At 43.0% G+C, this 72089-nt stretch overlaps 1 protein-coding gene and 2 long non-coding RNA genes across 21 annotated transcripts; 2 read left to right on the forward strand and 1 right to left on the reverse strand.

The window, feature by feature from the left end:
- Positions 1–1317: 1317 nt before the first annotated feature.
- Positions 1318–19159, reverse strand: TRIM39 (tripartite motif containing 39). Of its 16 annotated transcripts, none has more exons than XM_045390038.2 (8): positions 18799–19159; positions 15965–16098; positions 15234–15693; positions 14097–14192; positions 9379–9609; positions 5107–5129; positions 4414–4529; positions 1318–3337 (listed from the first exon to the last, which is right to left on the reverse strand). In XM_045390038.2, exons 3-8 carry the CDS (start codon positions 15684–15686, stop codon positions 2790–2792), a joined length of 1467 nt encoding a protein of 488 aa, XP_045245973.1. In that variant the 5' UTR covers positions 15687–15693; positions 15965–16098; positions 18799–19159; the 3' UTR covers positions 1318–2789. The 16 variants fall into 16 exon arrangements, with proteins under 16 accessions (XP_045245973.1, XP_015304352.1, XP_073894704.1 ...); XM_015448866.3 differs by lacking the exon at positions 18799–19159 and adding an exon at positions 18130–18593; XM_074038603.1 differs by lacking the exon at positions 18799–19159 and adding an exon at positions 18130–18593 and having other exon boundaries at positions 1318–3363.
- On the forward strand, positions 17629–55348 carry LOC141410136 (uncharacterized). Of its 4 annotated transcripts, none has more exons than XR_012434051.1 (3): positions 17629–17796; positions 49894–50009; positions 51185–55348. It is a non-coding gene; the product is annotated as an uncharacterized lncRNA (long non-coding RNA). The 4 variants fall into 4 exon arrangements; XR_012434048.1 differs by lacking the exon at positions 17629–17796 and adding an exon at positions 18149–18869; XR_012434049.1 differs by lacking the exon at positions 17629–17796 and adding an exon at positions 31480–31683.
- Positions 55349–55554: 206 nt separating this feature from the next.
- LOC141410138 (uncharacterized) lies at positions 55555–59958 on the forward strand. Its single transcript, XR_012434053.1, has 2 exons — positions 55555–55711; positions 56639–59958. It is a non-coding gene; the product is annotated as an uncharacterized lncRNA (long non-coding RNA).
- The last annotated feature ends 12131 nt before the right edge of the window (positions 59959–72089 follow it).

Genomic DNA, 72089 nt, shown 5'->3' on the forward strand with positions numbered 1-72089 from the left:
TCCCCGCGCCCTCGGGCGCCTCCCCCAGGCCTCACAGACTTATCTGTTCGGAAATCCATCCCCAGCAATCCATGCCCAGGGTCCCTTTATGAGTTTTCAGTGCTTTTGTCTTCCTCAAGCTCATGACCAATTATATCACGTAGAGACCTAGTGCAGCAGGTGAGGATCTTATATCGGCTAGACATTTTCAGGACAGAAGGCTGGTCTCTTTATGTAGCTAGGTAAGGGAGATGGTTATGTGCAATTTATACCCAGCTAGAGCTTCTGCTCTACTCTCCTGAAGTCAGAGGCAGATGCCTGTAAGATCTACAGAGGGACAGCACAGAGGTAATACATTTAAAAAAAAGCACTGGTGCCAGTGGGGGTGAAAGTGGGAAGGATCATAAGGGTGCTGGAGGGAGGGAAAAGGACTCCTGATCCTCAGAAAGCAGTTTACTCCTACTATTCCACCTACCAAAGAAACACTTCCTGTTATGCAGTGCTGGACACACAGTAGGTGATCTTCACTTTCTGAGTGAATGGTTTCTAACTCCTAGGCTTAGGTACAGCACAGAAATCTGTCAACAGCATCCCCTGTCGCTGAAACTTCACCTCACACCCCTCCCTCTGACCTCTTCTATCTTCCATTTCTTCTGTCTGGTGTCCTGTGACTCACAGTGACTATCAGTTACTGAAGTGAGAAGCAGAGGGACGTGAATTGGAGAAGATGAATGAACCCTGAGATGGGGAGGGCAGCATAAGTCAGGAGAGGATAAGACTTCTCTCCACTCTCAGACCTGGTGCCAGGCGGGGGCAGACAAGCAGGGCTCCAGCTGGGAGGAAGGACAGGCTGAAACCTCCTCTGGAACTAGTTTCACAAGGGTCCTCAGACTCAAATGAGAGAGGTGTGTTTAAAATGTAGATGTAGGCTGGGTGCGGTGGCTCACACCTGTAATCCCAGCACTTTGGGTGGTGGAGGCAGGCAGATTACTTGAGTTCAGGGGTTCGAGACCAGTCTGGCCAACATAGCAAAACCCTGTCTCTACTAAAATTAGCCGGGTGTGGTACTGCATGCCTATAGTCCCAGCTACTCTGGAGGCTGAGACAGGAGAATCGCTTGAACCTGGGAGGCGGAGGTTGCAGTAAGCTATCACACCACTGCACCCCAGCCTGGGTGACAGAGTGAGACTCTGTCTCATAAATAAAATGTAGATGCCCAGGCCCACCCCAGACCTTGACTAACCACTAAGGGTGAGACCCAGGAACATGCATGTGAACACCCAGTGATTCTTACACATCAGTACAAGGCTGTCACCAAATGACCACACAACACAGAGATCACTTCAGTGGATCCTTTGTTCCATATTATTTTAACCAACCAAAGTATCTTGCCACAAAGAACCACAGTCAAGGCACAAAGGTAAGAGGAGGAGAGTCTGGACAAAGTCCTGTTGAGGTGGTAGGAGGAACTGAAATGCCCTCAATAAACTGCAGATTCTTCTCTCAGTCATTTCTGTGAAGATTACCCGAACAGCAGATAATCCAAATTGGTTTAGTTTGGTTTGGCATGCATCACTTTTACCTTTTATGACAACATATGTACCCTATAAGTTGTTTATTTTGGCCTAACATGAAAATCATTTACATTCTCTGAAAAGGGAAATGGCAAAGGGTGAGGGATGGCAACAAACAAGCAAAAACCTGGCTTTTGTTAACACCAGTTCCAGGCCAGATGCACACAGGCCAAAGGAAGTTGCCTATCTGGCCCTTCCCTATATACCACCCTCTCCCACTGTCTTAGAGTGAGAAGGACTCCACTACCTTTCTTCCTTTCTGGCTTGGACACCTTGGCCAGGTAACAAGGCTGACAATTTGGGGGTAGCTACTTAGTAACATTCTTTAAGGCCAGGGCTTTGGATACAAATACCCTTCTCTTTCCTCTAATACCTGACTCTCCTTTCCAAGTTCCCTTGGGAACACCGTGAGAGGATAGATGTGTCTTGCAGGATCTCTTCCACCTTGCCCCTGGAGAGGAGCAAAGTGACTGACTTATTGGTATAAAGAGGCAAGCAATAAGCCAACTCTGCTGAATGCTGAGGCAGGGACCTGGGTTCTCTGCTTTCCTTTCAACCTTTCCTTCTCCCCACATTCCTACCTCTGGTCAATCCTACCCATAATGGCAATCTTACCTTTAAAATAGGAGACCAAAGAAACCTCCCTCCCCTTTATTAATCTCTAGGAATCTGTTCCTTTAGCCCACTTCCCTGACCTTCCTTCTAGCCTTGTTGATGTCCAATCTCTGCCCTCAGAAAAACTCCTCAACATCTAGACCCATGAGAGCATCTGTCATTCATCTTTCTTGAATTTAGAGGTACACAGACCCCTGTGATCTACCTCAAGAAGCAAGACTATCCTGGGTCAAAGAACTCCCTAAAAAGATGTGCAGGGGTTTCTGTTTCCTCCTCTGGTTTGAGCAAGTCAGACCCTCACAGATTTTGTTTCTGGAAAAGCCTCTCCTTCCTTTCCAACCCGTCCTTGTGCAACAGAAAACCTGATGGACTTCAGGGTAGACAATCCTCTGGGAACCAGCTCCCCACCCTGACAGTTAGGAGGGAGTCACAGCTGTGCTGTCTCATCCAGCCCAGTCCTACCTCCTTCTCCACACAAAACCATCCTAGAAACCGAGGTGTTTCTCCATGATGATTCAGGACTGGAACCAGGTGGACACGAAGACGTTCCAGCAGGACACAGGAAGGAGGCCCGTAGCACTTGACCCTGCCTCACCCCAATTATTCCCACATCCCAACCTGTCACTCCCAATCTGTTGGGGGCCTGATGGTAAGTGGTGCAGCATTCTTCCGTCCAGCCCGGATGCCTGGGTAGAAGAGGGGCCAAAGTTTCTCAGTAAAAGTATCAGTGAAGGTGTAGATATGAGAGCGGTCTGTGACATTGTAGAAAGACAGTGTGCCGGCCTCATAGTCTAGGAATATGCCTACCCGCTTGGGTTTCACTTTGATGTGCAAAGGGGTAAAAGGTGTGGTGGTGGCCGCATATTTGTCCCCATTCCATAGCCGCACCCGCCAGTAGCCAGTCTCAGGGAGTGGAGTCAACTCGCCCTTTCGGCTCACGGAGTCCCGGCATACACCCACTGCCCAGTGGGTCTTGTCGCCCACCTCCACCTCCCAGTAGTGTCGACCTGAGGTGAAACCCTCAGTAGCCAGGACGCAAGGGTAGAAGGTGAAACGCCTTGGTGTGTCAGGGAGATCCCGGAGTCTTGTCTCCACGAACTTGACGCTCTTACGATCCTCCGACAGGACTAGGTTAGGATGAGCTGTCTCAGGGTCCAGGGTCACATCCGCTGGCGGGAGAAGCCAGAGTGGGGAGCTAGATGAGGATGGGAATAGCTAAATGCCCCTGCCTCACTCTTCCAGCCTGCCTTTACAGAGCCTGGTCCCTTAAAGGTCCCCAGAACAACACGGTTTGGTTAACTTTCTCAATCCATGGTGTCACCTAAGGGAGGGGAGAAAGCAATGGCTCACTTCTCACACTGACCCTAAAGTAAACAGATAATAATCTCTTGAGTCTGCAGTGGCTGGTAATGTAGGTTCCCGCCTGGTCCTCTCTTCATCTCCCTCTGACATTATCATTTATCTAACTACATAGAGAAGTACAAGGTGTAGTCTGAGAGGCAGAAAAAACGGAAAGTGTTAAGAAGGATGCAGAGCAAGACAGCATATGGTCTAGGGATAGGGTGACCATGTGTCACTGGCCTGGTTTATGACTATTTATCCCTGCATATTCACATTAATATAATGACACTCCCTTTCAGTTTCTTTCTTTCCTTTTTTTTTTTTGAGATGGAGTCTCACTCTATCCTCTAGTCTGGAGTGCAGTGGTGCGATCTCAGCTCACTGCAACCTCTGCTTCCGAGGTTCAAGCAGTTCTCCTGCCTTAGCCTCCAGAGGAGTTGGGATTACAGGCGCCCACTACCACATCTGGCTAATTTTTATATTTTTAGTAGAGATGGGGTTTCACCATGTTGGCCAGGCTGATCTCAAACTCCTGACCTCAAGTGATCCACCAGTCTTGGCCTCCCAAAGTGCTGGGATTACAGATGTGAGCCACCGCGCCCGGCCATTCAAGGTTATGCAAGTTTACGTGGTAAATTATATAATCACTCTACCCAATCTTTGGCAAATTATTTAACCTTTCTGGGCCTTGAAAAAGTATGCACCTAAGAGTAGGTAACACTTAAGGCTTCCTCTCACTCCAAGTTCTGTGACTCAGGGTGAGACTAAAAGCCAGATAAAGGGGTAGGTGTGGGTGGGAGTAAGAAAAGTGAGAGATGGGATAACTGAAACCCATATAAGGCAGGACCTAAAAGCTTTCTTCTCTCTAGTGGTTCCTTCTAGTTTCCTTTTGGGAACAACTCACCAATTAGCTGTTTAAGGATTTTCCTTAGGGCAAAGTACTGTCGGGGGAAATTGCTGAAGTTCTTTTCCAGCTCTATGGATACTGAAGTCACCTCCATGGTCTTCACCTTCTCACATCTAGGAGGGATAGGGAGATAGGGGAAGAAAGGGCAGAGTTAGGGAGAAGCTCCAGCCAAGTGACTATTCAGATGTTAACATCTTTAGGGAGAAATGAAAATTCTCCATCTTTCCACTTTCTTCCTCCTCCCTGAAGAGCTCACCTGTTGCTTTCTTTTACTAATCCAAGGAGAGCCTTATGATCCCGTGGACAGATCCTCATTTTGAGAGTGAGCCTCTGAACTTTCTAGGAATATTCCTATATTTCATGCAAATGGATGATTGCCCTCCCTGTTCTCCCAACCCCTTCCTCCTTCCATCTTGTTCGGACATAATTCCATCCACTGGCACAAGTAGAATCTGGTTCTGCCTTATCATTCTCCTTCTCAAGAAGTCCTGATGTTCAAAGGGGAAAAGGGATTATTCTTCCCAATAATTTGTTCTCTACCTGGCATCATGGGCACAATGAACATTCTCCCATACCCTGCTCAGACACTACATGACTTTCCCAACCTTACCCCCAACCCAAACTCCTGACTGTACCCCTCCTCTCTAAGCCAAGACCTAACTCACTCAAAGAGATACAACAATCACTTACTTTTCCAGGGTACTTTTGACATCCTAGAAGGAAGGAGAAAAGAAAGCAGTATTGGTCCTGGTATTCAGTGGTCCTGAAGGCAAAAGGTTCCCCCTCCTCCCAAAAGTTCCACAGCTATGAAACAGGCATAGGATAAACTGAGGGTCACGCAATGCAAGAAGAGCTCCAGGGGGACCTGAGGGCACTTCTCCCAACCTAATCCCTACTTTCAACTTTCGGTCATCATGAAGCCTGGTCATTTATATCACTTCCAAATGATTTCTTTTATGCTTGTCTTTGCTCCTCAAGGATGCTGGGAGCTCCCTACCAGGGACAGGGATTGTGTCAGTTCTTTACTCTGGTCCCCCAAGTACCAACCACATATCTCAGTCTCCTTGAGGATCAGTATAGAGTTCCAGACTGGTGGCATTGGAACAAATCACACATTCCTGTTACGGTTTGGTATTCCCTGTCTTGCATTGGTTAATAAACATTAATAACTAGCCAGGCACAGTAGCTCACGCCTGCAATCCGAGCACTTTGGGAGGCCAAGGCGGGTGGATCACTTGAGATCAGGAGTTTAAGACCAGCCTGGCGAACATGGTGAAACCCTGTCTCTACTAAAAATACAAAATTGGCCGGGTGTGGGGGTGTGTGCCTGTAATCCCAGTTACTCGGGAGGCTGAGGCAGAAGAATTGCTTGAACCCGGGAGGCAAAGGTTGCAGTGAGCCAAGATCGCACCACTGCACTCCAGCCTGAGCAACAGAGCAAGACTCCATCTCAAAAAAAAGAAAAAAAAAGGAAGAATAAACACATTAATAACTGTGTGCTAATACTGATTTGTGAATATTTGGGATCCAGAAGACAAAGAAGACAAATCTCTGTCCCACAAGGATTTCCCAGTTTAATGTGGAAGGCAGAACACACATACATGAAAGGACACAGGAACAAACACCAAGCAATACGTAACACAAAAATAAGTGTACAATGAAGCCTCACTGTCAAATGCTGGTAATCTAATCTCTAAGATAAAAAATATGTTCCCTACAGTTTTGCTAACACCATTCATTTACTGAAGAGAACAAAGTATTTCAAATATTTTAGAGGTATTATTGATATATACATAACAAAAGCAATATATTATTTAAACATAATTTCAGGCATACCTCATTTTATTGCACTTCATTTTATTGTGTTTTGTTGACACTGAGTGTTTTTCAGCTAGATGGTTTGTGGCAACCTGTGTTGAGCAAGTCTACTGGCACCATGTTTTCCAACAGCATGTGCTCACTTCGTGTCTCTGTGTCACATTTTGGTAATTCCCACAATATTTCACACTTTTTCATTATTATATCTAGTATGATCTTGATCAGTGATCTTTGATGTTACTATTGTAATCGTTTTGGGGCACTGTGAACTGCATCCATATAAGACAAACAACTTAATTGATAAATATATTTTATGTGTTCTAACTGATCCACTACCAGCCATTCCCTCATCTTTCTCCATCTCCCCTGGCCTCCCTATTCCCTGAGACACACACAACAATATTAAAATTATATCAATTAATAATCCTGCAATGGCCTCTAAGTGTTCAAGTGAAAGAAGAGTCACATGTCTCTCACTTTAAATCAAAACCTAGAAATGTTTAAGCTTAGTGAGAAAGGCACATTGAAAGCCAAGATGGGCTAAAAGCTAGGCCTATTGTGCCAAACAGCAAGCCAGGCTGTGAATGCTAAGGAAAAGTTACTGAAGAAACTTAAAAGTGCTACTCCAGTGAACACATGAATGATGATAAAGTGAAACAGCTTTATTGCTGAGATGGAGAAAATTTTAGTGATCTGGATATAAGATCACATGATTCTCTTAAGCCAAAGCCCAATCCACAGCAAGGCTCTAACTCTCTTCAGTTCTATGAAAGCTGAGAGAGGTAAGGAAGCTGCAGAAGAAAAGTTTAAAGTTAGGTATTAGTTTGAAGGCAAAAGGTTCAAGAAAAGAAGCCATCTCTGTAACAAAAATGTGCAAGGAGAAGCAGCAAGTGCTGATGCAGAAGCTGCAGCAAGTTATCCAGAAGATCTTGCCAAGATTATTGATGAAGGTGGCTACACTAAACAACACATTTTCAATGTAAACAAAACAGCCTTCTATTGAAGGAGGTGCTATCCAGGGCTTTCACAGTTAGAGAGAAGTCAATGTCTGGCTTCAAAGCTTTAAAGGACAGGATGACTCTCTTACTAGAAGCAAGGGCAGCTGGTGAGTTTAAGTTGAAACCAGTGCTCACTTACCATTTCAAAAATCCTAAGACTCTTAAGAATTATGCTGGCCGGGTGCGATGGCTCAAGCCTGTAATCCCAGCACTTTGGGAGGCCGAGACGGGTGGATCACGAGGTCAGGAGATCGAGACCATCCTGGCTAACATGGTGAAACCCAGTCTTCACTAAAAATACAAAAAATTAACCAGATGCGGTGGCAGGCGCCTGTAGTCCCAGCTACTTGGGAGGCTGAGGCAGGAGAATGGCATGAACCTGGGAGGCGGAGCTTGCAGTGAGCTGAGATCTGGCCACTGTACTCCAGCCTGGGCAACAGAGCAACACTCCGTCTCAAAAAAAAAAAAAAAAAAAGAATTATGCTAAATCTACTTCCCCTGTGCTCTAGAAATGGAACAACAAAGCCTGTTTACAGCATGGTATACTGAATGTTTTAAATTTAAAAAAATTACTTTTTGTACAGATAGGGTCCTGCTATATTGCCCAGACTGGTCTCGAATTCCTGGCCTTAAACAATCCTCCTGGCTCGACCTCCCAGAGTGCTAGGATTACAGATGTGAGCCACTGTGCCTAGCCTTTACTGAAATTTTTTTTTGGGGGATGGAGTTTCACTCTTGTCACCCAGGCGGGAGTGCAATGGCATGATCTTAGCTCACTGCAACCTCCGCCTCTCGGGTTCAAGTGATTCTCCTGCCTCAGTCTCCCAAGTAGCTGGGATTACAGGCGCCCGCCACCATGCCCAACTAATTTTTGTATTTTTAGTAGAGATGGGGTTTCACCATGTTGGCCAGGCTGGTCTCAAACTCCTGACCTCAGGCAATCCACCTGCCTTGGTCTACCAAAGTGCTAGGATTACAGGGATAAGCCACTGTGTTCAACCCTTCACTGAAAATTTTAAGTTGAGACCTACTGCTCAGAAAAAAGATTCCTTTCAAAATATTACTGCTCATTGACAAGGCACTTGATCACCCAAAAGTTCTGATAGAGATGTAAAATGACACTCAAGTTGTTTTCATGTCTGCTAATACAACATCCAATTGGCAGTCCATGGATCAAGAAGTAATTTTGACTTTCAAGTCTTACTTAATAAATATATTTCATAAAGCTTCTATAAATAGTGATTTTTCTGATAGAACTGGGCAAAGTAAAATGAAGGCTTTCTGGTAAGGATTCACCATTCTAGTTGCCATTAAGAACATTCGTGATTTGTGAAAAGAAGCCAAAATATCAATATTAACAGGCATTTAGAAGAAGTCTATTCCAACCCTTATGGATGACTTTTAGGGGTTCAAAACTTCAGTGGTGTAAGTAACTACAAATGTGGGTTTTCAAAGATTTTCAAAGAAGTTCTACTGTGAGTATAACGCTATTAAACAGCATCACATGCTCAGAGATATCTTTCATAAAAGGAAGAGTCGAAAGTAAACTTCGTTGTTGTCTTAAGAAATTGTCACAGTCGCCCCAATCTTCAGCAACCACCACCTTGATCAGTCAATATTGATACAAGACCTTCCACCAGCAAAAAGATTATTATTCCACTAGGAAACCCAACAAATTAATGTGACTTGCTTTATCAAGATACTCGCTTTATTGAAGTGGTCTGGAACTGAACCCACAATATCTCTGAGGCATGCCTGTATCCTTTAAACTATGTTTCTTTTTCAGCAGTACATAAATCAAATTTCAGGACTTAAAAGTAATGGTAACTGCATTTACAAAATTTTTAATGCATAGTTTTTCACTAACTCAGGCTAGACTTCCCTCTTTTCAAAAGAATGAATCTTTTCTTTGGAACAGATTAAGCACATAATTGCTGACAAGAGATAAGAACACAAAAATGATTAGAAGGGGATGGGAGAAATCAGATCAGCTTTTCTGTAGCAAAGACCCTTTAAGTACACCTGGCAGAAAGAACGGGATTTAGGGAAGCAGAGCAGAAGAATGAGTATCCCAGGCTGACAAAACAGCCTATGCAAAGCTACACTGCACTCGGCCTGAGGGGCTATGCAGGGGCAAAGGTCGAACCTTAAGCATCTCGAAGCCCGACTGTAAGCACTTGCCCTCCACCTCTGCAGCCAAGTGGGCCAGGTCCCGGCGCTTGTCCCCAAGGTGGGCAGCATTTTCTCGGAGTCGCTGCAGAATGTCCTGTTCCTCTTCTTCTAGTCGTGAAAGCAACACCTGCTGCTCTTCATCCAGCCGCCTGTGAAGCTCTTCAAACTCCCTTAAGATCTGCTGTCGGCGACTTTCCACTAGTCTCTGAGAAGAGGGAAGATGTTATATCAGCAGGGTCAGTGTGGTATAAGGAAGCCTTTCTCTCACCCACCATATGTATGAATTAACACAGACTTCCAGTTTCACCGAAAATGGTTTAACAAAGGCTGGGTGTGGTGACGCATGCCTGTAATTCCAGGCTAAGGGAGGTGGATTGCTTGGGATCAGGAGTTCGAGACCAGCCTAGGCAACATGGTGAAACCCCAACTCTACAAAAAATAGACAAGACAGAAAGACAGAGAGAAAGACAGAAAGAAAGAAAGAAAAAAGAAAGAAAGAAAGAAAATGAGAGAAAATGGTTTAACAAGACAGGGAAGACAAGACAGACAAAGACAAGAAAGACAAGAATGACAAGACAGAAAGACAGAAAGATGGACAGACAGAAAGGAAGAAAGAAAATGAGAGAAAATGGTTTAACAGAACACTCATGTTTTATTCCACTGGAATTTCCTTCTGTAAAGAATGGCTCCATCACTATCACTCCCCTACTGATGACTTGGTAGTGAAGACCACTGGGGACATATATATATATTTTTTTAACTTAAGATAAAAAACTCAATAATATGATGACATGCACTATTACAGATATCAGAGATATCTGTGTTATTATCAACTGTAAAGTTCTAGTTAATTCAATCGGTCGAGAAAAGGAAAGTACAGGCTGAGCATGGTGGCTCATGCCTGTAAGCTTAGTGCTTAGGAGGCCCAGGTGAGGGGATCACTTGAGGCCAAGAGTCCAAGACCAACCTAGAAAACAGTGAGACCTTGTTTCAACTAAAAAGAAAAAAAAAATTAGTCGGGCGTGGCAATGCACATCTGCAGTCCTAGCTACTCAAAAAGCTGAGACAAGAGGATGGATGGCTGGAACCCTGGAGTTTGAGTTAGTGTGCTGTGATTACTACTGCACTCCAGCCTGGGTGAGATTCTGTCTCAAAACAAACATGAAAAACAATGAAACGAAAAGGAAAGTACAAATACTAAAAAGTTAAAAATAAGATTGTCATCTTTTGCATATTGCAACACATCCACCAGATAAAAACCAGAGAACTGTGAAAATACAAGAATCAGTAAGAATTCTATGGGTTATTATAAAATATACATATGTAGATTTCAGGGCTGAACTTGTTAAATTGTTTCAAGTCACTTCAGAGAATTGGCAATTCCTACCCCAGAAACAGGTTACAGAAGTTTGTTAGTAATTTAGTTTCTTGAAATTTGAAACATGCTTTCTCTAAGCCAGCACATAGACTCTAACATTGGGCCTCTAACATTTCTGAAATTTGGTAATACAGGATTCAAACACCAGCCATAACACTTTCTGAGAATTATCAGTACATTCTCTCTTCTGCATCTACACTACAACAAATAGTGATCTCCCTAAAGAAAGAATTCCCCAAGCATCATGTGACTGATGGTGAAGCAAAGTGAGAAGCAGAGACTGGGACTCTAGAAGGAAGTGGATAGGGAACGAAAGGCAGGCCTGAGGGTGAAGAGAGGGTGGGGACGCAAAGCCAGGATGGGCCTGACAAGCGTGGCATTTGTGGATTCAAGCTAGTTCCTGGCAGAAGCTGACCAGCTCTTCTAGTTTAGGGCCACTTGCTACTTCACTTTCCACCACTGCCTTCTCAGTGTACATCTGAACAAAACATATTCTCACATTTGCCCTCAATAAAACACAGCCTTTGTGTGTGTGTGTGTGTGTGTGTGTGTGTGTATGCATGTGTGTTTGTTTAGGTAGGGGTGCAAGTTTAACATTTATGACTGTGATAAATAGGAAGCAAAAAGGCTCTTCCTCTTATAAACCAGTAATCTCTTCTCTTTTTTTCACTCTATATTTTAGGGCAGTGGTTCTTAATGAAGGTGTTATCACCCTCTGAGGATATTCTGGAAATGGGCACATCTTCTTGTTTTCCATAGTTGGGGAAGTTCCTGACAATGACGCTAGCACTCCTCCAATGACAATCCGGCATAGTGAACTGACCTGCAACATTTTCTAATGTTCTGCTGGGTATTCAAAAACATAGGCTTGGGCTTGAATATCATTTTATGTAGTATAAACACAGAGTAATTCTTACATGGTTTTACCATACATAAATTTTTCAGCAATAGCTAAATAAAACACAAGATTATATTCTGTTATACTTAGAACTTTACCAAAAGTTATTATTATGAAAAATCGTATCACCAAGAGCTAAGCTACTTAGTGTTTCAATCACATTGGCACACATCCATCTCAGTCTGAATTTGTATTTATATGTTGCTGATAATGACACATATAGGTGCAAGCATATAACCAGCTATACTGTAAAGTCTTTCAGGGTAGTCATGCCCAAATATTACATACCACATTTTATCATCAATTATGTTTCATTACATTTGGACATGATAGACTCTTTAAAATTTAAAATTATGCACATAGGTTATTTTACCTGCAATTTTCAGTTCAGCATAATTACAAATTATTTTTAAAAGGGGCATTGAGTCTGATGAGGGAGAAGGAGGGAGAATTCAAATGGTCACAAGAGGAATGTTGGTGGTAGTTTTGGAGATCACTGACATGACAATTTACAATTTTAAAAAAAACATGACATTTCTGTTTAAGCATTTAGAAGGTTTTAAAAAAGTATATTTCCATCTCTATTCTTTACCTTCAAGAAGATGACCAACATGAAGAAGAAAGCTAATGACTAGCAATAAGCACCATTTTCATATTTTTAGATTTCTCAGAAGGCCTCTAAAAGAACAAAAAACTAAAAGTTCACGTTTGTAACCAAAATTGGTTCAAATTTTAAAAATTTCAAATGCTTACTTTGCTAAAATGGGTAAGGCACTAAGGTAATAATACTTGCTTTCTGATGAAATGTTGTCATTCATTTAAAAATTCATGTTTCTATGAATCAAAACTTGTATTTAGCTTCTGGTGATCCCTACGTCAACTCTTAAAAACTCATCATTCTTTGGGAAACCTTTAAGGAGGCCAAATTTCTATGTTGTCTTCTTATGAACTTGCACCTGTGCATTTTGTGCCATTACTAATTTTCTCCACTTAACTTTAAGCTCAAGGAGGGCAGGAACTGTGTTTTGGCTCATCATTGTTCCCCAGTGTCAAATACAGGGTTTGGCCTAAACCAGGAGCTTAACAAGTATTTACTGATTCACGAAGAACTAGCATTCCTGGTTTTGCCACTTACTGGCTTCATGATCTTGGACTAGTCACTTACTCAAGGTCCATTTCCTTCTGTGTAAGCTGAAGGTAATAATACCTACCTTAAAGAATATCTAAGTTTACTCCTACATCTTACTAAAGATGGCCTCAGGATTTCCTTCTGTCTCTTTCTCGTAGCTTTTCTATGTCTCACTTATCCCAATTTGGCCTGAACTTCAAGACCCTAACAACCCTATGTCATGGATATCTAATGAATTAATGCATAGGACTCAATTCTAGTTATTTTTGCTACAAATGATAATTGTTCACTGTTCAACAGAAGAAAGACAAGACACCAAAATACCATGCTAAAAATAAGGCAATGCTATAAAAGAGGTGCAAAATTGTATGAAAATTAAGAACGTTAATTTCTGAAGGGTCAGGAAAGGCTGCATAGGAAGTGGCTTTCATCCCATCTGAGAGATGAATAGGATCCTATGGTGGAGGATGGGGAGGGGAAGAACATTCTAGGACCAACATCATTTAGCATACTTAAGCTTACTTGAGTTTTAAGAATGTGGTCCTAATGTCATTGGATAGTTCTTCTGAGACTCTTGGTCAGCTCCTTTTCCCTTTCTCCCCAGTGAATCTTCCACATTCTCCTCTCTTCAAGTCCTCTAAGAAACTCCCATCCCTGCCTTCTCAGCAGAAAGCCTCCTTTGCTGCTTTAACAAAAAAAGGAGACCAAGAGGCACGAACTCTCTCAGCTCACCAGATGTAAGATATTCTGTCTGTTCTTCATCTCTTAAATCCCTCTTAATACTTAATTCATGACAAGTAATTTAAGTACAATGTTTAATGACAATCAAGCCTAATAAAATACCATAATTTTTGAGAGAACTACATTGTTCTTTCTTTCTTTCTTTTTTGAGACAGAATCTTGCTCTGTTGCCCAGGCTGGAGTGCAATGGTACGATCTCGGCTCACTGCAACCTCCACCTCCCAGGTTCAAGCAATTTTCCTGCCTCAGCCGCCCAAGTAGCTGGGACCTGTACACAGGTACGTGCCACCAGGCCCGGCTAATTTTTTGTTTTTAGTAAAGACAGGGTTTCATCATGTTGCCCAGGGTGGTTTCAAACTCCTGAGCTCAAGCAATCTGCCCACCTTGGCCTCCAGAATTGCTGGGATTACAGGTGTGAGCCAGCATGCCCGGCCAAGAACTGCATTTTACTAATGAATTGGAACTGGTGGATTAAATAGTGTATAGTTAATACCCTCACAGACAAATACCCTTCAGAGCAGCCTACATGGGATTGCCTGCCTTTACCTTGAGCTCACCAGGCTTCTTCTCCTCAGAGGACTTGCAGCGAGTGATCTCCTGCAGCTTCTGTTCCAGGGGCTCCAGACACTTCTGCAGTTTTTCCTGAGGGGTAGGGAAGAAGTGGGAGAGGTGACATTTGGGGTTGACTGGTACATTTCTCATTCAGAGATTAAACCATTTGTTTTAAACCATTTATTTGCTTCCTAGCCATCTTACTGCCTCTTGATCTGATTTCCTTCCTTGCCTGTCATTTGGGATGTCAATTTCCTACAGTCTGTCCACATCACCTTCTCTGCTCACCCAACTGTCCTCTTACTGAATTTGAGATAGCTGTCACCAACTCTGTGTCCTTTCTCAACTCTTTCCACTTTCTTACTGAGACAACTGCCTACTACCATCAAAGCAACCTTCTGTAACCTGATATTTTTCTTTAAACCTGTCCTCCCATCCACCTCTATCCACCTAAAATAAAAACATGGTCATTATACTGTAAAACATGGTTATTATACTGTAAGTTACCTGAAATCTTGTTTTCAAGAGTAACATAATTAAGCAAAGTATATGATAAAATGCTAACACATTAATCTCTGTTCCCTTTATTCAAACATTTTCCTGTGTCTCAGCAGTAAGTTAAATGATGTGCCATGTTAACCATTACCTGGAGAAGCTACAAACAACAGAATGGTTCAGCTTAGTCTGGCAGGTATCAGTCTCAAGTGATATTACCTATGCCCAATAACCAATGTGAAAACAAGGAGCATTCTGAGCAGGCAGGCAGAATGAAGAAATGAGACTTTTCAGTTCCTCCTAAGTTTAATCTTTTCCATGTGGTTTCATTCATTTATGAAAAATATGATACCTTCCAAGACCACACATACCAATATTCACCCATAAGACTCATAATATTCACCCAAAAGACTCATATGTATTGCAAAAGTCAGATAGAAATTTTTGGACACTTCTCACCATTGTTCTTTTTCAGGCTAGAGGACAACTGATCACACATACTGTGTACCCCTGCATATGCAGCTCTGAGAATACAAAGTGAGTAGTAGAAGCTTAAGATCTCTACCTAGGGAGTATTTCATCCTCTGCCACTGCTCCTTTTTTACCCACACTGACATCATGTGTCTGCTTCCCCACCTTGTACTCCTGTGTAGCGTCATCCAGTGGCACAACGGTGTGGGCCCGGTGGGTGTGGGAAATTGCACAGATTAAGCATACAGCCTCCTGGTCCTCATAACAGAAAAGGCTGAGGGCCTCATGGTGTTGGGGGCAGAGGCTCTCATCCCGGATCTTCCGCTTGACGGCCTGGAGCTGCTTGGCAATTTCCACCATACTGCCTAGTTGCCGATTAGGTCGGAGACTGCGGTAGCGGGATGTCTTTCGACAGACAGGACAAGGGAAGTCCCTCTCTAGGTCTTCCCACCAGCGGGTGATGCAAGCTTTGCAGAAGTTGTGCCCACACTCAATGATGACAGGTTCCTTCAGATACTCCAGGCACACAGAGCAGCTTGCCTCCACCTGTAAGTTCTCCAAAGCCGCAGCTGTAGAGGCTGCAGAGGCCCCAGCCTCTAACAGACTTGTCTCTGCCATAATTTAACTTGGGAGTGGGGAAGAGGACAGAAAAAATAAAAATATTAATTGGAGGTGTTTTTTTTTTTTTTTTTTTTTTTTGCATCCCTGGCCCAACATTTATCCCTGTTAAGTCCTAACTCCAGATTTGCCCAATCTTGTTATTCTCCATCTTCTCTTTCAATCAATTCAATCTCTTTGTTTCTCCATTTCCAAAACTTGTGACTCCCAGCCATTAACCTTTTTTTCTTGTTAGTAAACTGACACACAACCCCCAATTTATCTATCTTGTCTCTTACCTCTGCTTTCTCTTGTTAGAAAGAGCAGCTTCCTTCAACTCTAGCTCAGCATACTTCTCCTGATCCAGGTTCATTCCACTTGTATCTTAGAACCAATAGTTCCAGACCACTGTATCCTCGTTTGACATACGTTTCTAATAGATAAGAAAGGAATCTGAGAAGTAAAAAATGTCATAAAAATATTAACATTTCTTAAATTAAGCATATTTTAAAGTTTAATGTTATAAGGGCTTTATGATGAATCCACTGGAGTCTAAGTTTGATTCTCTGACACTGTTCTCTCATTCTTCTAAACCACAGTATCCAATCTTTTGGCTTCCCTGGGCCCATTGGAAAAAAAAGTATCTTGGGCCAGACATAAAATACATTGACACTAATGACAGCTGATAAGCTAAAAAAAAAAGAAGTCCATGCATAACTTTTGTTCTATCAGCCACCACAAAAGGTCCATGCATAATTTTTGTTTTATCAGCCACCACAGATAAGTAAAAAGAGTCCTCCCATTCAAAAGGTTAGATACCAGTGTTCTAAAGGCTAACAAATGGAATGAATGAAGCAAAGGCAACCTTCTCTTTCCAGGAAAATCTGAAATTATTCTTCCTTTTATCCATCAGACTAGCCTAAAGGAAGTCTGCTCTCTTCTTGGAATGACATATTTCATGCAACATTCCATTTCTATTGTGTTCATTTGGACACTCAGAACTGCTGAAAACTGATAAATTATGGCAACTATATTAAATAGTACATTACTGAGCTCAGGCCAACAACTTCTTGTAAAGAAACAAGTCTATTTATAGTGACTGGAATCCTTCAATATAACTATTGATAACTAACATCCTGGGCATACTGTGTCTCCAACTAATAGGTTCCGGAGTGGTTGGGAATTAAGAGACAGAAAAGAGGCAATGAGATCTCCCTCAAGTGCAGCCTCAGAAGAATTGGAAATGCATAAGAGAGATTTATAAAACACAACGCTGGTCCCCCACTCCATCTTAAAACGTCGATACTTTTAGCCATGGGTAAGTTGATGTATCTATCCCCATAACCCTTTCTCCTCCTGACCCCCATCCTTCTCTAGGGACCTACTGGAAGGAAGGAAATTTGGTAAATCTATGTGCTGAGAGATAAGTGGCCATGTAATGAGGTAGGTTAACAACAATTGTTCCTGTATATATTGTTGGCACACACAAATGTGTTTGGAGTAGGAGCTGATAACTTCTTTGGACTTGAATTTTTTCTGTCAGCAATAGGAGAGAAGTTCAATCAGATGATTTCTCTCTACCTGTGGAAATCCAACTTTGACTTGTGGTGACCCTACCCCTTCCTCAGTCTTTTACAAATTAGGTGGCCTCCTCACCTGAGATGAGTAGAACTGTATGCACAGTAAGGCACCAGGACAGATCTAGACTGGCAAAGAAGTGGTGAAAGAAATGGGGAAAGGGTTAGGGAAGAATGGAGAGGACTCTAAACTACAGTCATAGTGAGACCTTGAGTGCCTCTGGGTTAGTCCTTCGTCTCCCTCTACTCCTTGTGTCTCAGCTGAAGGGCAAACTTCAGGGACGATCTCATTTTGTTTCAACCACTGTTCAGGGTCCCACCTTGCGACCCTGTCCTGAGAGGTTGTCCACAACTCTGTCCCACCCCCGTCTCCATCTTCTTCCGCCAGATCTGGGGCAGGGGGATTGGAGAGGGGAAAGAGGAAACGTCGTTGCTGGCAGGGTAGGGAGGGATGCGTGTCCAGGTGAGGAAGAGGTGTGACGTGAAGGTGGGATGCCCGCCGCTATGACGCAGCCGAGACCCGCGGTGACTGCGTCAGAGTTTCACCCGGGGAGGTGAGCAGCAGCGGGACGGGGGAACGGCGGGGTAGCCAAGCAACGCCGGACGCGCTGACGTCGCCGGGGCGGCAAAACGTCCGCCCGGGCCCGAGGCGGGCGGAGGCAGCTGTGGTTACGTGCGGGGGGCCGGTGACGCAGTCGCGGGGCGCTGGGACGCGACTTGCGGAGCCGGCCGGCGGGGGCAGGCCCCAGGCTCGGGCGCGGCGGCGGGACAGCACCTACCTTCCCGGCTTCGGGTCCGGGAGTGCGGGGCGCGGAGCCGCCGGAGCGCTGCCTCCCTCCTTCCTCCTCCCCTCGCCCCCGCCCCGCGGCGCGACACACAATACTCGCCGGAAGCGGAAGCCGCGCCGAGGCTCGTGTCAGTGGAAGCTGGGGTGTCGGCAGGCGGCAGCGGCCGGGTCTAGCGGTGGCTGCGGAAGGAGGAGGTGGAGGAGGGCTGGCGATGAGAACCAGCAGGAGGAATCAAGGACAAGAAGGGACCCAGAGGGGCAGGTGGCTGAGATGCTGGCGTCCAGGTGACCCGAGGAATCCTCTGGAGATAGAGGCCCGCGCATGCGCGTGCTCGAGCGCTGAAGCCCATGGCCCGCAGGGCGCTGGACGGGCGCCCCGGCCGGCGAGGCTGTCCCGTCCAGGCTCCAGGCCCCGGCTCTGGCCAGGCGCCGCCGCTCCCCAGTGCAGCTGAAAGTCGACGAAGAGGGCGGGGCGAGGGCGGCTTGTGGACTTCCACACTTTTCCTCTCTTCGGGCCAGTCCGGGGAGAGGGTGGCTAGCTGTGGCGGCGGCCAATTACGTGGCGGACCTGCGGGGGCTCAGCTGGCACGTCACTTCCGACTGGTGGAGTTTTAGCCTTTTAACATTCAAGGATTAGGTAAGTTCTCCCCCGGGTAGACTTCAAATACTCTTTGTCCTGCCCCTGCTTGGCGAAGTTTACCGAAATTATCTACCTACCCCGCTGGAGTGGGAGCCGGGAGAGAGCTGGAACCGCGACTCTGCTGCTCACCTTTGTGTCCTTAGCTCCTTCGCATGGGGTCCGACCGCAACACGTGCGCTGGATAAACGCTGGTTAACTGGGTGAGAGCCCAGGCCTGTTCTTTCTTCTGGGGCTGTGACTTGAGTTTCTCCGCAGGAGCAGATAGTGTTTGTGTAGGGACTGCGGACTTTTACATTACAGCCTCCCTGCTTTGCTCGCTTGCTGCTGGAAGCTTAGCAGGTCCTGTGATTTTGGAGGAAGTGGGTGAGGTGATGAGGCCAGGAAGAGTATGCTGGGAGAGGTGTCAGGGGCCCGGGAAGCGGTGATGGGGCTGGGGAGGGGTTAGTAGTGGGTAGAGGTGTGAAGAGGCTGAGGAGGAGGGGTTAGTGCTAGGAGGGGTGTGACACGGCTGGTAGAAAAGATAGCTTGCTCCGCCTCCCCGCCCCCAGCACTAGTCCTGGAGAACATTGATTGAAAGAGATGAGCAAATTTTGATGTGCTCTCCTTGGTGAGAAAGTGCCCTAATTTCCGGTGTAAGTTGTGCTGCTGTTTACAAACACCCTGCATTATTTAACCTCTCATCTTGGGAGCCAGAAACTATTTACTTGTAGAAAATATCCAGTATCTAAGGTATAAAGATTTGGGATCACACATGCTAATTATAGTTGTCTACCTTTATTATTCCTTTTTTTGTGCCAACAATTGAAGAGGATTAAATTTGAGAAAATTACATTTGATACCTTTTTTTCACATTGCTATGTAGCCATTAGGGATTTTAGCAGCAGCAGTTGTTCTAATTCACAAGATGCCTCACTTGTAAGGGTAGTTTGAAAGCCACTAACTGGGCGGTGAGCCTCCTTAGCCTTGGCTTCGGAGGGAGAGTGAGATTTGGTTTTGATTTGTTAATTTGTGGCGCATAAGATGTTGATAACCCTCCTTTCTGGCGTTCGGTTTGTAAATAACCAGGAGGATTGTGATTAGACTAAGGAAATTAACAAGAGGAGGTCCAATTCTAAGGATTATGAAGAATGAGCTTGCCTAGAGACTGATATTAAGGGGATTTTACGGGCCGGGCGCGGTGGCTCAAGCCTGTAATCCCAGCACTTTGGGAGGCCGAGACGGGCGGATCACGAGGTCAGGAGATCGAGACCATCCTGGCTAACACAGTGAAACCCCGTCTCTACTAAAAAATACAAAAAAACTAGCCGGGCGAGGTGGCGGGCGCCTGTAGTCCCAGCTACTCCCCGAGGCTGAGGCAGGAGAATGGCGTAAACCCGGAAGGCGGAGCTTGCAGTGAGCTGAGATCCGGCCACTGCACTCCAGCCTGGGCGACAGAGCGAGACTCCGTCTCCAAAAAAAAAAAAAAACAAGGGGATTTTACGCTGAATATGGAAGGAAAAAATGGAGACTGCCTAGGTAAAACTATAAAATTATGAAGCGCAAATAGTATGACATATAACAGGGCTTGGCAAATCTTTGCTGTAGAGCCAGAGAGGACATCTTTTTGGCTTTGTGGTCCATACTGAACTTTCTTCTTGGAGTATGAAAACATCATTAGACAATACTAAATGAAGGCTGGGCGCGGTGGCTCACGCCTGTAATCCTAGCACTTTGGGAGGCCGAGGCGGGTGGATCACCTGAGGTCAGGAGTTTGAGACCAGCCTGGCCAACATAGCGAAACGCTGTCTCTACTAAAAATACAAAAATTATCCGGGCGTGTGGCGCGCACCTGTAATCCCAGCTGCTTGGGAGGCTGAGGCGTGAGAATCGCTTGAACGCAGGAGGCAGAGGTTGCAGTGAGCCGAGATCTTGCCACCGCCCTCCAGCCTTGGCAACAGCCATACTCTGTTTCCAAAAACAAAAGCCAAATGAGCATGGCTGTGTTCCAATAAAACTTTATTATGGATGCTAAAATTTGAATTTAATAACGTTTTCAAATGTCATGAAATACTCCCCTTGCATTCTGGCCCTCCCTCCCCAATCATTTAAAAATGTAAAAACCGTTCTTAGGTTTTGACTCATACCAACACAGGTAGTAGACCGTAGTTTGCCGACTCCCAACAGGATAATAATGAAATATCCAGTATTTTTCAAGTGATAGTAATTGGGAAAGTGAAAACAAACTATAATCTCTTAATTTCATCTGTCTATTTACTACAGTAATAAAGGGGATCTGAGTTCTTACCACAAATTTGTTATGGCCTTTCAAAGTTGCCAAGATTTATGAATGTGCTTACATTCTCTAAACAAGAAAGGCTATATTCCTTGTTTAAAAAGGATTACAGTTCAAGAAAAGTGGAATAACACTGAGTTTTGATGTTGATTTATACCAAAGGATTTTCAACATAGGAATATGCAAAAATGAACTGTAATAATGGGATGTAATTAAACAAATTTTAAATATACATTTTTAATATTGTTTTTATATCAAGAAGGGAAAACAGAAGCAATCTTGAAATGACTGAGTCATATAGAGCAAATGGGCATATAAGCAGTGTAGGTAGGAAACTGGTTGAGGTCAGATATGATGAGATGGGAGGGATGAAGGTGGGGTTTAATTGTCCAAGACTTGTGAGATTCTTACTCATGAAAAGACAATATATCTAATCGTCCTCCATTTTTTTTTTCATTTTTTTATTATGAAAAATTTCAAACATAGAGACAGTCTTCAGCTTGCTTTTTATACTTTATAGTGGCTATCTTTTTTTTTTTTTTTTTTTTTTTTTTTTGAGACGGAGTCTCGCTCTGTCACCCAGGCTGGAGTGCTGTGGCCGGATCTCGGCTCACTGCAAGCTCCGCCTCCCGGGTTCACGCCATTCTCCTGCCTCAGCCTCCTGAGTAGCTGGGACTACAGGCGCCCGCCACCTCACCCGGCTAGTTTTTTTGTATTTTTTAGTAGAGACGGGGTTTCACCGTGTTAGCCAGGATGGTCTCGATCTCCTGACCTCGTGATCCGCCCGTCTCGGCCTCCCAAAGTGCTGGGATTACAGGCTTGAGCCACCGCGCCCGGCCTATAGTGGCTATCTTTCATTGTTCCAGTTTGGTGACATAGAGCTACCTCACTCTTTTTCAAGTCTGCATTATTCATTTTGTAGACGTGATTTATTCAACAATTTTGAGTAGACATTTAAGGTTCTTTCCACATCTTATTAAATAAAGGCTGTGGAGAACATCCTTGCAAATATATCTTTAGATCGTCGTGCCATTATATTAGTAGGATAAATTCCTGGAAGTTTGACTGCTGGGTTGGAAGGCATGGAAATTTAAAATTCTATTAGATTCTTCCAATTATCTTTCCGTAAGTGCCTGGCAAGGTGTCAGAGCCCTGGCACTGGGAAGTGGTCAACTCACAGGTTGGTAAAATGAATTTACCATACATACAAACAGTATAGGTTTGAAAAAAGGAAAGTTTATTAGAGAGGAAGAACTGAAACTGCCTTTGCAAAATGATGACTGAGACAGTGAAAGAGCTCTAACTTAACCAACTCCATCTTGCTTCTAACCTCCAAGGTGTTTTTGTTCATTCCTGGGCGTAGGCTGAACTAACTTTGGGAGAAACTTAGTTTATAGTTTAAACAAAGAGAATAACAGTCCTTTCCCAAAGCAGACTTCCTTCTTACCTGAGGACTAGACTAACATTAGCCACAAGATTAGAATTTTTGGTTTAGGAATCATGCATCTGGAGGCTACAAGATTCTGACCCTCCCTAAATTGCTCCTGTGATCAGTGCTTGAGGTATTTTGCAGACCCTGTACTTGATGGGTCAGCTGGCACTACCCAGATCAATAAACTGGCTCATCTTTTTTTTTTTTTTTCTTTTTGAGACGGAGTCTTGCTCTTGTCGCCCAGGCTGGAGTGTAAATGGCACGATCTCAGCTCACTGCAACCTCTGCCTCCCAGGTTCAATTGATTCTCCTGTCTCAGCCAAAATTTTGAGTAGCTGGGATTACAGGCACCTGCCACCACGCCTGGCTAATTTTATTTTTTTATTTTTATTTTTGTATTTTTAGTAGAGACAGGGTTTCACAATGTTGGCCAGGCTGGTCTCCAATTCCCGACTTCCGGTGATCCACTCAGCTTGGCTGCCCAAAGTGGCTCATCTGATCTTGTGGCCCCCACCCAGGAACTGACTCCGTGCAGGAAGATGGTTTTGACTCTCTGTGATTTCATCCCTGACCAATCAGCACTCCTGGCTCACTGACTTCCCCCCATCCACCAAGTTATCTTTTAAAACTCTGCTCCCCCATGCTCAGGGAGTCTGATCTCCCACACTGCTGGTTCTGCGTGAATTACTCTTTCTCTATCACAATTCCCCTGTCTCAAAGAATTGACTCTGTCTAGGCAGGGGCAAGGTGAACCCCTTAGGCGGTAACAGAACACTGCAGAAGAGTGTAGCGCGTCTCAGCAAGAGGATTGAGTATGCTGCCGTGGATTTTTCTTTTTTTCTTTTTTTTTTTTTGAGACGGAGTCTCGCTCTGTCACCCAGGCAGGAGGCAGTGGCACGATCTCGGCTCACTGCAGGCTCCGCCTCCCGGGTTCACGCCATTCTCCTGCCTTAGCCTCCCGAGTAGCTGGGACTACAGGTGCCCGCCACCACACTCGGCTAATTTTTTTTTGCATTTTTAGTAGAGACAGGGTTTCACCGTGTTCCCCAAGATGGTCTCGATCTCCTGACCTCGTGATCCGCCTGCCTCCACCTCCCAAAGTGCTGGGATTACAGGCATGAGCCACCGCGCCTGGCGCTGGATTTTTCTTTAGAGGTATTTATGAACCTTAAGGCAGGAGCTTAGGATAGTAAAATGAGTTTTGGCATGGCATTTCAGAGATGTATGGAAATTTTAGTTACTTGTAAAAGTTGAAAGAGGTCTGGAACCAGACTTTAGATACTAGGAAAGTTTAATTACTTCTGAATTCCCAGAGAAGGAGTTTCACCTCGGTCTGGCCCATTTGGTGGTCACTAGGTAGTCTTTGTTCCCCTCGAAATTCCTCAGATAAGGAGCTTTTGTCTGTGGGGCCTATTCAGTGGTCAACAGGTGATTTTCCTTGCCTCAGTAAGGTTGCACCTATTTTGATCCACACCAGCATATCATGAAATACAGTAGTCCTCCCCTTATCCTCGGTTTCATTTCTTAAGGTTTCATTACTCTTGGCAACCACAATCTGAACATTTTAAGTGGAAAATATCAGAAATAATTCCTGAGTTTTAAATGGGCACCTAAACAATTCCTGTTTTAAATTGCACACTGCACCATTCTGATGAACATGATTAAATCTCATGCCATACCACTCCATCCCTCCCCAGGATTTGCATCATCCCTTTGCCCAGTATCCACACTGTATATACAACCTGTCTATTAGTCACTTAATAGCCTTCTTGGTTATCAGTTTTACTGCCTAAGTATCACAGTGCTTATATTCATGGAACCCTTATTTTACATGATAGTGGCCCCAAAGTGCAAGAGTACTAATGGTGGCAACTTGGATATACAAAAGAGAAGCCATAAAGTGCTTCTTTTAAGTGAAAAAGTAAAAGTTCTTGACTTAATAAGGAAATTTTTTAAATGCTGAGTTTGCTAAGATCCATGGTCAGAACAAATCTTCTATCCCCGAAATTATAAAGGAAAAAGAAATTTTTGCTAGTTTTGCTGTCACACTTCAAAATGAAAAAGTTGCAGCCACAGTGCATGTTAAGCACTTAGTTAAGATAGAAAAGTCATTAAAATTGTAGGTGGAAACATCACCAAAAAAAGTTCCTATTGACAGCAGTCGGGTTCAGTACTATCAGTGGTTTCAGACATCCAGGGATCTTGGAACATATCTCCCAAGAATAAGAGGAAACTACTGTAGTCTGTTTTCCTACAGTGGTGCTCTTGCTGATATTTTCATATTTTTAAAAATTTGCTAATATTTTTATTTATAATCCTTAATAATTCCATAGCAGATCTTGTTTTGCAGGTAATTTTTTTAACCTTTTGTCAGTAGATAGGCATTTACTTCATTTCCTATTGATACTTAGTTGCCTCTTTTTTCTGCTACACAGTATTACAATAATAACTTTCTGAAGACATGTCATGTGCTGGTAGATTTTTGTGAAAAAGGTTTCTGGGTTGAAGGATATGGCATATTTCTAATTTGATGGATGTTGCCATATTGCTTTCTCAGTAGGCTGTTAACCTTTACACTTCCTTACAACAATGTATGATCCTGCCCCCTTCCCACTTGCCCAGCAAAGATACATATTATTTATGTTATTTTTTCCAGCCAGTAAAGAGAAGTCTTAGTTACTTTTAATTATGTTTTCTCTTCCTTTAGTAATTTTGATTATGTTACTGTTTGCCATTCAGATTGGTTTTTCTGTGCATTTTCAATTCTATCCTTTGACCATTTTTCCTGTTGGATTGTTGGTTTTATCAGTCTGCATACATTTGCACACATGCATGTGTGCTTGCCCTATCCGTGTGTCCATGCATGCAAACACACCCACACACACACCCCTACCTGTCCTTATTAAGAAATCCATCCTGACCTCCAGATTCTAATTTGCTTTCTTGGGTTTTCTTACAATATTTTTTATTCCTTACATTTAAATATTTGTTTTTTAAAATATCATATAAAAGGAGAATCTTAATTTTTCTCCAGAGCAGTGCTGTCCAATAGAAATACAATGGAAGCGAGCCAGGTGCAGTGGCTCACATCTGTGATGCCAGCACTTTGGGAGGCCAAGGTAGGTTGATCACTTGAGGTCCGGGGTTTGAGACCAGCCTGGCCAACATGGCAAAACCCCATCTCTACTAAAAATACAAAAAAATTAGCCAGGCCTGGTGGCTTAAGCCTGTAATTCATTCCAGCTACTTGGGAGGCTGAGGCAGGAGAATCACTTGAACCCAGGGGGCAGAGGTTGCAGTAAGCCCAGATAGCGTGACTGTACTCCAACCTGGGTGACAGCGAGACTGTCTCAGAAAAGGAAATATAATGCAAGCTGCTTATGTGATTTTAGGTTTTCTAATTATAGCTGCGTTAAAAAAGGTAAAGAAAAACAGGTAAAATTAACTTTAATAATATATTTTATTTTACCAACCTAACCCATTATATTTAAAATATTATCATTTTAACATTTGTAATTTTAAACAATTACAAATAAGATATTTTATGTTCTTTTGTATACTAAGTCTTTGAAACCTAGTGTATATTTTATACTTACATCACTATATCTATGGTTAAGTGCTATTTGTGGGGCTCAGAACTCATACTCAAAAATATGGTGCTGTGGCATAGTGAACTGAAGAAACCCAAAGTTCTCTGGGACCTCCCCATCCCCTACCTCCTCTCTCAAATAAGTTGAAGTTTCTTTATCTGCCTGAGATCTACACCCACCAAGGGGAACTGTTGTTTTTTCTTGCCCTCCTTTGTAAGACTCAGAACTACCCACACCTGAACAGACCCTTTCACTGTCAAAGAGAACTATTTACATGTTAATCTCTGTTCCCAGATCCATTCATTCTCCCTAGTGTCGGCTCACAGCAGCTCCTCCAAGCAGCGCAGAGTCCCCATTGCTTCACATTCTCTCAGTTCTTGGTGTTTTCGGACTTGAATTTTGGCCATTTTTACTGAGTATTTTCCATGATTACAAATAAGATAGTATATATTGTCCTATGTTTATAGGCCATTTGGTATTCTCTATTTGGTATTCTGAAACATCTATTTTGCTCACATTTTTCCATTGAGTCATCAACCTTTTTCTTATGAAGGAGTTTTTTGTTTATTTTTTAGAAAAAAAATAACATTCATTTCTGACAGTTCCGGAGGCTGGGAAGTCCAAGGTCAAGGGGATGCATCTAGTCAGAGCCTCTTTACCCATGGGAACTCTGCAGAATCCTGAGGTGGTATGGGGCATCACATGGCAAAGGAGCAGAGCATGCTGGCTGAAGTCTCTTTTCCTCTTATAAAGCCACTGGTCTAACTCCCATGATAACCCATTAATCCGTGAACATCTCTTAAAGACCCCACCTGTCAATACTGCCACATTGAAGGTTAAGTTTCAACATGAGTTTTGGAAGGGACAGACATTCAAACCATTGCATTCTGCCTGTGGTCCCCCAAACCCATGTTTTTCTTACATACAATTACATTTATTTAATCCCCATGTCCACAAGGTCCTAACTTGTTTCAGCATCACCTCAGAAGTCCAAAGTTCCATCTGTGAAATCAAAACAAGTTATCTACTTCTAAGGTACAATGGCAGGATGGGCATAGGATACACATTCCCATTTGAAAAGGGAAAAGTAAGCCAAAAGAAAGGGTTAACAAGCCCCAAGCAAGTCCAAAGCCTAAGAGGGCAGACATTAAATCTTAAAACTGGGGAATAATCACCCTTGACTCTGTATCCAGCATCCCCTGTACCTGGAGGCGTTCCTTTTTTTTTTCCTTTTGTAGAGACAGAGTCTTACTATGTTGCCCAGGCTGGTGTCAAACTCCTGGCCTCAAGCACTCTTCCTACCTTGGCGTCCCAGAGCCCTGGGATTACAGGCATGAGCCACTACGTCTGGACTGGAGGGATTCTTTATACAGTCTGTAATACGGATTTGTGTCCCTTCCCAAATCTCCTGTCGAATTAAAATCCCCAATGTTGGAAGTGGGGCCTGGTGGGAGGTGATTGAATCTTGGGGGTGGATTTTCCCCTTGGTGCTGTTCTTGTGATAGTGAGTTCTTGTGAGATCTGGTTGCTTAAATGTATAGCACCTCCCCGCTCTCTCTCTCTTTGTCCTACTTCTGTCATTTAAGATGTGCCTGCTTTCTGTTCACCTTTGGCCATGATTGTAAATTTCCTGAGGCCTCCTCAGAAGCAGAAGCTACTGTGCTTCCTGTATAGGTCGCAGAACCGTGAGCCAATTAAACCTCTTTTCTTTATAAACTGAACTACCCAGTCTCAGGTATTTCTTTATAGCAGTGCGAAAACAGACACATACAGTCTGGATATAAGCTCTTTGTCCTTTGTATGTGAATCTGGATGTAGTAGTACAGTGCATTTAGTTTTGCTTCATAAGCATTTATTATGATTCCTGCATCTTCCTGTATATGCTTTACTTAAGTAAACAGATCTATAAAAATGTTCCTTAGAAGATTTTTTAAATCTTCCTTTCCCCAACGCATAACTACTATAATAAACAGCTTCTTGCCTTACAGACTGCTGCAGGTTTTACTATTTTACAACCTGGCCTTTAGTACTGACGTTAGGCAAACTCAATGTTGTTTAATAGTGTCAAAGAAAATACTGAATGATCTCCTCATAATCACACCGAGATTTTCCAATTCGTATTGATAGTAGGGAACTTCTGGTGATCTGGGCTAAGGAGTAAGAGTATGAAAATAGAATTTAGAATATTTTGCTTAGGAATAGAAGTCCAAATGGATAAGACAAAAAAAGGGACCAGAGACAAGACTATCAGAGAGGAAATGGATACTTAATGTGAATTGAAGGAATGTTTGAACTAGACTAAAAACCAAAACTACAAATGAGAAGTACAGGGAAACCAGGTGTAAGTGTGTGCTGAGCAGTAGCTAGAAGCTTGGTGTGGCTGTGACTGGGGTGCCTGAAAGGGCCTGGGCTTTGCAGAGGTGTGTTGGAAGGTGGCAGGCTAGGAGGTCCTCTCTTCCCTGCCCGCCTTCCGTCCTTCCATGAGGTAATGCATGCATGGGGTTGGGGACTGGCAGACAGGTAAGGACTTTGTCTACTAGGAGAGAAGAGAGTGAATGGGAGGGTGGAAGTGGAACAGGAGGAGAAAATTACTTAGATATGAAAACCCTGAAAAGTAATATAGCTATATCATGATATACACGGTGCTCCATGCTATAATTTTAAAAATAAGAGATTTTTGAAGTCAGACCATCAGAAGTTCAAGTCTAGAAGTTTAGTCCTTTACTAGTTATAACTTAATTCAATTTATTCTTAAGTTATAACTAGTAATTTACTAGTTATGTGACTTCAAACAAATTACCTTTTTAAACTTTTAAACAGTGTATAATACTAGTGTCATAAAAGTGATTTTCTGTAAAGCAATGGTTTAGTTAATGCCATATTTGTAATATGAAAGTTATTTATAAAGAGCTTGATAATACTTTTTATGATTAAAAAAATCACTGTCACTCATATGATTAGTATATTTTATTTAGGCTAACTGCAGCATCCAAGATGCATGGTGATGAAATTACAATTGGATTATGTCTGTATTTCTTCTGGAAAACAGGACTTGAATGCAAAGGCAGCACCAAGCAAATCTAGAGTGAAGAGTCTCAACAAATAGTTTAACAAGATAGTGTCAGGCCAGAGATGATGTGTTTAGTGGAATTTCGAGAATACCCCATTATTTGAAGTTTTCCTATATTGTTGTACTGGAAATGTTTCACTGTATTCAGTCAACTGAGTGGGTACATGGAATTTTGATATTGCACCTGATTTTGTCCCATAGAACAATTTATTCCTCCAACACCTCACTCAAATTCAGGAATTTGCATAGGTAGTCATTCTGATGCATATCTCCAAGCTTGTATCTTCCTCCCACTGGCAATGATTCGTTACAGTCTCTGACTATATCTACATGTGATGTGTAAGATGTCTGACAAAAGTCAGAGAAGCCCGTTGTTGAGTTTTGTCTCCAAATCTAAGGATCAGTGCTTTTGCCACATTGGGCTGCTTCTGTTTGAAAAAGACAAGTGTCGGGGTGGGAGAGATTGCTGGTTATCTTCCAATACGTGCCTTCCTCTTCTTGCTGAATAAAAATTTTTAGCTGGGCACATGGCTGGATGAATACAAGTTACATTTTTCAGAATCTCATGCAACCAGGTATGGCCATGTGACTGGCCAGTGAGGGTGAGCAGAGATGGTGTGTGCAGCTTCTGGTTTGTGTCCCTTGCTTTGTCCCACTGTTTGGAGTGCAGTGCAGGTATGGCAGTAAGCCCTCTCAGACCACGCGGTGGGCCCAGTTCCTTAGGGTAGTCATCTCCAGACTTTGCTGCATGTTAGAATTACCTGGGGAACTTTAAAAATCCCAGTTCCCAGGTCACACCATGTGTACCAATCAAATGAGAATGTCTCAGGGTGGAAGCCAGATATCATTGTTTTAAAAAATCAAGTGATTTCAGTGTGCAGCAGAGTTTGGGAACCACTGCCTTGGGAGTTCCAGAGCAGGAACACTGAGGAAGTCTATGTTGCTGACAGCATTTTAGTCCAGGACTACTTACAACAAGACTATCACATGTCAGAGAAACAGACTTCTACCTTGCCAAGCTAGACACTATTTCAGTGTCTCGTGGAGTGATCATCTCTAAATTCCTAAAAAGTCATAAGATTTAGTTTTCAGTAGGCCCATTGTGATACCATCTTGAGGATACAAGTTCTTCTTTTGATTTTGCTAAGTACTCCTTGGTAAAAATCAGTGGTGGATGGGGCAGCATTGTCAGTGCTTCGCGTTCCTAATTTGGTCTTAGTATCAAAAAGAGCCATCAGTTCCCGGTGCTCATCATTGGTCCCTTGGCCTTCTTTATTTCCCACTCTTTGCTAGTTAAATTTAGGGGCTCAGTGGGTAGGTGATCCCAGTACTTGTGGCCACTTATGCAACACAGATTGATTTATTCTTGATAACTTAGTGTGCTTTCTCCATTTTGGTCAATGATGTGGGTGGTCATCCAGGTAGATATCCTGTCCTATTTACCAGTTGCGAGTTTCTCACTTCCTAATTGGTTTTCCTACCCTCAGTCTTGCCACCCTTTGATCCACTTGTACATTATGGAAAGAAGTAACTCTAAAACAAATAAGACACTGTAACTGCTGGTTAACAGCCTTCATTAACAGCTTTTTGTCTCAAAGTCCAAACACAGGTCTTTCATCATTCAGATTTGAAGAGCCACCACTTTCCTTGCCATGGTGAGGACCAATGTTACTATATTACATTCATTCCTGTTGAATGAGATGCAGCTTTAGATTTTTTTCACTGTACTGTATTCCAAGTTAGAGTTGGCTCAAAAGATGAAAGATGTCATGGTTTGGGTTTACCAAGAAGCAGACTGTGAGATAAGAATGTGAGTATAAGTAGTTTATTTTAAAGGTGATTTTAAGAAATCTCCCAGTTACACTGTGGACATTTGTATCTCAATCCCACTGAAAAACTCAACACTGGAATAGTTCTCAGTTATACCATCCAAGGGGGGAAGAAGCTGGAGCATTTATTTGCCAACTGCCATTTTGCCGTTGGTTGAGTGCTGCTTTCAGGGATATTAAGCTTTCCTTTGGTGCAAATTAAGCATCCCAGTCAGCCAGAAAAAAGTTTACTGAAAGAGCAGTTAGTAGCTTTCACACAGAGGTGAATGCCTGAGGCAGGGCTAGCTCCATGGGCATATACCTGTGGAGTTGGTTTACTGGTCTACTGCTATCCTCTTGAAATTCTTGAACAAGGGACCCCACGTTTTTGTTTTGCACAGGGATTCACAAATTCTGTAGCCAGATCTTGGTCTAAGGGAATATAAATGGTAGCTTCTGTTACAAAACCTATTTAAGCAGTAGCTTCTGTTACAAAACCTATTTGTCATTCCTGTGAATTTCTAAGCAGGGACCATTTTTATGCCTGCTGTCTGGTACTATGCTTGCCACTGAATATACTCAATGAATGTTTGTTTTAAATGATTAAATTTTCTTTCCTACTTTAATTTTTTTCACAGGCACAGTGAAAACCCGAGGACCCTTACCTCAAGTGTCCTTTGCTCCCAGCTACTGATACTGGATTCCACTCATGATTCTCCCTTTCTTAGCGCATTCATGATATGGACGTCAGTGTCTGAGCTGGAGGAGGACAAAGGCAGAGGTCCTGTGAATTCTATGCTCTAGCTCGGATTAAGGGATTTGGAATTGCACTTGTTCCAGAGGTATGTTAGAGGCAGGAAGAAATCACATAGTGGGTATCTTGTAGGCAGGAAGAGTACTTACAAGGACTTGAAGACTATGTTAAAGGTTCTTGTGTTAGTTATCTATTGCCCTGTTTTTCTCCAAAGATTAATGGTTGAAAACAATAAACTTGTCTCACAGTTTGCGTGGTTAGGAATCTGGAAATGGCATAGCTGAGTGGCTCTGGCTCAGAGTCTAATGTGGTTCCAGTCGATATCAGCTGGGAATGCAGTTCTGAAAGTGTGAGCAGGGCTGGAGGATCCTCTTCCAAGGTGGTTCACTCATGTGCCTGGCAGTGTGCTGGGTGTGCCTGAGGCAGAAGGTGTGTTTCCTGTCACATAAATCTCCTTTTAGAGTATCTTCATGGCATGGCTGCTAGCATCCTCCAGAGCAAGTTATTTAAGAGCGAGAGCAGGGAGAAAGCTACAGTGTTTTTAATGACCTAATTCACATCTATCACTTCTGTTTGTTAGAAGCAAGTCATCGAGCACTGACCACACTCAAAGGGAGGGGAATTAGGCTCTGCCTTTTCAAAGGAAGCATATCAAAGAACGCGTAGATGTATATACAAAAACCACAAGGTTTTTAAAGAGTGTCATATTATAGAGCCTTCAGAAGTAAATTCTCATGCCCTTTACCTTACCTGTGAAGTTGCTAATCTGATACTAATTGTTCATTCTCCTGCTGTTCTGCTCAGTGTCCCTTCCTGTGTGTTGATACAATAACTAGGGTTTATAACCATCCTCTGAGAAGATAAAAAAGTTGGGCACATAGAAGGAAAATAGATGTACTGTGGAGTGGTGGTGGTATACATTCATTTCCTAGGGCTGCTTTAACAAGCTACCAAAAACTGGGTGGTTTAAAACAACAGAAATGTATTCTCTCAAAATTCTGGAGGCCAGAAGTCTGAAATCCAAGTGTCAGCCAGGTTGGTTCCTCCTGGAGGGTCTGAGGGAGCATCTCTTTCCTGCCTCTCTCCCAGCTTTTGGCATTTGCCGGCAATCTTTGGCATTCTTTGGCTTGTAGACTCATCACTCCAATCTCTCCCTCCATCTCTGTGGGTGTGTCTCTCTGCATCCAAGTTTCCCTCTTACAGGGAAACTAGTTGTTGAATTAAGGGTTCACCTTTAATTCAGTATGACCTCATCTTAACTTGATTGTATCTTCAAAGACCCTATTTCCAAATAAGATTACATTCTGAGGTTCTGGGTGGACCTGAGTTTGGGGGACACTGTTCAAACCAGTACAGGGTATAGATATTAAAATTCATGGGTGTCTCTAGATACTCTTCACCAGAGAAGAGACTTTCTGTGACACTACAATAGCCAGATGTCCCTGATGCAGGCATGGAGTTGGGCATGAACTAGTCAGATTGTAGGACTGTGGCTGCTACTAGCTCATGTGTACATACCTAATTATAGGAAACTAAGAAAATTAGTATTAAGTACAAGAGGCTGAAAATGGTAATAGCGTGAAGATTATTCCTCAGACCACTTTTCTGTGCCGTTATTGTCAAGTGGTCCTGGGAAATGGACTTTATCAAGTCTGACTCTTACGTTACCACCTTGCTTGAGTGCTCAGTGCCATGAGATCGTCCCAGAGGTGATCCCTTGCATACCCTGGTCTATAGGCAAAGCCTTGTTTTCAAATCACACAAGTAAAAGATGTGCTCCACTAAGTGACATTTCAGTGGAAGAATCAGGATATGGATAGAGGAAGCACTTTTACCTCTTGACTGGTGTTTCATAGACTAGGAAAGTATGGAACTTGATTTCCCTGTTTTTCAAACTGGCTCTATTTCTTTAGGAAGGGACCGAAAGGAGCTGCCCCTAGTATAGTGAGCAAATAGGTTTTCTATAAATATTAAATTAAGCAATTTTTTTCTCATAGGGATAGCTGTTGGCATAATAGTAGCTAATGATTATCTATAGTGACTTGTCTCATTTGACTTCCACAACATCAGTATATGATAGGTTTCATTACCCTGTATCTCTCCCCACCATTGCCATCCATCAAAACTAAATTATTGATGGTTTCCTAAATCTAATGCCCTGTTGCATCGCTTGATGCTTTTACTTTCCTCTTCCTGGATTTCCCTTTGCTTATATTGTGAAACCCTCCTAATCTTGCTCTAAACATCAGGTTGTTAATGTTCTTCTCTATACTACTTTTATATGTTTAACTAGTATTGTTGGATTATTGATATTTTCATATCTGAACTGTGCTACACTGGAGAGCTACTTTAGCATGGAGATTGATTTTGTTTTTCATTCCCTAACAGTGCCTAACACATGGGGTGGGGGTGGGGGCTCAGTTCAAAGAAGGAACCCAGCATGATTGAGTAATTTGCCAAAGGTCACACATCTGGTGTGTGGCCGAGCTAGAAGAATCATCCAGATCTTTAGCCACTCACCAATTATAAATTTAAAAAAACTGTCCAAGGACTAATCCTGGGTCAACAGCTCTTGTGTTACTCTACCTTGGTGAGATATTTTACCTTTGTGAAATTTTCTTTATCATTTGTAAGGCTATTTCTAGATCCATGAACTGCAAGTTCTGTTTTTATGCATTTTTCCCTAAGGAATTTGAAAAAGTCTCAATATTCTATTCTATATATTCTTTTAAAAATCAATGTCTGAAGAGGGAAGTTGGCTGTAATGTAGGTGTAGAGAATGTCCTTCTCTGGCTTAGAGTATTAGGAAGTCGGACTAGGCATTCTGTAGGGCCCAGGGGTCCTCTTGACTGTTGTAGCCTGAGTCTTCATACCTCCCCGAACACTCTCCATTGATGACTGTATGGCCCTTTATTCGTTCTTTCCCTCATCAGCATGTTGAGATGTCACATTTCCTCAGCAGTCTTGCTGGTGTGAGTGTCCTGCTTTGGGCTGGGTCCGGGGGCGCTTTTTTTTTTCCCCCTGCTGTCCAAGGTCCTGAAGACGTGTTTCTGTGTTTCCTGAAAGTTTCTCAGTTTCCCAAATGCAAGTTTGAGATTTTGTTTTTGAAGAAATTAAAGAGATGATAGGTGACCTGATAATGACTTATTGGAAGTCATAGGAGAATGGAAGGAACTACCCAGGTGATGGTGATAGAGTTTGATTTGATTTGATTTGATTTTTAGACAGAGCCTTGTTCTGTTGCCCAGACTGGAATGCAGTGGTGCAGTGGCGAATTCTCAGCTCACTGCAACCTCCGCCACCTCCCACGTTCAAGTGATTCTCATGCCTCAGCCTCCCAAGTAGCTAGGACTATAGGTATGCACCACCATGCCCAGCTAATGTTTTGTATTTGTATTTGTATGGGGTTTTGCCATGTTGCCTGGGTTGGTCTCGAACTCCTGAGTTCAGGCAATCTGTCTGCCTCAGCTTCCCAAAGTGCTAGGATTACAGGCATAAGCCACCACACCTGGCCCAGATTTTCTATTCTTTTGTATTTCTCTCTCTTCTAGTCCCTTTCCTTTGGCTTTTTTTTTTTTTTTTTTCAGACGGAGTCTTACTCTGTCACCAGGCTGTAGTGCAGTGGCATGATCTCGGCTCACTGCATCCTCCACGTCCTAGGTTCAAGTGATTCTCCTGCCTCTGCCTCCCAGTAACTGGGACTACAGGCACACGCCACCATGCCCAGCTAATTTTTGTATTTTTAGTAGAGCTAGGGTTTCACCATGTTGGCCAGGATAGTTTCAATCTCTTGACCACGTGATCTGCCTGCCTCGGCCTCCCAAAGTGCTGGGATTACAAGCGTGAGCTACCTTGCCCTGCCTCCTGTGGCTGTCTTATTGAGTCATTTATCTCTGCTTTGCTTGTTGCTCTGGTCTCAGTCTTGTGATTTACTCCTAGAGGTGCTGGCAAGCCTGAGCTCAGATTTAGGAATAATGGTGTTGGGATAGGAGAAGGATAAGATAGGGACCAGCAGTTGATGAAAAGGAAGGGTGGACATATTCATCATAGGGGTTTCAGGAACTCCATTATCTTACACTCAGCCCCTTTGTTATCTCTGTGATCAACACGGTGTTGTCATCAATCAGCCCCCAGATTCACTTCAGTAAATCTGTAAAGAATAACCATGTCCTCCTCATCCCACGAATTCTCGTGCTTAGAAAGCCACCTGAAAGTGATAGCCCTTAAAGTCCTCAGTCTGCCCCTTTAGAGCACCACAGAAAGATCTGTGAATGGAGATCCTGACCCTTCAGTTATGGAACTAATGGGAAGAGATATTTGGAGATTACATGGAGGGCTAGTAACATCACTTTCTTTTCCCTTTATCCTCATTTTTTTCCCTTAAGAAAAACACACACACACAGCAATTTCCTTGCTATTTGCTGTTGGTATCCAGTATGCCAGTGCTTTGTTAATTAATGAGATATGTTTTCCCTTCCTGTATGCCTATTTTAATTGTCAATTTCTGATATCTCTAAACATGTCTTTGTTGTCCCCTCCCTCCATTTCCACTTCCACTGTCCTGTTTCAGTTCTGGACTATAACAATTGCCCCCCTACCTTTATCTGAGCATTTGGTCTCACTCTCTTGTCACACTGCCAGTCTTTGGCCTCCTCAGTGATATTCTAACAAAAAACTCTGACTGTAGTATTCCCCTACTCATCTTTAATGATTCCCCTTCACCTCTTGAGTAAAATCTAAATCTCTTTGGAAAGGTGTTTGAGGTTCCTCACGGTCTTGTCCATTGGACTGGACTAAGGTTATAGATTAGAGACTTGTGAGGAAGAAAAACCAGTTCTAGAGAAATAAAGGCATGGGATCTTTGCGCACTTACAAATGCAGAAAGAGAAGGTTTAAAACCATCTTTCTAGAATCTGCCCTTTGGCTGGTGAGAAGAGCAAAGTTGATCCTTCTGTTTTGTTGACCTGAGACAGCACTTTCTTCAGAAACCCAGATCTTTACAAACTCCTCATGGAAATTACCCTATATCTCTGCAATAGAGGAAGGGCGTGGAGCATTGAAGATACCCATTAAGAGTTCACTTTCCAAATATTGAAAGAGTTCCTAAGAAACAAGTTTTATTAAGGTTCTGTGTTAGACACTGTGCTAGTTCCCATGGATATAGAGTAATCGAGACCAACATGATCTCTTGTTATAGGAAGCTGAGCCCATATCTGGGAAGACAGACAAATGATTCCAAAATATTTCTCTAGGAAAACAGCCTATTCCACACCAACTATAGTTTTGATCATAACTCTTTTAAAGTTGGATATTTTCATATTCCTCTTTTTTCTTAAAATCATAAATCTCTCTCCATTTCCTTCTCTTTTGCTTTCAAATCAGCATTTTTAAAAGTCATTTCTTGGCCAGGCACGATGGCTGATGTCTGTAATCCCAGCACTTTGGGAAGCCAAGGCGGGTGGATCACCTGAGGTCAGGAGTTTGATACCAGCCTGGCCAATTGGCAAAACCCCCATCTCTACTAAAAATAAAAAAATTAGCTGGTGCGGTGGTGTATGCCGGTAGTCCCAGCTACTCAGGAGGCTGAGGCAGGAGACTTGCTTGAACCTGAGAGGCAGAGATTGCTGTGAGCTGAGATTGCACTGCTGCACTCCAGCCTGAGCAATAGAGCTAGACTCCATTAAAAAAAAAAAAAAAGCCAGGCCAGGTGTGGTAGCTTACGCCTGTAATCCCAGCACTTTGGGAGGCTGAGGCGGGCAGATCATGAGGTCAGGAGATCAAGACCATGCTAACCAACATGACAAAACCCTATCACTACTAAAAATACAAAAATTAGCCAGGCATGGTGGCGCATGCCTGTAATCCCAGCTACTCCGGAGGCTGAGGCAGGAGACTTGAACCAGGGAGTCGGGGGTTGCAATGAACTGAGATCACGCCACTGCACTCCAGCCTGGCGACAGAGCGAGACTCCGAATTAAAAAAAAAAAAGAAGCCATTTCTTGATCCTGTTTACCTGTGTAACACCATCTTCTCTTTTGCTGCAGTGAAGTTGTCTGTATTTGTCTTCATTTCCTCAATTCTCATCATTCTTGAACTTCTGTAGTCCTCCTTTCTTTTGCTACTCAATTTACACTATCCCCATGGTCATCAGAGGTTTTTCCCTTGGTCTCCTTTATGGCACCTGACACCACTCAAGCTACTACCTCACGTCTACATTTGCTCTCTTTCGTCCCAGAAAATTATTGGATACGGTCTAGGATATAATTGCTCCCCTTGTCCCCACATATACTACACACACCTTGCCTCTTCTACAAACCTATCCAGAATCTTAATTCCCCTCACATTCCCAAAATGAGCTGAGCAGTCTTTGAAGTAAAAATTAAGCTATAGTTAAGTTTTACCTCCATTTCACTTGTGCGTTTTGCTCCTTTTTTTTTTTTTTTTTTTTTTTTTGACCTCTTTCAAATGATCCTTGGGCTTCGAGTACCATGATCTACCCAGATTTGCATTCCCTGGGCTGTGTTCTAGTTCTGGTCATGTCAGCTTTTCCCTTCTGATGAATCCTTGTAATTACTTGAGACTCATTCTGTCAGGCAATATCCACAGTGAAGAAGCCAGTGTGCATTGTGGCAAAGCCCAGGAAGACCTAGGTGTGGATTTTTGCTTTACCATTTCCTGCCTGTGTGACTTATGCCATGGGGCTTCACTGGTGTGGGCACCAGTTTCTCATCTCTTAGCTGATATCATTTTGTTGGGAGGATTACATAGAGTAATATGTGTAATATATCTGATAACTAAGCAGTTTCAGTTAGTGGTAGTTGTTTTTATTTGACATAGTCTTGGTAAGTATTAATTTCTTCCTAAGCCCAGGGTATTTGTATTTTGACAACAAATAAGTTTTAAAGAAATCAATCTATACATATTATGGAAATTTGGACCCCTATTTCCTAGTTGAGGAAAGGTATCTGGCACCCATCACCACACAGGAGCCCCTGGGCTCCAGGACACCAGGGAAAAGAGGTTAAGTAGGTCCCACTCCTCTGACATGATACCCAGTGATTCAGTCAGGGTACAATTGGGAAAACAGAACCCATACCACAGGGACTGGTTACAAAAGTCTTGAATAGCTAAATGCAAAACAGGATGGTTAGGTTGCATTATGTTGACAACAGTGACTCAGGTGGGCAGGCCCTACCTCCTTGAGGTGTTATCTGTGGACAGATTTTTGTGCGATTGTGGGTCAACCCTGGATTTCTTTCTTCAGGTGCCTGTTCTTAATGGGCCCAGGAGAGGTAATTCAAGGGAGCAAGGGACCTGTAGAATGATCATGTCCTCTTATTTCTAGCCATAAGGTTATGAATCGTGTATCTCGGGGGTCTGATTCTAAAGGAAATAAGTGTCTGTCATAGCAGGAGAATGGAAGGCAGACAGCTGTTCCTATTACTAGAGTTTTAGCAGCCCCCGTAACTCAGCTAGCCCAGACTAGGATCTCAATATCTCACTTATTTCTTTACATCTGTCTGATGAACAGTATAAGAAAACAAATGATCACTTAGAGGATTCTGTTTGGTAGTTAAAATCGTATTAAAATAGAGAGGGTAGAAATTAAGCCTCATTGATGGTGAAGAGATTGGGAACCACCACTCCAGTGTTAGAAAATATCAAATGACAGAAGGTGGGCTATATTAAGTGGGAATTCCCAAACCCCACCCCCTGGAAGGAATGCTTGGTGACAAGCCTTAGAGGAGAGAGATGCTTGTCTAGCCCATTGTCTGTGTTCCCAGAAAGAGATGTGCACACCTTGAGACACTGAGAGAAGACCCTAGCGAGGAGAAGCCCCAGGCCAGCTTGTTAGCACAGGGCATTGGAGGCCCCCAACCAGCTCCAAGTTCTGAACAGCACACAAAGGCGTGTACTGCTTCTTCAAAGGCGTGTACTGCTGCTCATACCCAGCAGAGGCCTAGCACCAGGCCTCCCCATGCAAATCAGTGTCTCTGCAGGGTAGGTAAAGGACCTCTAGCTGTGCTCCCTATGGGGGAACAAATATCCTGTGGGTCACTGAGAGTCTGGAAGATTGCCCAACATTTATTTACTGATCTGTGTTCACCACAGAGCCTAAGGTATTTATTAATATTGTTTCAACCAGTACAAATGATTCCTTCATTTAGTGGTCATCTCTGCCCTCCATCACAGACTTTTGGGAATTACAAGATGAAAAGGGCCAGATCCTCACTCTGGCATAGCTCAAAGAATTTGATTGGGGAAGTAGGGACATAGACGTGATCACTACACCATAATTTACTAAGCTGTGAGAACGGGAGGTGCATCAGTGACCAGAATGCATGTGAGCCAGAGGTAGAAGGTACTGTAGACAAAAGGAACAGCATGCGCCGTAGGCTGTATCATTAGGTACAATTTTCTGTCCTTGGAGGAGTCTTTTTAACCCTAAGACAAAAATTATGAATATAGAAAGAGGTCACGGTTCATCTTTGCAGTTCTTTCAGGAGAAAGCTTGCTGCAATTCACTTTCTAAGTTAAAAGAAAACAAAAAACAAAAAAAGAGTAAATGATATGAATATCACCTGAAAGAATCTGAGGTCTCAAACTTGGGAGGATCTTTGAACAACAATCTTGGGGAATGCCTAACAGTTCATACTCATTTCTTGATGTCTACAGATGGAAACTCTACAGCCTCACATATGTTTCTTTTTTTCTCTTAACTACTTTATACTCACAGAAAATCAGTGTTCAGCACTTCTAATAGCAGGTCTAGTGGGAGCTTGAGATCAGAACAGAGTTCCATAGAGGGAAACTGAGGACACACAAGGCAGAGCAGTACCCCCTTATCCATGGGGACCTGTCTGACTGGAGGTAAGGGAGGAGATTCTAGTCCACAGATAATCAGGGAAGGTTAAAACTATGTGTGTTTGTGACATTTTTGCTCTCTTAGACCCAGATACAGGCTGGAAATCCTTTGGGTTTTGGTGACTCAAAGTGTGGCCAAAAGAACCAGCAGCTTCAGCTTCTCTGGGAGAACATATGAGTGCAGAATTTCAAGCCTGCACAAAGTTTTTAAAGGTCTGCATTTTAACAAGCTGCTCTTAATTTGCTTACATATTAAAATTTCCAGAAGCACTGTTCTAGGACCATTTTTAAGTGTTATCCAAAAACATGTAAGATCTTTTTTCAAAGCAAATTCTCAAGCTCTACCCTAGAGGGGTTGCTTCTGGTTCTCTGAGGTTGGTGCAGGAATCTACATTTTCAGCAAGTGCCTTAGATCCTTGTGCACACTAGCATTTGAGGATTGCTGCTTTAGATGGTGGGAAATCTGAGCAGGGGAGGGATGTGGGCTGAAAATGAAATGATGGTGTTTAGGAACTGGCACAAGCATGCTTCTGCTCTTGCTGGGAAGCAGTGGGACAAATCCAGTTGATTGTAGAGAATGCAGACCTCATGTCATGCTCAAGTGTCACCTTAATGTGATGGCCGGAGACAGCCACATATGACCCTCTTATTGTCCAATCAGTAAGCTCAATCAATGATAGGAACCACTGACTCTGGTAATTAAAAACTTACTGCAGCCAGGCACAGTGGCCCATGCCTGAAATCCCAGCACTTTGGGAGGCCAAAGTGGACAGATCACCTAAGGTCAGGAGTTCAAGACCAGGCTGGCCAACATGGTGAAACCCCCGTCTCTACTAAAAATACAAAATTAGCCGGGCGTGGTGGTGGGCACCTATAATTCCAGCTACTCAGGAGGCTAAGACAGAATCACTTGAACCCAGGAGGTGGAAGTTGCAGTGAGCCGAGATTGCATCATTGCACTCCAGCCTGGGCAGCAAGAGTGAAACTCTGTCTAAAAAACAAACAAACAAACAACAACAACAACAAAACACTTATTTCTGGGCAGGTTCTCATAAGTGGCCATGGGAAAGCCATGTCCAATCTCAGGGACGCAGTGTCATCTGGGCCTCTGGCTAATAGAGGCCAAAGAATGGGACTATTTTTGCTGTGAAATTCTGAAAACCAAAAATGGTGGCCTCTTTATCTGCATTAGCAGAGGTAATTTGATCCTTCTTGAAATCCAAGGTCACTTCTACTGTCTGGGGATTTTGATCCAGGGTCAGTGTGGTTTCTCCTTTACAGGAGAGCTAAGTCTCAGAAGGGCGAGGTGGTTTGTGTTGGTCATTGGCTACCTCAGATTTTAGAGCAGCTCTACCTTGATTGTGGGGTTGACCTTATTTTTTTGCTGTTTTCTTCCTTCTCTGGGTGAGGAAAGAGGACTTCCTGTACATCTCTATCCTTTAATTTCCATTACTCACTTTCTGTGGCTGCTGCTGCAGAAGCCACTGCTGACTGATGTGGATACCCCAACCTTTGAAAAAAGCCTAGGTGTTTTTTGGCCTCTCTCCAGGTCTACAGCCATGGCTCCTGAAAGAAATAAAAGATGATCATCTTTCTAAAAAGTCTTAAGTCTGAATTATTAGTAACTTAACGGGAGAATCTCACTTTTCCTACTCTCCTATTTTAACCACAGTTGCTCTAACACAGACCTTTGAGGATCTTTTCATGACTTCATTCACTATTTATGCTGTACAGATGCTACTAGGAAGGAAATAGGGCTGTCTGTTTTGACTGGAACGTAACTTGGTCTCTTATCTTTGTGCATGCAGCCCTGTCCTTGGGATAGCCTTCTTGAGCATATCTACTTATGTTCAAGAGGTTAATTGTCCTGAAACCCCCATTGCTATAAGTATTTATTTTACTACTCATAATGCTCTTAAAAGTTGGGGTATTTTTATTTTTTTGATACCTAAACTTCATTGAGATACTTTGAACTATTTTTAGAGAAAACGGAACCTTCTAATACCTGGCTCCTATTTCTTAAAATGTTATGATTATACATGGCTTAGGGCTTTATGGCCAAATAACTTCACCGAACCCAGGAAAAAGAATAGATCCATCTGAAGCAGACCCGTAGCTTTCAGTGACCTAAATTTTTGGCTCCATTTGTATCCTACATTTTCAGTGAGGAAAAGAAGTGGAAGGAGACAAGCCTCAGCCCTTCCCCTGGCACCTTTACTCTTTACCCTTCCTCCTGGCATGGTGGAAAGTGCACTGGAGTGAAGGGCCCTAGGTTTGCATCCATGTTCTGCCACTTGACAACCTTAATGGCCCTTACAATTGATTTACCCCTATTATGAAATTTGGAATGATTTCTAAAGTCTTTCCTCGCCCTGATATCTTAACATTTTCTGACAGTCAGGACTTTCTGTAGCTTTACCTTCCTTATTTAGTGTTATTTTTTTCCCAAGACTGAAGAGAGAATGAAGCTGTCAAAGTGTGCTGAGCACACACCCTGCAGCGGGGCAGTGGGCAATTCTAATCTCAAATCATTAGGCTGCAGCAGCATGACCACTGCCTCCTGTCTACGCCCAGAGGGTAGAGACAGCTGAGCTCCTGTAGTTGGGGGCAGGCCCAGCCACTCTGTGGGGACAGTGATTAGTGTTGTGTCACCAATTTGGGGAAGGAGTCACCTTGTCTTATTTTCCCTCTTGAATTATCTTGATATGACCCCATTATAAATTTCCTTCTGTAAACCTCTGTCTCCCAGTTTCTCTTTTTAGCTTACTTTCTATTGAAGTAGAGAAACAGAGAGTACAACTTCCATCTTCTTGTATCAGCCTTGAGAGCAGAACACAAGCTCCATTACTGGGAACTGTATCCTTGGCTTCCTGGATGCGGCTGTTAACTTCTGGCCTGCCACTCATATCACATACTCACATGGAGATGATCTCATCCCTGTCCCTTACCTCCTATTTACAACTTCTATCACCCACAATGCCAATGGCCCTGATGGTCCCTCTGGGAGGGAGAGAAGAGTAAGCTGGAGTCACCCCTTCCCTGTACTTCCCACCTTGCCAGGCCTATTGGTGCTAGTGCCTGTTCTGATCTTGGCCTGACCCCTGTTCCCTGGGCACTGGGCTGCAGGTTGGAGAGGCAGCATGATGGAGTGGGGATAACACATACTCCAAAACCAAACAGAAGCCAGACCTGGGTTGGGTCCTGGCTAAACAGTCTAGAGGCTTGGTGACCTTAACCTCCTAATTAATCTTCCTAAGCATAAGTTTCCTTATCATAAGTTGTGTATGATAAAATTTTCCTTGGATGCATTCATTTTAGCATGACTTGAAATTATGTGTGAAGGAACCTGGCCCACAGAAGTTGCCCTGTAAATTTAGGTTCACTTTCCCTTGGACATATGGATGGCATTAGCTCAATAGAGTTATGACTTCCCTAAAACTCCCAAATATTCTCCTTTAAGTTCTTCTCTTATTTTCCCTTTAGTTTGTTTGTAGTCATATTTCTTAGTTCTTATATCAGGTGGGATTTCCACATCTTCTAGTTGGACAATATTGGAGAAGACACCACATTTTGACTGAGTTCCAGTGATATGACAGCCTTTCAATTCTCTAATCTCATAGAAGTTAGAAAAAAAAGTTGATAATCAAAATTCACAGAAAATACAGAAGATTCCATTAACTCTGAGAATGATTATCAGGTATCCTTAGGACCTCAAGAAAGCTGTTTTCTCCTGGGCCTGTGGAGAGTTCAAGTGCCAGGAACCTACCACAAAGTTGGTGGTGGTAGCGGGGGTGGGGGTGGGGGGGAGGGGGCGGTGAAGTGCTGAAGGGTTTCTCAGTCTTCTTTAATTAGAGTGGGAAGAAAAGAGCACCTCCTCATTTTAGAGTACAAGGTGTGAACTCACTCTCAGCTGCCAAATGAGCTTCACCTTGGGCTGTTCTGCATGTTTTCTCCTAGTGCTTTAAGCCACCCTGAGATGTACAGACCAATACTGGCCGTCATAAAAATACACTTGAGTACATAGACCACTGACACTATAAGGCAAATGAACAATGAAGTCTACGTAGCAGCCAACTAACAACATGATGATGGGATCACATCTGCACCTATCAATATTAACCTTGAATGTAAATGAGCTAAATGCCTCAATTAATAGGCAGAGAGTGGCAAGTCGGACAAAGCAGCAAGACCCAACTGTGTGTCTTCAAGAGACCCATCTCATGTGCAGAGACACCAATAGCCTCAAAGTAAGGGGATGGAGAAAGATCTATCAAGCAAATGGAAAACCAGAAACAGCACTCTGTATCCAACAAAAACAGAATATACATTCTTCTCAGCTGCTCATGGTGGTACATACTCTTAAAACTGACCACAATTGCTTTCTTGGCCAGAAGGCAATTCTCAACAAATTCAAGAAACCTGAAATACCAGCTGGGTGTGGTGGCTCACATGTGTAATCCCAACACTTTGGAAGGCTGAGGTGGGCAAATCACTTGAGGTCAAGAGTTCGAGACCAGCCTGGCCAACATGGTGAAAACCCATCTCTACTGAAAAATATAAAACTTAGCCAAGCATGGTGGCATGTGCCTGTAATCCCAGCTACTCGGGAGGCTGAGTCACGAGAATTACTTGAACCTGGGAGGAGGAGGTTGCAATGAGCTGAGATCATGCCATTGCACTCCAGCCTGGTTGACAGAGTGAGACTCATCTCAAAAAACAAAAACAAAACCTGAAATACCAACCACACTCCTGGGTCACAGTGCCATAAAAATAAACACCAAGAAGATCTCTCAAAACCATATAATTAAGTGGAAATTAATCTACTCCTGAATGACTTTTGGGTAAACAAAGAGAAATTAAGGCAGAAATCAAGTAATTGTTAACAACTAATGAAAACAAAGATAAAAACATACCAGAATCTTTGGGACACAGCTAAAGCAGTGTTAAGGGAAAACAATAGTGCTAAATGCCCACATCAAAAAGATAGATCTCAACCTAACATCACATGTAGAGGAACTAAGTAAATAAGAGCAAATCAACCCCAAAGCCAGCAGAAGAGAATACCCAAAATCAGAGCTGAACTGAACAAAATGGAGATGAGAAAAACCATACAAAAGATCAAAGAAAGCAAAAGTTCGTTCTTTGAAAGAATAAATAAAGTTGATAGGCCACTAACTAGACTAATAAACAGAGGGGGAGAAAATCTAAATAAACACAATCAGGAATGACAAAGGGGACGTTGTCACTGACCACACAAAAATACAAAAAACGCTTGGAGACTATTATGAACACCTCTATGCACACAAACTAGAAAACCCAGAAGAATGGATAAATTCCTGGGAACATACAACCTCCCAAGATTGAACCAGAAATTGAAACCCCGAACAGACCAATAACAAGTTCCAAAAATTGAGTCAGTAATAAAAAGCCTACTAACCAGAAAAAGTCCTGGACCAGGTGGATTCAGAGCCAAATTCTACCAGACATGTAAAGAGGAGCTGGTATCATTCCTACTGAAACTATTCCAAAAAAATTGAGAAAGAGGGACGCCTCCCTAATTCAGTCTATGAGGCCAGCATCATTCCAATACCAGAACCTGGCAGAGACACAACAGAAGAAAAGAACTTCAGACCAATAACCCTGATGAACATATGTGCAAAAATCCTCAACAAAATACTACCAAATGAGATCCAGCAGCACACCAAAAAGCTAATCCATCATGATCAAGTAGGCTTTATCCCTGGAATGCAGAGTTGCTCAACCTACCCAAATCAATAAATGTGATTCATCACATAAAGAGAACTAAAAACAAAAACCACATGTAGATGCAGAAAAGGCTTTTGGTAAAATTCAACATTCATTCATGTTAAAAACCCTCAACAAACTAGGTTTGAAGTTACAGTCCTCAAAATAATAAGAGCCATCTCTGACAAACCCAAAGCCAATATAATATTGAATTGGCAAAAGCTAGAAGCATTCTATTTAGGAACTGGAACAAGACAAGGATGCCCAGTCTCACTACTCCTATTCAACATAGTACTGGAAGTTCTATTTGGAGCAGTCAGGTGAGAGAAAGAAAGAAAAGGCATCCAGATAGGAGGGGAGGAAGTCAAATTATCTCTCTTCACAGATAATGATTCTATACCTAGAAAACTCCATGGTCTCTTCCCGAGGGCTTCTAGATCTGAAAAAGAACGTCAGCAGAGTTTCAGGATACAAAGTCAGTTTACAAAAATCTGTAGCATTTCTATACACCAGTAACATCTAAACAGAGAACCATGTGAAGAATGCAGTTTCATTCACAGTAGCCTCAAGAAGAATAAAATACCTAGGAATACAGCTAACCAAAGAGGTGAACGATCTCTACAATGAGAATTTTACAAGACACTGCACAAAGAAATCAGATTACACAAACAAATGGAAAAAATATTCCATGCTCCTGGATAGGAAGAATTAATATCGTTAAAACCGCTATACTGGTCAAAGCAATTTACACATTCAGTGTTACTCTTTTCAAACTGCTAATGACATTTTTCACAGACTTAGGAAAAAAACATTCAAAAATTCATATGGAACCAAGAAGGAGCTCAAATAGCCAAAGCAATCCTAAGCAAAAAGAACAAAGCTGGAGGCATCACACTACCTGTCTTCAAATTATAAGGTTACAGTAAGCAAGACAGCATGGCACTGGTACAGAAACGGACACATAGACTAATGGAACAGGTTAGAGAACTCAGAAGTAAAGCCACATACCTAAAACCATCTGATGTTCAACAAAATTGACAATAACAAGCAATGGGGAAAGAACTCCCTATTCAATAAATGGTGCTGGGATAACTGGATAGCCATAGGCAGAAGAATGAAACTGAACCCCTATCTTTCACCATATATAAAAATCAACTCAAAGTGGATTAAAGGCTTAAATGTAAAACCTAAAACTATGAAAATACTAGAAGAAAACCTAGCAAGTACCATTTTGAACATCAGCCCTGGCAAAGACTTCATGATGAAGACTTCAAAAGCAACTGCAACAAAACCAAAAATTGCCAAGTAAGCTTTAATTAAACTAAAGAGCTTCTGCACAGAAAATGAAACTGTCAACAGAGTAAACAGCCTACAGAATGAGAGAAAATATCTGCAAACTGTGCATCTGACAAAGATTTAATAACCAGAATCTATAAGGAACTTAGTAAGCAAAAAGGAACTCCATTAAAAAATGGGCAAAGGACATGAACACTTTTCAAAAGAAACATAAGAAAAAAAAATGCTTAATATCACTAATTAGGGGAATGCAAACCAAAACCACAATGAGATACCATCTCACACCAGTCAGAAAGGCTATTATTAAAAAAGTCAAAAACTAACTGATGCTGGTGAAGTTGTGGAGAAAAGAGAATGCTTATACACTGCAAATAGGAATGTAAATTAGTTCAGCCATTGTGGAAAGCAGTCTGGAAATTCCTCAGATAACTTAAAACTACCGTTTAACCCAGCAATCCCTTTACTATACCCAAAGGAATATAAATAGTTCTACATAAAGACATGCACATATACGTTTACTGTGGCACTATTCACAATGGCAAAGATATGGAATCAACCTACAAGCCCAAGCGTGGTGGCTCACGCCTGTAATCCTAGCACTTTGGGAGACCGAGGTGGGTGGAGTTCGGCGAGGTCAGGAGTTTGAGACCAGCCTGGCCAACATGGTGAAACCTTGTCTCTACTAAAAATACAAAAATTAGCTGGGCATGGTGGCGGGCGCCTATGATCCCAGCTACTCAAGGCAAGATAATCGTTTGAACCTAGGAAGCAGAGGTTGCAGTTAGCCAAAATCATGCCATTGCATTCTAGCCTGGGCGACAGGGTGAGACTCCGTCTCAAAAAAAAAAAAAAAAAAAAAAAAAAGAAAGAAAATGTGTGTATACACCATGGAATAGAATACTACACAACTATAAAGAATGAGATAATGTCCTTTGCAGCAACATGGATGGAGCTGGAGGCCATTATCTTAAGACAATTAATGCAGGAACAGAAAACCAAATACTATACGTTGTCACTTTTAAATGGGAGCTAAACATTGAGTACACATGGACATAAGGGAGCAATAGACACCAGGACCTACCTGAGGGTGGAGGGCGAAAGGAGGGTAAAGACTGAAAAACTACCTTTTGGGTATTACGCTGATGACCTGGGCGACAAAATTATCTGTATACAAAACCCCTATGGCATTGTAGTTTACCTATATAACAAACCTACACATCTACTCCTTGAACCTAAAATAGAAGTTGAATAGTGAAAAAAAATTTAAAAATATATTTTTAATGAGGGAGAAGGGGACTGGGCATGGTGGCTCATACCTATAATCCCAGCACTTCAGAAGATTGAGGCAGGAGGACTGCTTGAGGCCAGGAGTTTGAGACCACCTTAGGGAACATAGACCCCATCCTTACAAAAAATTTTAAACAGCAGGTGTGTTGGCATGTGCCCATAGTCCCAGGTACTCGAGAAGATGAGGAGGGAGGATCACTTGAGCCAGGGGTTTGAGGCTGCAGTGAGCTGTGACCATGCCACTGCAGTCCAGCCTGGATGATAGAGCAGAATCGTATCGAATGAAAAAGAGGGAGAGGAGGCAAAAAATTTCACCTTGAGCTAGCCCTGCCAGTAGATGAACCCATTAAAAGCAATTTCCTGTTTGGTAAACTCAAAGTTCACTGATGGATGCTGTCGTCGTTAGATCACTTTAAAAACTGTACAGTGTGGTCCAGCACAGAGCACAGTCTTTCAAATGAAAGAAAGCTGGATTTAAATTCTGACTCTGCCTCCTAGGGTGTAGCCTTAAACCAAGGACATTCCTTCAACTCTTGCTTTGATCATAACTAAAATGAAGGATAATCAGTAATGTGAGTATACTGAAAAAAAGGAAAGTACTGAGCATGGTGCTGGCACCCAAGAGAGGCTCAATAACTTTCTTTATTTTTATTTCATAGAATTCATGACCTCAAAGAACATATCTATGAGTGATTTCTGATAGGGAAACATGTTGACCTGCCCCAAATACCTAGTGCTTTAAAAAAATAGTCACATGTCTAATAGTCTATACAAATTCTCTCTTGTCAGGTAGAAGTGAGAGCAAGAGTCTTAACAGCAAACAAATACCCTTGTGAACTCCAAAATACTTCAAACTTTTGATTACAAAGATTTTGTCATGGACAGGGGACATAGCTAGGGGTGTTGGAAACCACACCCACTTCCACCTGAGGGAAAGACAGGATAGTAACTGAGTGACCACTAGATATCCTCTCTCAGAGTTGAAGGGTCCTTAAGCCTGAGAGGTCATTATTGTCATCATCTGTGCCCTGTAATGAGGTATTAGCAGGGGTGATGTGTATTTCTTCTGGACTGGGAATTTAACTGCTGGTTTATGTTCTTCCAGAGCTCCCTCTTTGCCCACTAGCAGGGCAATAGCTGGTGCTGAAAACAGTGGCTGCTTGGCAAGCCTGGATCTCCAAGTGACTCCAAGTGACCCCCTCAGCAACTCCTGATGAACAGGTAGCATGAAAAAGAAACCTTGTTGGTTTATACCAGTGAGATATGGGAGTTGTATATCATTGCAGCATAATCTAGGCTATAGATGATGCAATACTGCTACATTAGGGTTTTTGATTTCTAGGTCAGGCCCTATGCCTAGGATAGCTTACTGCTGACACACTCTTCAGCCAGTCTCTCAGCTCTGCACAGCACCAGATATGCCAGGATTTTGGCCTTTGACTCAGAGCTCTTTTCTGGAATTCTCTTCTTCATGACCAGAGAATAACTCTGTCTTGCTTTGCTGATAAGAGATATTAATCTAGAAATGGCTATAGTTATAGTTCATACAGGAAATGTGTAAAAAATTGGGCTAATCTAGAGAAGAGAAAATAAAAGGTGGGGAGTCTTAGTTGCATTCAAATCCCTGGTTCTAGTTGTACCTGAGATGCAGTTACATTCTTACTGTTCCTTTAGTTTGCTGAATAACATAATGAATCCCCATGTTGACAAGGTTAAGTTAGATTTCTATCATTTTTCTAGGAATAACATAGTGTTTTTATTTGCCCAGATGTTATAGCTCACCTAAAAAAAAAAAAACCCTATCTATCCAGGGCTTTTGTTGCCTGTTTTTTTTTGAGACAGAGTCTCACTCTGTTGCCCAGGCTGGAATGCAGTGGTGCGATCTTGGCTCACTGCAACCTCTGCCTCCAGGGTTCAAGCAGTTCTCCTGCCTCATCATCCCTGGTAGCTGGGACTACAGGCATGCACCACCACCCCTAATTTTTGTATTTTTAGTAGAAACGGGGTTTCACCATGTTGGCCAGGCTAGTCTCAAACTCCTGACCTCAGGTGATCCTCCTGCCTCAGCCTCCCAAAGTTCTGGGATTACAGGCATGAGCCACCATGCCTGGCCTATTGCCATTTTCAGTGTTGTGTCCAGTGATGCTTCCTTTACACCTAGAAGTCTTCAGGGGATTTGTATATGGATTGTGAAATCCTCTAGTGACATGGAAGTTTCTATGTCATGCAGAGAGAGAAATTGTGATGCCTGGATGCCTGAGGTTTTTTGGAGTGAGGTACTATGCATTTGCAAGTAATTGTAAACTGTATAATACAGGATTAAAAGATAAACTATTGTTGCATTTAGAACTGTGTTTAGAATACAATAATTTGTTGTTGTTGTTGTTTTGTAATAGGACTGAAACCAATAATAAGGCAAGTCGACCAAAGGTTCTGTGGTGTAGACAAGACAACAAAAGGACAGACTACCTGTGGAACCTAGCATTGTTCTTCTGCAGCACTACGTAACATTTGTGCTCCGTAAGATCTTTGCAAACCACACACAAGAATTGCTGGTCATCCTGCCAATAGATGCTGCTCACAGAACCAAATTTCCTGTGCTGGATTGTCACTCATGGGCTTGAGAGTAGGAGACTGGAGACCAAGGTGGCTAGAATCCAGTTGGGCCTGACATCTCCCTGTTGAAAGAGCTCCTTGTGGAATGGACAGCACATGGCTCCCGTGGTGGATCTGATAGTGGTACAGCACCAAGTGATGCAGGCCTGCCTGGGCCACAGCCACAGAAGATGCTCCCAGGGTCCCCCGTGTACTCCAGACACACTGCAGGCCACCTCTCCCAGCAGGTTCCTAGTCATGGGCCCCATCATCATGACTTCTGTCCAAAGTGTGCTCAGAAATCTCTTCCTTAACACCTGTGACTTTCTGACAGGTAGAGGATGTGGTCAGGAATGGGAAAAGGATTCAAGACAGGAAGAGGGAGGGGTTCAGGATGAAGAGAGATAATCTGTGCCACAGATGCTGGCCCTGCAGTTACCTCCCACCTAGTCCATGCACACACATTCTAATCCCCTCCCATTCCTCTACATGCTGCGGCCAGAGAAGCCTTTCTCAAAGTGGAAGTCTCATCCTCACTTCTCTGGTTACAGTGCTGGGCCATGAATGACTTACAAGGCTTAGCAGGAACTGTCTGCACACTCCCTGCTCCTGCCTGCTACCTTGTTTCCCTCCAGTCGCGAGAGCAAACATTGATTGAGCATTAACAATGTGCCAGGCTTGTCCTAAGTCCTTCATATGTATTCACTCAAACAATCCTCACAACATTCCTGTCACACCTCCTGTTTCACAGTGAGGGTTCTAAAGCACGCAGTGGGTGAGGAACTTGTCCAGGGTCACACAACTAAGTGGGGGTGGAGAAACATCAAATCTAGGTGGTCCAGGTGGTGGCCAGAACTCATCAGCACCTCACTACAGCTGCCTCCAGCTTCTCCCTTTAGGAAATACTCTTCCCTGTCAACTCCTGTTGTCCTCTGGGCTCAGTTGACATGTCATCTCCTCAAGGAGGACATCCTGAGATGCTCCCCGACTAGGGTGGGCACCCACTTCCACACTCCAAATGCATATCTATTTGACGTGTGTATTGCTGCATCCCCACTGCATGGCAGATAGCAGGCCCCTAATAAGTATGATTTGAGCAAATAAATATAGTTATTCAAAAAATAGGGAGGACTTCTTGTTTCTAGTAATGGTGGGCTAGGACATTTGGACCAACCCTCCTGCAGAAAATAGCCATTTATTTTGATGCAATATACCTGGCTATGACTATAGAGATTTCACATATTTGGAGGGCTATTATGTGAAGATTTATACTTATTCTTGGTGACATAGAGGTTAGAAATTGGTCGTTTCCATAGAGTATGAGAGAGACAGAATTGTGCTCATCATAAGGATCTTTTTTAAAAATTAGACTTAATAAAATGGGCTGCTTTGGTAGGTGGTGAGTTGTCTGTCACGAAAGAGATTCAGCCACTTGCTCTGAGAAAGCTGGAGAATATCAACATTGCAAGGGTCGGCCACCTCATCTCTGAGGCCCCCTCCTCGCTTAGGTTGCCATTGTACGTGGAACACTGGGCTGAGTGTCACAGAACTTGGGTTCCACAAGCTATACGATCATGGCTGGTTATTTTTGGATCTATTCCTAGTATCTGTTAGTTAAGCTGACCCATCAGTACTGACCCACTTCACAGAGTTACGAAGGGATTAAATTTGGTATTACATATAAATTTTTATTTTGTTTGCTTTTTGTTGTTTTTTGTTTTGCTTTTTTCTTTGCATTATGAAATCCCGTCAACTTTTTCCATTCTTTTATTTCTTAAAAAATTGATATCATCATAACAAAATAATTTTTAAAATAAAAATAAAAAAACCCTGCAACCCCACTATCTAATACAATAATCATACTTTTTTCTCTCTATTCTCTTTTATTGTGACCAAGGATGACTTCGGGCATTGATGTGAGGAACTATTTCGTTTAACACCCTGCTATCTGAACATGATTCACACTCAGCCTTTCACCACCCCCCAAGTACTACACATGATATGATAATAGTATTGGTGGTGGTTTTAGAGAGTTGGAGAGAAAACTGAAGTTGGATTTGGGTAAAAGAAAAAAGAGTGGGCATTATGTTTTCTCCATTCTAAAGCCTATAGAGCAATGTTAATTGTTCCCACCCCTCTGCTATTCTGTCTCTTCAGGTACTGTGTGTAGAAATGTGATTGAGATTCAAGTCAGGGCCTCTGCCCTTTTCCCTCCAGAAACAAAACCAAGATAACTTATCCTGAACACACACGGTGAAAAAAGGAAGGAAGGGAGCGGGGAGAAAAAGTCCAGGTCTTACCTGGGATTCTCTGTCTCCTGCAACATGAAGGGTTTAGCCTGGGAGGAGGTGGTGAGAACTCTGGGAGAGAAAAAAGAAGGAAAGAATAGTTTTACCCATGCTGAAGTTAAACCTTTACCTAGAGAAGCAAAACAAACAAACAAATACTGTTTGTTTTGTGCCTCCCTTCCTAGAGTTTTGGCCAAAGGTTTAACTAAGTAATTGGTTTTACCAGGGCACTCACTCCTCTTATCCCGAGTCTGTTTGCCTCCCTCCCCATCATCCTCCTCACCTCTTTCAGGCAGGGTGGGGACAGCAGCAGGAGGAGATTCTGGGAGCTTGGCAACTCCTGTAAGGACCGCAGGACAGCCCCTCTGTGGGGATGCATGGTGCTCCATCTGCCGTCCTTCTGAGAAGAAGAATGTACTGCCTTCACTTTACTGTGTTAAGAGTCCATCCAGACGGTTCTATCCAAAGAATAGTTTCTTTTTTCCCCAACAGGCAATCAGGAAATGATTCCTTTCCCGACTACTTTTGTCTAGTGCCTGGGAATCTTGAGTCAATCCCTCAGTAAGTCAGTGACTAAGGAAATCTCCCCTCTCTGAGCCTCCCAGTTCATGTTGCTTAGGGAACCTGATATTTTCATGAAATCTGCCTACACATGGGCAGCCCAACAGCAGAGCTAATGGTGGTGACCAAAGTGAACAAAGAAGTACAGTTGTGCCAGCTTCCTAGTTGCCCATGTGGACAAGTCAGCAGGATCAGGACACGAGGAAGAGTAAATGTGAGACAGTCATGTGACTTCTGCGATAATATTCTAGATTTTTAAACCCTGAAATTTTGCTAAAATTTTGGTGAAACCCTGAACTTTCTTCATTGCATATACTGGCCCTATCTGTACCATCATACAGCTATCTCACATTAAAGCTATTTTTCTTCAGCACTGATGAGTAAGGTTGGTATGTTTGAGTTCCTCAGATCAACAAAAACCCATTTTCCTGTAAGTCTTATGTATTTAAGGAACTAAAACTTAAATACATTGTGTGAAATGCTTGACACTTCACTGATAATGATTTATTGCTTGGATTAATAAATTTTCCAAAAGTTGTCTTATTATGTAGAATATGGTTTGCAACCAGCAGAACCATTAATCTACTGTGATAAAATGCACTATGTATAATTGTTTAAAAGCTTCTACTTAATGATGTAACATGCTGTATTTAATTACACATTTGGCTAAACTGTATACTAACATCTGATGGCATTTTTCCAGTGTGTTGCTTTTTTCAAATACTTTATTGTAGAAAGCTGTTCTTAATATTTTTCAAGTTTTTCTCTTTGAATTTTGCTAATGTTTTCCTTGAATTATGAGCACTGACAGAATGTGCTTAGCACTTTTGGCTATTCACACAGCTTTTGAGCATGATTTGCATCCAGTATTGACATTGCTAGCAATAATAAGCCATCTGTGAGTTTTGTCAGAAGTTATTGGGGATTTTTTAAATTTTAGAAATGCAAATTAATTGTTTCCTTGAACTAACTTATGCAGTTGCAAAGGCATTTCCAGTTGTTATGCTTTTTGTACAATATCAGGTGTTCCAGATTATGATTCATTATTAATGTCATTGCTTCCTTGTTCCCTCTGAGATCCAGAAGATTCATGTTTACAATATTCAGAAACAAAAAGGTATCCAAAGCTTGTCACTTTATTATTACTGTTCCTAATATTCTGTTTAAGTTTTTGAATTCATAGATATCAAAACACTGCACAATTATGATTTTCACAGGAATAACAACACACCAACAATAAGAACAAAAGAAAAGCAAATAGGCTATCTAAATTTTTGACTATTAGGATAATGATAAATTGACAGTTTTTCTAAATCTCACAGTAAAGAATGTGCAGCAACCCAGCAACACTGCTACCTGTGACCTCAGGCTGCAGCGTCAGCTCTTCCCTGGATCTCCAGCCTGCCAGTCTAACCTGAAAATTATGTACTTGCCAGCCCCTACAGTCATGTGAGTGAACTGGCCCAGACTGGTCACCAGGTCAGTTTCTGTGTGACATTAATTCATTCCATGTTCAGCAGTCTTTTTGGAGCCGAGATGTACCTATCATCTGCCTTTTGGGTGCTCAGGGTGGAGAACCAGAAAAGTATAATCTAGTGTGTATCCTCAAAGAGCTAACAATATGGGGTGGTACCCATAGGTCTGGAAACACTTTACTGACTCTGTGAGGCATACCAAGAGACGTCAGAGACCAGTCCCTCCTCAAATGCCAAATGAAATGCAGAGAAATAGTTTGCTGAAGTTCATAGGCCAGATATCCCAGTGGTCAGGGAGTTTCATGAATGAGATGGAACTTTGCATGGAACCTGAGGGATGTGTACCATTTGAGTGGATGAAGAAAATGAAAGAAAGACATTCCAAGCAGCTAGAAGTTAGGAAGCAGCAGGGTGTGTGGTGGGATTGAGCACAGTGGATTCAGAGGATAGACTGCAGTTCAATAATTTTTAGTAAATATCTCCCAACTGTTTGGCACTATTGGAACAAGTTCTTGAATGCCAAATGAAGGTATAAATCAGTGAGAGGCATAATAAAAGCTGAGCAGTGCTTGGCTTTTTATGAGCTGATCCTGACAGGAGCAGCTATTCAACAAAATTGCCAGGCCATTGTTACATAGTCCCTGCCTTCTAGGGGCTCACTGCCTACTAGGAGAGAGAGTCTGAAAGTTGGTGCAGCGTGTAACTGTTGGATCAGGAGTTTTGAGCCTGTGAACTGTGGGACCCCAGAGGAGGGTGTGACTACTCTAGGCAGAACAATTCCACAGTTTATATTTAACCTTGAAATTCATTAGAGGATTTTTCAGCAGAGGGTTGCTACTTAAGGTTTGCATTCTGTAGAACCTCAAGGAAAGCTGTACTGTGCATAATGTACCCTCTTATGTTAATGTTGTATACTGTGATCCTGTTTCAGGGATTTGCACTTAGAATCTGTTACAGTGAGCAAAGAAGCAGACCTGTGGGCTCATAGTCTTCACCCCCCGACCCATATATACAAGATGAACAGAGCTGTGGAGGTTAGACAACTTGCCCGAACAACACAGTTCATGGTAAAGCCCAAGACTGTACCTGCCCGTCCAGTGCTTTTTCATTGTATCCTGGAACTAAGCATAGACCACTTCCCAGGCACAGCTGACAGCAAGTAAAGGAGATCATAATCAGGGGACCAGACAACTTTGTCTAAGTGTGAATGTCACCTAAGGAGCAGCTGTGAGAGCAGAAGGGTGGGGTAGAGGAGCAGACACCATGAGGGAGAGTCCTTGGGGGTGCGTCTGCCAGACTGACACTGCCTGGCCTGGGCAATGGAGGGGCTGGCAGGAACCACAGGTACTGGTGGTGTGGCTACTACAGTTACAACTGCCTGTGCTTGGACGTGGACCCTCTGCAATACGCAGTCTCATTCATTGCCCCCTACATTCTACACCAAGTAGAAATGGAAGGCGAATGGGTACTTCACAGAGAGACAAGATCTAAGTGGAGAAGGAATGCATCCTGTGGCTGCGGAGATCCTTGGAGCTTGGAGGGGAAAGCTTGAGCCCCACTGGTGATGACCTCCCACAGCTCCCCAACTCAGCCCTCCCCAAGTCCCCACTGGGGGCCAATTCTCCAGATTGGGGGGACTTCCCCATAGCTCATCCATCATAGGGATGTTGGTATCTACTGTTGGTTGGGTAGGGCCGATGTGCTGAGGATGGCTCCCCCACAAGCAAGAGATGTGGATTTGGGGAGCTTCCCATCTTGCGTCCCTTGGGCAGTGCTACCTGCCCCATTTTTTAAAGTGTTTGATGAGATGGAACTGCTTCCAGGAGACCAGTGGGCTTTTTTTATGGACTCTTAAAGGTTTCTCACACTTCTGACCTTTCCCACTGGAGATCCGGCAGCTATAAATCTCAGTAACTAACATTTATCTAGAAACACTGACTGGTGGCTTGATAAGAGAAATTTTGAAGAGGTTCTTAACTCTGAAGGAGAATGTGTGCACTGAGCTCCAAGGCCCTTTCCTTGCATCCCTGCTAGGCTTCGGCTGCGTTCCTTCAGGCATGCTGCCTGCCTTGCCCTGGCAGCAGCCAAAGCATCAAGAGTTATGGTGCCTTTGCCTTTGTCATTGGAGTAGATACCATTCAACAGGCCTGTGCCTGGGCCCTTTCTGCTTTCTCTTCCACAGAGCCTCCCGGTGCACAGATGAACTCTAGGGTTCTGGGCCCTGTGGAAATCACACTGACCTGGTAACATAATGAAGAGGGACCATAGAGCTTGTGGACACCAGGCCTGCAGGAGATGGAACCTTCTAGAAGGGAGTGGCTGTGGTGGTGCCTTCTGGAGAATAGCAAAGATAAACATGCCATGTACAGCATGAGGGGCTCCTCACCCTGAGATGGGGTAAGGAGATGGATGTAGGCAGAGAGCCACTTCTCAGGGAAAGGAGAGGAGGGGCCCTTCTGGAGATTTTCAGCAGAGTTAGGGCTGAGGCTGGGGGGTCAGCACCCCTCACCTATCCTTCCTTTCTGAGAGCCAACTTCTGAGCCCACCATCCCTATCAGGGAAATATTTCCCAGCCACAAGTAACCACTGACCTGTAGTCACTGGCGTTGTGGTTGCTGGAGCTGTGATCACTGGGGCTGTGGTTACAGGAGCTGTGTTCTGGAGGAACAAGAGTTCAGATGCAGAATGTTACTCTGGGTTTTCTTATTCTCACCTACGGGTGCCTCACCCGAAGGGGTTAAACTTCTGCCCCTTTTCCTTCTGGAGCCCCTGTGGAGACTCCTGCTATGCAGCAAAGCCTGGAAGGGGCCCCTGGCTATGGAGGGGAGGTTGAGCAGCCACAGGTTTGGTTGGAAGAAGGAGACCTGGACTCCCAGATCCTCAATACCCAGGGAAAGTCAGTTCCTGTGGCTGCCCCTGACACTAGGACCTGGATCTGAGTGAGCATTTTTTCTGCTCCTCCCTGAGCTTTCAGGCACAGGGCTACATGAGGCTCAGGAACTCCCAGAGTCCTGGGGAAATGGGTCTGTTTCTCATGGGACAAAAATTCTCAGGTCCTTCTCTTTCAGATTCCTAAGTTGCTTATAAGAGATTAAGTGGGAATAAGCCAGTGCTTGAAATGGCAAATCTGAAGGGAGTGTGTAATGTGCATGTGTCTCTGTGTGTACATGTAGATGTATAAGGTATACACATCTGTATGTATGTAGATTTGTATATATGTGTGTGTTTATAAGCATGTATGGGTTTTTGTATATGTATGTGCACATTGATGTATATAAGCATAGCATGTGTGGGTGTGTTTGTGTGTATTGCTCTGTGACTTCCTCATACTGGCACCACCCTGGCCTTTTCTTGGTTGCCCCCACCCTGTGGGTTGTAAGGAGCAGAACAGCGCTCCACCTGCAGGCATGGAAGGGGGGTCAGGAGAAGTGTTGGGGAGAGCTGGTCCTCTTCACACTTGGAATAAGGAAACAGGAGCTAAATGGATGGGTCCCTCCCTTTTACAGAATTCTGCATTAATAAAAGTGTCAGTCACTTTCCTAAGGGATTTACAGGAATTAAATCATTTAAACTTCACAAGAGCCCCATGACATAGGGACAACTTTCAACCCCATTTTTCAGACAAGGAAACTGAGGTCAGTAGGAGATTCGTTGACTCTCAGTGGGCTGATTCATGATTCTAAGGAAACAGTCTGACTGCTGAGCCCAAGTAACCATGCTGTCCTGCTGACCCCCATATTTGTCCACTGGCCACCTATGAGTCACCTCCGGTGGGCTCTGAGCAGCTTCCCTTTCTTCTCCAGGCACAGAGACTGAACTGGAGTCTACTGCATTTGCCACAGTCCTCATGAGGGCAACTACAGGGAGCTAAGGGGCTTGAAGTTGATAGTGGCAGGAGGCAAATCCCTAGGCAGATAGGGGCAGGTGCCCAGTGAAATCGCACCTTCAAGCCAAAAACAGCCTGAAGCCTGAACACTGGGCTGCTTGTTCTGTATGAAACCCACAACTCAAAGTGAGAATTTCTGTTCCTGTTTGCCCACTTTTTCCCAATTGATTCTTTCTGAATAATGCTTTTAAGCCAATTGAATGATGCCCTATGCAGTGCTACCTGTGCCTATAAAAGCCCAAGATTCAGATACACAGAGGGACTCCCCGGCCTTCAGGTTGGGGTAAGAAACCACCCTCGCATCCCCTCTCTGCTGATGGCTGTTTCATCACTCAATAAAGTTATTCTTTACCCTCTTCACCCTACAACTGTCTGTGTAACCTCATTCTTCTTGGACAGGGGACAAGAACTGGGAACCCACTGTGGCCCTCTGCCTGCTGAGGGCAGCCACCCCTTATGATGGGAAGTGGCAACAGAGCTGACAGAGCTGTTAATGAGTGGGACTAAAAGAGCTAATTAGCATGCCGTAACACCTCCTTGGGGGCTTCAGAGTTGCAGGCACCACTGCCTGGGCACCACCCTGTATGTACCCCCTCACCTAGACGTCAGGGGGATCCAGCTGCAAGCCCCACACAGAGCCCACTCCTGTGCCGGAGCTTGGAATGGCTGGCTGGGTTGTGCACTTGCTTGCTCAGACACTCCCTCCCATCAGGGGCTGAGCACACAGTTGTGGCGGCCACAGGATCCACGCTGGAGTGCAAGCCAGGCGTGGCCCAATGGGCTGAGTAAATGGGGCGTCTCCTGTGGTGACCCCCACCCTAGTGAGGCCTGGGGTGGGGGGTGGGGAATCACCAGCCTCAGAGGTCTTGGACTGGCAAGTGGCTGAGAAAAATCCTGTGTCAAAGTGACCCATAGTCAGCCAGGTGTGGTGGGTCATGCCTGTAATCCCAGGAATTTGGGAGGCTGAGGTGGGCAGATCATGAGGTCAGGAGTTCAAGACCAGCCTGGCCAAATATGGTGAAACCCCGTCCCTACTAAAAATACAAAAATTAGCTGGGTGTGGTGGCATGCACCTGTAGTTCCAGCTACTCAGGAGGCTGGGGCAGAAGAATCGCTTGAACCTGGGAGGCAGAGATTGCAGTGAGCTGAGATTGTGCCACTGCACTCCAGCCTGGGCAACAGAGCGAGACTCCATCTCAAAAAAAAAAAAAAAAAAAAAAAAAGGTGACCCATAGGCTGATGGGGTGTTCTTGCTGCAGGTGGGGAAAGGATGGGTTATATCTGCCCTGGAGTCAATGTGTTTGCATCACGGTATATGAGGTGCACTATCCAGAATGCTGAAGGGTAAACACCAGCAGTGGCCATGCAGAGTCTATTCATCACCTTTTATTTCATAGTCTGAGAACACAGCCCATGTGGGCCTGAGAGCCTTCGGGTGTTCACTCATCTCCTTCCAATCCCTGCTGGCCCCTTCTCTTCTTCCAACTGAACCCCTGGTAATACTGGCATTACAGAATGAACCGTGATGGGGAGTCTAGCCAAGCCCCTGCTGCCAGTTCCTCCATTCTTCCTGCCACTTCCTAGTGGGGTCTCCTGGATGATGTGAGAGGAGAGCAACCGAGATAGTAAGAGAACTTGACGTTTACACTGGTAAAGAGAAAGCGGGTTGTCATCCTAGGAGAAAGATAAGGGCTGCCATAGGGAAGGGATGAGAGAAGTTCTAACTGGCCCTAAGGGTCACTTAACTCAGTGAAAGCTGTGAAATGTTTTTTCAGTTACTTATTGCTATGTAAGAAATTACCAATGTAGCAGCTTATAGTAATGTGTATTATCTCACATTTTCTGTAGGTTAGAAACCCAGGCATAGCTGTGCTGCTTCCTCTGCATAGAGTTTCTTACAAGGCTTTAATCAGAATATCTGCCATGGCTGGTTTCTATCTGAAGGCTGAACTGGGGAAGGATCCACTTCCAGGCTTAGGTGATTATTGGAAGGATTAAGTTCCTTGACGACTGTTAGACTGACATCCTCAGTCTTAATGGCCTGGTGGCCAGAGGCTGACCTCAGTTCCCTGCCATATGAGCCTTTCTGCTCCATCAAAACTTGCAAGCAAAGAGGGAAGAAGACAGTCATCTAGCAAGACAGAAGTGGGGTCAGAGACCCCAAGAAAAGCGGGTAGCCAGGCCTCTTCCCTGGACAGTGTCTTGCACAGGTTGGACCAACACTGAGGTCATTTTAACCCAGGTCCTGAGTTGGACCAGATGACCTGCAGATGTGTGCTTCGTTTATGAAAGCAAATCCCTGGATACAAAAATCAAACATGTTACTGGAAAGGCTCCTCTTGAGTTCTCTGTGAACCTGGGAGGGCACGCTCTTTTAATATTTCTCCCTGTTACTTTTCAGACCTCCTGCATCTCTAAAGAACCACCATCACTAAATCAACTTTGTAATTCAAAATTATTATTTTGAGACAAGGTCTCACTCTGTTGCCCAGGCTGTAGTGCAGTGGCACAATCAGAGCTCACTGCAGCCACAACCTCCCTGGGCTCAGGCGACCCTCCTGCCCTCAGCCTCCCAAATAGGTGGGACTACAGGTGCACACCACCATGCCCGGCTAATTTTCATAGTTTTTTGTAGAGACAGGGTTTCATCATGTTGCCCTGGCTGGTCTCAAACTCTGGGTTCAAGCGATCAGCATCCCTTGGCCTCCTAAAGTGCTGGGATTACAGGCAGGAGCCACAGTGCCCATCCTCAAAGTTATTTTTGAATATCTATTAGATGCACAAAGTTTAAAAACTTAGTGTAATAAAAATATGTATACAGTGAAAAGTAAATTCCATCCTCTATCCCACCAACAGCTTTTCCAAATTCCCTGCCTGGACACAACCACGGTTACCAGTTTCTACAGTATTATAGATGGTGGTTTCCCTTTTTTCCCAGATATTTTACCACACTGAATCTGCACCTTTATGTTCACTTAATGATATGTTTTGAGATTATTCCATTTTTAACATCCAAATCTGGTTCTGTTTAAGATACTGATAATGATAGATAAAAAGATAGTGATAATGACAAGATATTGATAATTCTATTGCCCCTGATTTTTTAAAATTTGCAAATTATAGCAAAAATTATCCTTATTCCACACCACTGGTAGCACACCACTGGTGTTTTGCATTGCTATGCAGAAATACCTGAGACTGGGTAATTTATTTTTAAAAGATGTTTATTTGGCTCACAGTTCTGCAGGCTGACACAATGCATGGCACCAGCATCTGTTTCTGTTGAGGGCCTCACAAAGCTCTCAATCAGAGTGGAAGGCAAACAGGGAGCAGATGTGTTACACGGCAATAGAGTGAGCAAAAGAGAGGAGGTGGAGCCAGGCTCTTTTTAACAGTCAAATCTCGCAGTAACTAATAGAGTGAGAACTCACTCATATTCATGAGGAGGGCACCCAGCCATTCATGAGGATACACCCTCATGACCCAGACACTTCCCACTAGGCCCCACCTCCAACCCTGGGGATCACACATCAACATGAGATTTGGAAGGGACAAATATATAAACTATATCACCAATGGAGTTATCTGGGCACATAGCCGCCCTGATTAAAAGCTGTATTCTATAGCCTTTCTTGAGGCTAGCGCTAAGTTTTGGCCAATAAGATGAAGCAGATGTGAAATTGTAGGTTTTGCCCTTAAAGGTCTGGGCCTTTTTCTCCTTCCCAGCTTTCTCTGCCCTCCTCAAGGACCATAGACATGGTCTTGGGTGCTCCAAGTCATGCTAATAAGGGCAATACCCTTCTAATTATTATAATAGCAGAGAAGGAAGGCCAAAGGAGCCCTTATGCCTAGACAACTTCATAATGCAGATGCCCTAGTGGCCCTGGACTGTCTGCCTCACTGTCATGGGAGACATACACACTACTTTCCTATTTGACCATCTGGGTTGCTGCTGCACACAACTGAATTAATATCCTATCTAATAAGAATAGAGAGATTAGGACTTGCGGGGAGTAAGGAGCTGTGATAATCTGTTCTGGAGATGAGCAAAGACATATTGACAGTGTTTGCCACTCGGGGCTCCCTGGGATATTTATTCTGAGTTGAAGTAAGGGAAAGCTGGGGCACAGGGGGCAGCACAGCGAGATTGGAGACTGTTATTTTCCCCATTTTTCTGGCCATGGAGGATTCCCTGGGGGAGTATTTGTACGTACCAGGTGTTAGATTTGTGTCTCTGTTTCTTCACTTCCTTTCCTCTTTACCACCAGATCCCTCATTCATCCCAGCCGAATCAGACTCACTGCCTCTCCTTATCTTCCTCCTCCTGCTGCTGCTATCTGATGACAGATGCAGGGCACTTCTTTAGGAGGTCATGGACTGACACAGTTCTTCATTCTTGCTTGCAGTTCTCAAGAATAACTTTAGAATGTGCTGGAAATGCAGTAAATATCCTGAGATGCACAGGAACTACCTGAAACAGCCCAGACTTTGTTCCTGTCCCTCCTAGGGAATGCAACATTTTGAGTTAGGGAGGAACTGCCTGGGACAGCCTGGGCTTTTGTTCCTCTCTCCTGTGGAAGCAGGAAGTCCTTCAAAGCTTTTTTCAGTGATTCACAATGCCCCTGAGGCATATAACCCTGGTCAGGCTACCTTTTGGGGACCTTCAGCTGTTGTGCAATTAGGGCACATGCAGTTGAGACTCCATCCATCATTGGCAACTTTCTTGAACCTGACGGGACTGGCTCATAGTGCTTCTAGGCTTCTGTTGTCCCTTGCTGCCTATCTGTGTGTAATAAACCTGCTTCATATAGCTGGTTGGGTGTTTGTTCTCTCACGGTACTTGGCAATTGGTAAAACTGCAACCCAGGGTGCAGTGGGTGGAAGCATTCTGACTCCTAATTTTGGTGGTTAATATAAGGATAGTTTTCCCTATCCTCTATACAGTGTGAGTCCTTTCTTGGGATTGGTTACTTCTGAATCTGCATCACAGCAAGGACTGTGGAGGCTGAGGCTGAGAGGAACAACCCGTCAGGTCAAAAAAAGGAATACAGGGCCATTTGCCATCAGTTTCGTGGGGTGTCTATGCTTTCCCAGCCTGGCTTGGACAGTAACCTGACACATTTGACCCCTGATGTCTCCAAAATACATATTCCATCATAATTAGAATACTTACCATATTCTATTTATTATAACCATTGCATTAGGTCCAGCTTATACTCCAAGGCTAAGGATTACATAAGACCACAAATACCAGGAGATGAGGCCCTTTGGGGGCCATCTTTGTGTCTGCCTACCACAAAAGTGACCTTGAGAACAACCTACTGCATAGATTCCCACAGTGCTGTAGGAAGGGATGCAGAGATTATAAGGAGATACAGACCTGAAGTCGAGGATTTGGTGCTGAACCCTAGTAATACAAATCAAAATTATGATCCTAGAAAGGTAGTCCATAATTTCTGGTAATATTGGTAATAAAGGTGAGGAAATGAAAAGAAGGCCAGCTGTACTAATAGTTAATGTTCTCTGTGATTTTTCTCATGGACCAGAGAATCTGCCAACCTCTTTTTGTTTAATGGTTACGTGGTTTAATTATAATCACACACAGGCTGAACAAACTTGTCCTTCTCCCACAGCATAGATCATCCAGCTGCCCTACTCTCAGGGGAGGAGCACTTAAGTTTGCACGGCCCCACAGACCTCTGCAGCCCAAGCCACTGAGGCACTCAGAGACCTCTCCCATGTTGAATGCAGCTAAATAAACTACACAGAGTTTACATTACTACATCCACCCAGAACAAGGCCAACACATCCTACCCAACTGACACTTCAAACCCATCTCCAGGTGAAACGTTTTCTGCATGAAAGCTACTCTACACAACTGGAAGGAGAGACTGTTCCAGAAGATGCACAGATAACAATGCAAAAACATGAAAAACGAGGAAATATGATAACACTAAAACAATCATTTTTTAGTAGCCAATCCAAAATAAGTGAAAATTTATGAATTCTCTGAAAATAAATTCAAAATAATAATTTTAAGGAAACTCAACTAGATACAGGAGAATACAAATAGACAACTTCAACAAAACCAGAAAAACAATTCATGATCTGAATAAGAAATCCAACAAAGGGTGGACATCATAAAAGAACCAAAGAAGCCTGAGTAATCATGCCTGTACTCCCAACACTTTGGGAGACCAAGGTGGGAGGATAACTAGAGCCAGGAGGTTAAGACCAGCCTGGGCAACATAGAAAAAAGATAAAATGTTAAAGAAAAAAAATCAGATCTTACAGTTAAAGAAGTTCAGTGAATGAGATAAAAAATACAGTCAAGAGCTTTAACAACAGACTAACGTAAGAAAAAGGACTCTCAGGCAGCATTAATAAAAAAATTTATAGCACTAAACGCCCACACCACAAAGTTAGAAAGATCTCAAATGATCAACCTAACATCACAACTAAAAGAACTAGAGAAGCAAGAGTATACCAACCCCAAAGCTAGCAGAAGATAATAAATAACCAAAATCAGAACTAAACTGGAGACTGAGACATGAAAAAACATTAAAAAGATCCACAAATCCAGGAGTTGTATTTTAAAAAATTAACAAGGTAGGCCACTAGCTACACTAATAAGAAAATATCCAAATAACACAATTAGAAATGACTAAGAAGATATTACCACTGACCCTACAGAAATACAAATAACCATTAGAGACTACTATGAACACGTATCTGTACACAAACTAGAAAATTTAGAAGAGATGGATACATTCCTGGACATATACACCTTCCCAAGACTGAACTAGGAAGAAACTGATTTCCTGAACAGACCAATAATGAGCTCCAAAATAGAATCAGTAACAAATAGCCTACCAACCAAAAAAAAAAAAAAAAAAAAAAAAAAAAAAAAAAAAAATTCCCAGCACCAGATAGATTCACAGCCCAATTCTACCAGATGTACAAAGAAGAGCTGGTACCATTCCTACTGGAACTATTCCCAAAAATTGAGGAGGAGGGACTCCTCCCTAATTAATTCCATGAGCGAGCATTATCCTGATACCAAAATCTAGCAGAGACATAACAACAACAACAACAACAACAAAAGACAACTTCAGATCAATATCCTTGATGAACATTGATGCAAAAATCTTCAACAAAATACTTGGAAACTGAATCCAGCAACCTATCCAAAAGCTAATCCACCACAATTAAGTAGGCATTATCACAATGCGAGATTGGTTCAGTAGTCCCAAATCAATAAATGTGATTCATAAACAGAACTAAAAGCAAAAACTATATGATTACGTCAATAGATGCAAAAAAGCCTTTCAATAAAATTCAACATCACTTCATGTTAAAAATTCCCCATAAACTAGGTGTTGAAGGAACATAACTCAGAATAATAAGTGCCAACTATAACAAACTCACAGCCAACATCATACTGAATGGGCAAAACTGAATGGGCAAAAGCTACAAGCATTCCCCTTGAAAAGCACAAGATAAGGAAGCCCTTTCTCACCACTCCTATTCAATATAGTGTTGAAAGTCCTGATCACAGCAGTCAGGCAACAAAAATAATAAAAGGCATCCAAATAGGAAGAGAGGAAGTCAAACTATCCTTGTTTGCAGACAACATGATTCTATATCTAGAAAACCCCATAGCCTCAGCCCAAAAGGTCCTTCAGCTGATAAACAATTTCAGCAAAGTTTCAGGAGACAAAATCAATGTACAAAAATCACTAACATTCCTATATACAATAGCCAAGCCAAGAGCCAAATCAGGAGCACAATCCCATTCATAATTGCCACAAAAAGAATAAAATACCTAGGACTACAGCTAACTAAGGAAGTAAAGGATCTCTACAATGAGAATCACAAACACTGCTCAAAGAAATCAGAGATGATGCAAACAAATGGAAAAACTTCCCATGCTCATGGCTAGGAAGAATCAACATCATTAAAGTGGTCATACTACCGAAAGCAGTTTATAGATTCAATGCTATTCCTATCAAACTATCAATTACATTTTTCACAGAACTAGAGAAAACTTTTAAAATTCATATGGAACCAAAGAGCCTGAATAGTCAAGGCAATCCTAAGCAAAAAGAACAAAGGTGGAGGCATCACATTACCTAACTTCAAACTACAAGGCTACTGTGACCAAAACAGCATGGTACTGATACAAAAGCAGACACACAAACCAATGGGACAGAATAGAAAGCCCAGAAATAAGGCAGCAAACCTACAGCTATCTGATCTTCAACAAAGTTGACAAAAACAAGCAATGGGGAAAGGGCTCCCTATTCAATAAATGGTGCTGGGATAACTGGTTGGCCATATGCAGAAGATCATAACTGGACCCCACCCCTTTCTTTTACCATGTACAAAAATTAACTTAAGATGGTTTAAAGAGTTGAAACCCAAAATTATAAAAATTCTGTAGATAACTTAGGCAATGCCATTCTGGACATAGGATCTGGCAAAGATTTCATGATGAAGACAACAAAAGCAATCGTAACAAAAGCAAATATTGACAAATCAGATTTAAGAGCTTCTCCACAGCAAAAGAAACAATCAACAGGGCAGACAATCTACAGAATGAGAGAAAAGTTTTGCAAACTGCATCTGACAAGGGACTAATATCTAGCATCTATAAAGAATTTAAACATAGTTACAGGAAAAAAAACCCCACTCCATTGAAAAATGGGCAAAGGACATGAACAGACGCTTTTCAAAGAAGACATACATGCAGCCAATTAGCATATAAAAAACTCAATTATCACTGATCATAAGAGAAATGCAAAATCAAAACCATAATGAGACATCATCTCATGCCAGTAAGGATGGCTATGAAAAAGTAAAAAAATAATAGATGCTGGTGAGGTTATGGAGAAAAGGAACACATACACTGTTGTTAGGAGTGTAAATTAGTTCAAGCACTGTGGAAAGCAGTGTGGCGACTCCTCAAAGAACTAAAAATAGAACTACCATTTGACCTACCAATTCCATTACTGGGTATTTACCTAAAGGAATATAAATCACTCTACCATAAAGACACATGCAAGTGTATGTTCACTGCAGAACTATTAACAATAACAAGGCTGGGCGCGGTGGCTCAAGCCTGTAATCCCAGCACTTTGGGAGGCCGAGACGGGCAGATCACGAGGTCAGGAGATCGAGACCAGCCTGGCTAACACGGTGAAACCCCGTCTCTACCCAAAAAAATACAAAAAACTAGCCGGGCGAGGTGGCGGGCGCCTGTAGTCCCAGCTACTCGGGAGGCTGAGGCCGGAGAATGGCGTGAACCCGGAAGGCGGAGCTTGCAGTGAGCTGAGATCCGGCCACTGCACTCCAGCCTGGGCGACAGAGCGAGACTCCGTCTCAAAAAAAAAAAAAAAAAAAAAACAAAACAATAACAAAGCCAGGCGCAGTGGCTCACCTCACACCTGTAACTCCAGCATTTTCAGAGGCTGAGGCAAGCGGATCACCTGAGATCAGCAGTTTGAGACCAGCCTGACCAACATGAAGAAGCCCTTTCTCTACTAAAAATACAAAATTAGCCAGGCATGGTGGTGCATGCCTGTAATCCCAGCTACCTGGGAGACCGAGGCAGGAGAAGTGCTTGAACCTGGGAGGTGGAGGTTGTGGTGAGCCAAGATCATGCCATTGCACTCCAGCCTGGCAAAGGAGTGAGACTCCATCTCAAAAAAAAAAAAAAAAAAAAAAAAAAAAAAAAAGAAAAGAAAAGAAAAGAAAAGAAAATACACAGTCAAATAAAGAAAAGGGAAAAATACACATTCAGCAGAGACAAAAAAATAAAAAAACAATGATGCATACCTATAGGATCTAGAAAACAGCTTCTTAAGGGCAAATCTAGGAGTTATTGGCCTTAAAGAGGAGATAGAGAAAGAGATAGGAATAGAAAGTTTATTGAAAGGGATAATAACACAGCAGAACTTCCTAAATCTAGAGAAAGATATCTATATCCAAGTACAAGAAAGTTATAGAACACCAGGTCAATTTAACCCAAAGATTACCTCAAGACATTTAATAATCAAACTCCCAAAGGTCAAGGGTAAAGAAAGGATCCTAAAAGCAGCAAGAGAAAAGAAACAGATAACATACAATGGAGCTCCAGTACATCTGGCAGCATATTTTTCAGTGGAAACCTTACAAACTAGGAGAGAGTGACATGACATATGTTAAAGTGCTGAAGGGAAAAAACCTTTTACCCTAGAGTAGTATATCCAGCAAAAATATCCTTCAAACATGAAGAATAAATAAAGACTTTCCCGGACAAACTAAAGCTGAGGGATTTCATCAACACTGGACTGGTCCCATAAGAAATGCTTAAGATAGTACTTTGGTCAGAAAGAAAAGGATATTAATGAGCAACAAGAAATCATCTAAAGGTACAAAACTCACTGTTAAGAGTAAGTACACAGAAAAACCCAAAGTATGATAACATTGTAACTGTGGTGTGTAAGTAGAAAGAATAAATAATAAACCAATCAAAAATAATAACTACAACAACTTTTCAGGACATAGTAAAATCAGATAAAATTAGAAACAACAAAAAGTTAAAAAGTGGGGGGGGGGATGAAGTTAAGATGTAGAGTTTTTATTAGTTTTCTTTTTGTTTGTTAATGCAAACAATGTTATCATGTTAAAATAATGGGTTATAGAGTAGCGTTTGTAATCTTCATGGTAACCTCAAACCGAAAAAACATACACTGGATACTTAAAAAATAAAAAGCAAAACCCAAATCATATCACCAGAGAAAATTACCTTCCCTAAAGAAAGACAGGAAGAAAAGAAGAAGACCACACAATAACCAGAAAATAAATAAATAACAAGGCAGGAGTAAGTCTTTACTTATCAATAACACATTGAATGGAAATGGACTAAACTCTCCAATCAAAAGACGTAGACTGACTGAATGAATCAAAAAAACAAGACCCATCAATCTGTTGCCTATAAGAAACACACTTCACCTATAAAGACACATATAGACTGAAAGTAAAGGGTTGGAAAAAGATATTCCATGCCAATGGAAACCAGAAAAAAAGAGAAGGAGTAATGATTTTGATACAAAAACATAAGAAGAGACAAAGTCACTATACAATGATAAAGGAGTTAATGTGGTTTCCATTTCTGTGTCCCCACCCAAAGTTCATGTTCCACTGTAATCCTCAGTGTTGGAGGTGGGGCCTGCTGGGAGATGATTGGATCACGAGGATGGATCCTTCATGAATAATTCAGCACCATCCTCTTAGTTCTGTTCTCATGATAGTGAGTTCTTCTGAAATCTGGTTGCTTAAAAGTGTGTAGCACCTCCCCACACCACCCACTTGCCTTGGTCCTACTCCTGCTATGTAGATGCTTGCTTCTACTTTGCATTCTTCCATGAGTAAAAGTTCCCTCAGGCCTTCCCAAAATCAGATGCCGCTATGCTTCCTGTACAGCCTGTGGGACTATGAGCCAATTCAACCTCTTTTCTTCATAAATTAACCAGTCTTGGGTATTTCTTTATAGCAGTGGAAGAACAGAATAATACAGAAAATTGGTACAGAGAAGTGAGGCATTGCTAGAAAGATACCTGAAAATATGGAAGCAGCAGTGGAACTGGGTAACAGACAGAGGTTGGAAGAGTGCAGAGGGGTCAGAAGACAGGAAGATGAGGGAAAGTTTGGAATTTCTTAGAGATTTGTTAAATTGTTGTAACCAAAATACTGATAGTGATATGGACAATGAAGTCCAGGCTAAGGAGGTCTCAGATGGAGATGAGGGACTTATTGGGACCTGGAGTGAAGGTCACTTTCGTTATGTGTTAGCAAAGAGGTTGGATACATTGTGCCCCTGCCCTAGGAATCTGTGGAACTCTGAACTTGAGAGTGACGATTTAGGGTATCTGGCAGAAGAAATTTCTAAGCAGCAAAGCATTCAAGAAGTGGCCTGGCTGCTTCTGGTAGCCTATGCTAATATTTGTGAGTAAAGATATGACCAGAAACTGGAAGTTATATTTAAAAGGGAACCAGAATGTAAAAGTTTGGAGAATTTGCAGCCTGGCCATGTTATAGAAAGAAAAACCCATTTTCTAGAGAGGAATTCAAGCTAGCTGCAGAAAACTGCAAGTAACAAGGAGCAAAATGTTGATAGCCAAGAAAAAGGGAAAAACAACTTGAAGGAATTTCAAATACCTCGGGGGCAGCCTCTCCCATCACAGACCCAAAGGCCTAGGAGGGAAGAATGGTTTCCTGGGCCAGGCTCAGGGTCCTGCTGCCCTGCATAGCCTCAGGAAACCGCTCTCCAAATCCCAGCTGCTCAGCTCCAGCTCCAGCTCAAAGGGCCCCACATACAGCTCAGGCTGCTGCTCCAAAGGGTGCAAGTTGTAAGCCTTGGTGGCTCTATGTGGTGTTAAATTAAGCCTGTAGGTGCGCAGGGTGCAAAGAATTGAGGCTTGGGAGCTTCCACCTAGATTTCAGAGTATGTGTG

Source organism: Macaca fascicularis, chromosome 4 (genome assembly GCF_037993035.2).
Source record: "Macaca fascicularis isolate 582-1 chromosome 4, T2T-MFA8v1.1".
NCBI lineage: Eukaryota > Metazoa > Chordata > Mammalia > Primates > Cercopithecidae > Macaca > Macaca fascicularis.

Excerpts from the sequence above, each read along its gene's own strand:
- TRIM39 (XM_045390038.2), bottom strand. The coding sequence starts at position 15,686 with ATGGCAGAGACAAGTCTGTTAGAGGCTGGGGCCTCTGCAGCCTCTACA. Across the intron at positions 14,193-15,233 it reads ACGCTACACAGGAGTACAAG|GAAAAACTGCAGAAGTGTCT; the intron begins GTGGGGAAGCAG and ends CCTACCCCTCAG. Across the intron at positions 3,338-4,413 it reads AATCCTTAAACAGCTAATTG|CGGATGTGACCCTGGACCCT; the intron begins GTGAGTTGTTCC and ends TTCTCCCGCCAG.